Genomic DNA, 58887 nt, shown 5'->3' on the forward strand with positions numbered 1-58887 from the left:
AACGGTTTGACCGAGGTCAATGAAATTGAGCCAAAAGGTATTTCCTAGTTGGGGCCATCCAACACCATTTGCTGCTTGTCGTTATTTTGCGTGATCTCGAGATCTTATGGGGGGGGGGGCAAAATGCTCCCCCCCATGGGACCGATGCTCGGGAGACCCTAACGAGGCGCGGGTTAAATGACAGAACTGTTCCCAAGAAATAACATTACAGCCGTCTCCCGGCCTCGGCTAAAACTTAAGACGACTACCTATGAATCGGCACGCCGCGCTGCCGGCTCACCCCGCCCGCTGGCTACGGGTGGCCTTGACCGTTCAATGCCGATTGGCCAACGGCCGAGGTCGTGCGCTGTTCAGCACGCAGAGAGGACGGAACACGGTACTGCACATGTGAGTGACCTCTGACCTTTCCCCGTCCCCTGACCGCATGCCGTGTCGCCGGCCCAGACGATAAAAACCGGTTTTAGCCTCTACGCAGGCTGCCACTCTAACCCCTCCCTCCCCACTTTACTATGTGCCGTAGTACGCGCTCGCGAGTAACTGGGCGGAGCAAATGGTCACCGATACAGAGGCGGAACTGGTTGCCCTCCCGCTCGCCGAGCGACCTACCGCTAAAACCCGCGAGACCTGTACGTACGGTTCTCCAGGGTATTAGTCGTTGGTCGCTCGGCGAGCGGGAGGGCAACCAGTTCCGCCCCTGTATCGCGTGATCCCTTGCTCCGCCCAGTTACGCACGAGCGTACTCCACGCCGCGTAGTAGCGTGGGGAGGGGAGCGTTAGAATGGTGGCATGTGTAGAGGCTAGAACCGGTTTCCACCGCCATGCCACCGCCCAGCGACATGGAGCGGGGTCAGTGACCAGGGCGCAGGGAAAGGTCAGAGGTCAGCTATAACGTAGAACTTTGTGTCACCCTCCCCTCCGCGTGTAACGAGTAACGACCGCACGACAGCGGCCGGCCGCCGATCAGGCTTGACATGTCAAGGTCACTCGCAGTCAACGGGCTCAGAGGGTTGGTCGAGTGCGCGTCCGTGGCTGACGACAGTCTCGACCATGTGCTATATGGTGCCGATAGACTAGCGTGGGTAATAAGTTTTTGTTCAGTGCATATGGCTGCTGGGGTGTGTCATCTTGATATGATGCTTTGTAACTTGTAGCTTAAAACCTCGCTGGCAGTGGCCGAGAGGAGAGGGGGGAGGGCGGGGAAGCGGGTGCCGCCTCCACATGTCTATTTTTGTTGATAGCTGCGAGAGCTGAAATTTGGCAAGCCTGACCCTTGATTCAAGCTGATTTTTTATGACAGCAGCTGTATTTTCACCCTCGCCCATATTGGTGTTTTGCCAGCGTCTATCGTAAAGGGGGGAGGAGGGTCCGTTGGACCCCTTTGCCGTTCAGCCCCTGATCGAGCTAGAGCTTCGAGGAAAAAGAGCGTGTTGCCCGTGGCGAGAGGAGGCCGATAATACCCAATTTTAAGGTCCTAGGTCATTTGTTGATAGGTCAATATAACTCAAAAGTCGGGGAATCGGGACCTGTTAGAGCTTCGTAAAGTGAAGCTGTTATAGGGTTTTGCAGGGTGCTGATCACGAAGTTAAGTTATGATTTCAAATTAGTTTTGATCACAGATGATGTTTTCGTGCATTTAGGCCAGGTCGGGCCAGGTCAGGTCAGGTTACATGCTACGAGGGAACCAAAACTACTTCTTAAATGTTCAAACGGTTTCTAAATGCGAAATCAACTCCAAAATCTACTCTAGAAACATGTAGAACTCGAAAGAGTGAACAAAGGTCATCAAAGGTCAGTGACCTGACTGACCTTCACGTGACCTTGATACCCACTAGAATCCATGGGATCAACATCCTTTCACATGTTTGATCGCTTAAAGCCACAAAAAGACAATAAAACGCGCTCTACTCGAAATACGCCAAAACGCGATTCCGGCCAAACATGGTCTCGGAAAACAGGTCACAAGTCAAAGGTCTTTTGAGTCAGGTCATGAAAATTATAGGGTAAGCGTAATATTGATAAACTCGAGGGTACTGAAAGTTTCGTCGCAATCAGCCGCTTTTTGCGCGAGTTATTTGCGAAAAACTGAGGGTAGGAGGCCTGTTCGACACCCTCCTACAAGTGCGAAGGTTAAGGTCAGGCCGTTGACCAATGACGTCAAAAGTGAACCTCTGTAAGGTCCCAAAATGTCGCGACGTCGCAGCACCCTTCGTGCCAGGGGACTTTTCAACGGGGAATGAAGCTTCCCAGTAAACATGACGACGTCGGCCCAACGTCGGTTCAACCTCGGCCCGACATCGGCTGGACGTCGGATATGCCCGCATGTTCCGACGTCGAGCCGAAGTCCAGCCGACGTCGAGCCGACGTCGGGCCGAGATCGTTTGCCGAGGTTGACGAGATCGTTTGTCGTTGGACCGACGGGGCCGACGTCGGCATGTTTATTGGGACAACGCGCCAAAAATATCAACCGGCGGCGGGATTCGAGCCCCCCAGTCGCCGACGTCGGCATGTTTACTGGGACAACACGCCAAAAGAATCAGCCGGCGATGGGATTCGAACCCTGTGTCATGCGTACGCGAGGTTAGTGCGCTAACCACTACACCACGCAGCCAGCTAACGAAAACGGTTTGTTTTGTTGGGTTATGCCCTTTCGGTCTGACAAGACCATTTCAGAGCCGGAAGGATCAAGGATGGAGACATTGGTCTTCTTGGCGAGCACCCTGGGTCCAGTTCATATAGAGTCCCTGGTCCCATTGCTGTTACGTGACACTTATTGGAAATTTATTTATTTATTTATTTATTTCACATTACAGACATGTCCGTGGAAACCCGGCTATTCTATGTCCAAGTCGTTGTGCATATACAAATCGAATGGGATATGACAACAGTCACCGCAATCATTCACACATTCACCCTCATCACATGTGCTAACTAGGACAGCTAAGTGGCTCGCTCGCGGTCAAACAAATGCTCCCTCAGTGCCGGCTTGAATCGAGCCTGACTGAGAGCGCGCAGGTCCGCCGGCAGCTCGTTGTACCCTGACACCGCAGAGTACAGAAAACGGCGACGTCCGGACTCTGACCTGACAGTGGGGGTCACAAGCATGTCATTGTACCTGGTATCCCGCCCGTGTACACTCTGCCGGGTGACTAGACAGGTGGCGAACTGCTGCGGCTCTGACGTGGCCAGCATTTTGTTCACCAGCACGATGGATTGGTACCTGAACAAGCTCTCGGTGTTAAGCCAGCCGAGTTCGTCGATAACATCGCTCACCCGATCATACTTCCTACGGCCTGAGACGATTCGTGCAGCAAACCTAACCAGCTTTTGAAGTCGTTTGCGCTGGGTTACATTGCTGGCACCGTAAACGGACAGACAGTACCTAATAATTGACAAGACGAGCCCCTGCACCAACGTTACCATGACTGTCGCTGGGAGACTGTGTCTACTGTGACTCAGGCCACACAAGGTACCGGTGCACCGCCGCACCACGTCACTGGTATGCGTCACAAACGACATGTCACTGTCAAACCATACTCCCAGGTTCTTGACAGTGTCAGAGCTGGTGATGGTGGAGCCGCAGAAGTTGATGGTAATGGGAGGCAGACGACGAGTCATCTCCGGCGTGCCGAGGACGATCAGCTGAGTTTTGGCAGCGTTTAACTTGAGGCCGTTCTTGCCATACCAGTTCGACAGAACTGATAGACTGCCTTCCAGTGACCGTTTCAGCTGAACGATGTCTCTCGGCTGTCCGGAAACGTACAGTTGGACGTCGTCCGCGTAGGCGATGATGCCGGTGGAGTTGTCGGTGTAGAGCGGCAGGTCATTAGCATACACATTGTGCAACAATGGCCCGAGCGATGAACCCTGGTAGGTACCGATAGGGTTTAGTAGCGGCTGTGAGAGCGTGTGAGCACGAGACGGTCCGGTAGAGTGAAGCTGCACACGCTGATAATGATTGGCAAGGTAACTCCGGAACCAGCGGGTATCTACACCGTAGAGCTCGAGCTTACGCAGAAGCGAGCTGTGTGGGATGCAGTCGAAGCAGCGCGAGCAGTCCAACAGACAGAGAACGGTGACTTCACGCTGGTCCATGCTCCGGAAAACATGATCGGTCAGGGTGAGTAGAGCAGTGTCCGTGGAGTGGTTGGTTCTGAAGCCGTGCTGGTTTGGAGAAAACAGGTGATGAGAAGAGAAATAGGAATAAAGCTGTTCAGAGACGACGCGCTCGGTGATTTTACCAATAGTGGTGAGAATGGAGATAGGCCGGTAGCTGCTAAAGTCGTCGGATTTTGATGCCTTGGGAATAGGATGGACCAGCGTAAGTTTCCACGAGTCAGGTACAGTGACCCCACAATGGATTCATATAGCCACTCTTACACACCTGCACCAACGTTTCCCAAAGTGTCCCTTTGATAAGTGGCACTTTGGCAAAGTGACACCGACTGGCCTTTCTATATGAACTGGGCCCGGCCCTGGTGAGTTGCCGGGGCTGAGCCTGACCAAAGGATAGGCCGAGCAGCCCCCAAGCACTCACCGCACCCGGCTACGGGCGAGCTCGGCTTACGGGCAATCCTAAATGGGATAAAGTTTCCCGTCCGGATCAGGGGGTTGCGACGTGGAGGAAGATTTGAGTTTCCTGAGGATATTTTGAATACAGAAGCTCTTTATGAAACATGAAACATGTCTTTTATATTATTTTAACGGTCAAAACAGCGGCCGATGTCGGTCCGACGTCGCCCCGACGTCGGCTGGACCTCAGCAATTGATCTCGGTCCGACGTCGGCCCGACATCGGCTAGACCTCGGCTGGACGTCGGAACATGCGGGCATATCCGATATCCAGCCGACGTCGTGCCGAGGTTGGACCGATGTCGGGCCGACGTCGGCATGCCGATGCCGAGTTGCCGACGTCACCCCGACGTCGGCCGACGTCGGGCCGACGTCGGCATGTTTACTGGGTTATATGATCTAGTAGTTAGTACTATCTCCCAGAGGCCTCACAACTTGTATGTAGCTATCTCGTATTTTTATTAAGAGTCACCTGAAGTCAGGTCGGTCACGCACCCTCACGATTATTAATCAATTGGGAAATATGAAAACTGTTATTTTGGCGCCGGGAGCCATCTAAAGCTGTCTCAAGCGCATGAATTCGCAATTTTATACAATATTTGCAAACCCCAGAATTCACAATTCCATTCTTAAAGTTAGGCGACTTCATTTATGACGTCACTAAGGTCACAGGAGATTTCACCAAAAAGTCCCGATCAATTTGAGCTAGCGAGTCGGGAAGCCACCAGTGAACTTGTAAGGACCTACCGAATCGAGGAAGCGATATGACCTCCTTGAGCCAGCCTCGTGGCCTGAGTGGCTCTGCCCTGACATGACCTGAGGTAAACACCTTAAATTGACCTCAACAAAAACAAAACGTAGGTATATGACGCGCTTCGTGGCCAGCCTCGTGGCCTGAATGGCTCTGCCCTGACATGACCTGAGGTAAACACCTTAAATTGACCTCAACAAAAACAAAACGTAGGTATATGACGCGCTTGAGCATGCAAAACTCGATGGTGCCATTGTCTTGGCTCTGTAACCACTTATGGTGAAGTTGTTTACCAAAAACCGATCCCGCGACTTGGAGCACTTATACTGACCTCAGAGTTTATCGGTGGACCTGAGACATTCAACTCGGTTACCAGTTGCTGCATCTCATACGACGCACGCGCTCAGTTTTATCCGCGAGGCGCTAGCTCAATTAGGGGCAAAAAGACGGAGAGGGGTCGTAATCGCCCCCCCCCCTCGGCCGGGGTATATGCAGAAAACCCAAAATTTCGTTGAGGGTTAAGCACTGAAGTGATATATCATGATGCAAGAAGATATAGGTCAAAACAAGAATGCACTCGAGCGGATGTGAATAAAACTGTGTTTGAGGTAGGTATGCCTTTTTTATTATACATTTGATCTGCTTTAGTTACCTATTGGTAAGAACAGATACAACCAAGAAGAGCGCCCCTGAAGAAAAGGTGGCGCACTTGACGGGTGCGACTTGACGGGTCTTAGGTCAGTCGGGGACCTCTAAGTTCGGATCAAGCGCTGCATGTTAGGGTTAAAAAAAAATGGGGGCAAAAATGCATCCCGATTTTGGCAGCATCGTCATGCTTTGTCACGGCACTCATCCACTCCCTCGGCCGAAATATTAGCTCCTTTTTGTATGAGTTCTGGCATAATCCCGCACATTATGCTGCATGTTGTTTGCCATGAAAAAAGCATGTTCAGCTACGTTCTACGCAGTACGCACTAACCTAACCACCATCCCATCATCCACCACTAGCCACCATCCCGTTCTGTGCTCCCCTTCCACCCCACACACATCAGCCGAGATACAAGTCAGTCGGGCTAGCGCTATCCTCCCCTCCCTTCCTGACTGCACAGCGCTAAAACCCAGAGCCGAGACTTCCCGAGCGCGACCTCTGACCCCACGCGGTCCGAAGGGTCGGCCGATGCCTAAGGGCGCGCCGCGCGCCGTCCACCCGGATAGCCTCTGCCGAGTCTCCCTTCCATACACCGTTTACTACGCGCTCGATTCATTCATGATTCTGTGTTTCCGCGTCCCTCTCGCTAGGTGGCACCATGTATGTCATAGGCGATCCCAGGAAGACTGCGGCCAGAATGCCCCAAACGGCAGAAAATGAGGTTTTTGCTAAATGTCTCAGAAAGTATTTGTCTTACGACGATGCAATTTCACAGTGTCGTGGCAAATGTGCATACGCACAAATCGGGTTAATACTTATGCATTTGAACATTATATAGGACCAGATATATCCGAAAAAGCAAAACCAACAAGACTTTTACTGGAGAACCGTACATCGTGTGCTGGTTTTGGCGAGTCAAATTGTCGGACAGGAAGGTCCTACCCGCCACCTCCGGCGTCACAGTTGAACCCCGGGCCGGCCGGGGCTTCCGGAGCTCTCGACGGGCGTTGTATAGCTCCTGGCGTTTCGTGAAGTTGGCAAACCTCACGATGATGGGTCTAGCCTTGCCGGTGCCGGGTTTGCCGATCCGGTGCGTGCGGTCGATGTCTGCGGGTGCAATGGCGACCCCAGCCATCTTCGCCAGGTCGGTGACGAGCTGATCAGTCGACTCGTTGGCCGTCTCTGGAACGCCGGCGATGTTGACGCAGAGACGGCGCGAATACTGCTCGAGCTCGTTGAGCTGGTCGTTGGTGCGGCGCAGCTGGTCCTTGAGCTCGGCTATCTCTTGGTCCTTGGCTGCCACGGCCTTGGCCACGATCGCCTCCATCTTACCTAGTAGCAGAGACTGCACGTCGTCGTCCTTCAAGCAGTCCATCATTGCTTTTTTAATGTCTTTCGCCTCCATGTCTGCTCTATCACTGCAGTGTCACTCGCCGCCACCGGTCGCTCAGCACTCGAAAGCGTTCACTGTCTATCCGCTCGGTGGGTCACTCACAGCAGTACCGGCGGACCGGTCACGCACTGGTCAGCGGGCGGGGCGAGACGAGCGGGCGCGACCTGACCGGGCGGCGGTCAGTCGAAGACTGATACGGGGGGGGGGGGCAAAAAATGCCCCCCACCGCGCGGAAGGTGGCCAGGAGGCCCACCGCCTGCCGGGTTAATAAGCATTTTTGCAAGTCCCTCGGAAATCAGCCCCGAGCAGCGACTGACTGCCGGCCGGCCGACCGGCCCCGGGTGGCTAGAAACACTCAGAAGCTGTTAAAGGGACCCTCCCACCTTCAAAAAAGTTTATGAATTGGCATGAAAGTGTCGCTCGGTTCAGAAACAGCGAAAACGAATATCTACCAAATTTCACCGAAAAATATTCACCGGTTTTCAAGATATTAGACTTTTACTTTTGTTTACTTTTTGGGATCTCCGCTGTTCCTAGCGACTTTATTTGGAAGCAATAGTTTGGCAGCTGAAAGTGCGGCACTTGTTGCGCGCAAAGCAACATATACCACCGCGTGCTACAAAACGTTTTAGTCAAACATTTAAAAATCGTTAGATATCTGCGCTGACGTCACACATTCAGAGGGGTATTCCTATGCATTAGCCCCTCTGAATCAAAATGCTGCAATTTTGAAATTCAATATTTCCTATTTAAGGCATTTCTCGATGTTGTGAGTGCCGAAACCGGTAATTGTGAGCCAGGGACCCCATTTTGGCTATCTCAACTCAAATCTAATGTTAAGGTGGGAGGGTCCCTTTAAGAGGCCCTGAGTCACTGGTACATACGTGTCCCTCAGAGGCGCCGGTGTGGGGACTCTCAGAGCCGCCGATGTAGGCCCGCGAGTCACCCGCGGGTGTGGGTCCCTTGGAGGTAGCGTGAGGGGCTTCGCAGGTGTCGTTGTGGCTTTAAAGGGACAGTATCACCATTTTGATGAAATTTGACATTGCATAGGCCCCACCTTTCTGGTCCGGGAACTGAAGACCGATCCTCGAAGCTCCACACCGTTATCCCGCTATCGCCGCTCAAAGTACGAAAGGTGTACTACACTTTGAATCGTGCTTCACTATCTTCACTGTTTACATGTTTGCGCCGTTTTGAATTGACCGCCAGTAATAAAACTTTTACCCTGGTCATTTCATCAAATTTTATAAAGCCAAAACGTTTTTCGCACTTATTCATCACCGTTAAATTCATTAAATAGTCGTAGGCAATTTCCGCTGTTTCCTTCGGATTCTAGCGGCTCAACAAAGGAATTCCTCCAGCTTGAATCACAATCTCCCTCCAATGTATGACGTTTATCACGTGATTGTCACGTGATATTTTATCCCATTGTCAATTGTCACGTCCAATTGTCACTCCCTCCAATTGTCACGTGATATTCTTATAGGCAATACCTAAGGCTACCTCTCCCTAAGGACAACAGGACAACTCAATCAGAAGAACGACCGCGTAATCGTAGCGTCAATAATGTATTATCTGCGCCAGTTCTGTAGTAATTTTGCATGCTTCCAAACTGGCGGCCATGCTTGTATAGTGGTGGTTCGCTTATGAAAATGAATCATGAAAATGAAATGTGGTTGCAATATTTTTCACCAAGTTCGGTCCTCAAACTATGTTTTTCTGATTCAGAAAAATAAGAAATGCTAGTAAAAAAAAATCAGCTCCATACATTGATTTTTTTTTCGATGATACTGTCCCTTTAAGAACTACACTGGTGTGGGCCGTGGGGCTATCACAGACGGGTGTGGAGCCATTGCAGCTGATCCCTCATTGGCCGTTACTAGGACCCTCAAAGGCCGCCAAGGTCTCTCAGAAACCGACATTTGGCCTTTATGGAGATAAGTGTGGCTTGGCTACATAGGAGCCCATAACGTGCTCTCACAAGGCTTGTGGTGTCCTTCCGAGTTGAAGCGCGGCCAGCGCGAACCCTCTGCCACCAATGGGCGCCGCTGGGGCCCTCGGGTTCGGAGGAACCCTAAACCCAAGAACGATCACGTACCCCCTCGCTCCCTGAGTCCCTGGCTATGCCATTGAATCCAAGTGATCAGAGACCCTTCAGGGAATCAGGGGCCTCTCAGATGACTTGATTTTCAATTGATCAGGGGCCCACCAGGTGACCAGGGGACCATCTGATAGATAACCAGGGGCCCCTTAAGTAACCAGGGACCCCATAACCAGGGCCCCCTCAGTAAACGGGGGCCACTCAGGTAACTGTAGGAGTCGTTTCCTTTGAGACCTTTTGAGGGCCTCTTGACGTTAGCTGAAGACCGTTGAACGCCAGCTGAGGACCGTTTGGTCTGATGGTCATCAGACGCCAACTGAGGGCCCTCTGACACCAGCTAAGGGCCCTTAAAGTTTGACGCCAGCTCAGGGCCCTCTTACCTCAGTTGGGGCCCTCTGATCCTAGCCCAGGACCTTTTGACGCCCTTTAAGGCCTTCTGAGGTCTGTTTGACGCCAGCTGAGGGCCCTTTTAGGCTATATGAGGGCCCTTTGAGGCTTTTTGAAGGCCACTTTACGCCAGCTGAGGACCGTTGGACCCCAGCTGAGGACCGTTCGAGGCCTTCTAATGGTCATTTGGCGCCAGCTGAGGGCCCTCTGAAACCAGCTGGGGGCCCTCTGACACCAGCTGGAGCCCTCTGAGGCTCTGACACCAACTAAGGACTCTTTAAGGCCTTCGGAGGGCCGTTTGATGCGAGGTCAGGGCCCTCTGACATCAGCTGGGGGCCCTCTGACGCCAGCTCAGGCCCTTTGACGCCCTTTAAGGCCCTGTGAGATCCGTTTGACGTTAGCTGAGGGCCCTTTGAGGACATCTGAGGGCCCTGTGAGGCCATCTGAGGGCCCTGTGGGGCCAACTGAGGGCCCTTTGACAATAACTGAGGGCCCTCCGAGACCATCTGAGGATCCTGTGGGCTGTGACGCCACCCGTGGGTCCTTTGATCCATTTAAATTTCACCACAGCGACCAAGGCCATTTCACCACAGCGACCCCCTGGCTGCGCTACTGGGCATATGATGGACTCATATGGTCTCAACTTTTCCTGTAAAAGTAACCCTGCTCGTACCTACCGATCGGTCCAGTCCAGTCGGTCCAGTGGCTTCTGAGTTATAGAATGGCTGCAAGGGTGGCGGTGTGTTGTCTGGCCTGGCCATTATAGGCCCTATATACCTATACGGTTCAGTGGGCCTTGAACTTGAACTTGACGGTTTTGAGGATGAGGAATTGCCTTTGCAACGGCTCCTCCTTTTCTTTTTAAACTTTATCGCGCTATGAGTTGGTTCGGGGTGCTTAACAAATATTGAGCTCTTTTTGCCTAGTTTTTAGGGTCCACATGCTGTACAAAATCTGTTTCTTTTCTTCCATATTCCTTCTTTCCTTATCAAATAGAAATCTCATTATAACTTCATCTTTGTCTTCCAAGTATGGCCTGGCCTGGCAGTAGTTTAGGCGCGCATGGTGTGTCAAAAGTGGAAATAGCCGCCCGGCTTTAGTTCGCCAGCCTTGTCAATAGATGGCAGTACCACAATATGGGCAGCGGATCGTGCAATTGACGTCAAATCTTCGTTATCTGCTAAGAATTGAATGCCGGATCTTTTCATGCAAGAATCAAGTAAATCGGTCCACAACTTTTCTAGCAACAGAGATATGAAGTCAAACACCCTGCCAGAGCGGCGGCGCGGCGGCCGGCGGCGCCCGTTACGCGCCGCCTGGGAGACTGGCGTCGCAGAACGGTTCCGACTTGGCACTGCACTAAAACCTGTTAACTGCTTGAAACAGTTATTATAGCAAAATTTTCATTCAAGTGAGGAATAACCAAGGGCAGGAAGTATGTATGCTTGTGTGCGTACTGTGTAAGCCAAGAAACTGCATTAGCAGATACTCGCTAATATTAGATCCAGCTAAGTCCAAACGCATTCCAGGGGATATGTTTCTGATGGGTCAACAATATTTATCGTTCGAGGGCGGATACAGTTTTAACAATACAAAAAATATTTTTGCACAGCTCTATTCCTTTAATAATTCTCTTCAACGCTTCATTCCTAGTTAAGCGAATTAGCCCACCCTGGTTGAATAAATAAGGCGATTTCGCCACAAGGTCGCGGAAAACCGACCGAAAACGGCCGCGCTCAACGTTAATTTGGGCATGCAGACTCTTAAAAACTCGCATTGGGCGGGTAGGGTTTCCCAGGTATTGGTTCCAAAACACCGTATTCGGCTCCCGAATACGTCCAAGTGACCCGCCTCGTTCCTAGTTAAGCTCTAATTAGATCAAGTGACTCATAAGGACGTCCATCAATTGAGCAGCAGATTGATATTCGCGAATATCAAACTAAAAATTCGATATTCGGACGGGGAACGCAATAACTCAAGAACCAGTGAACCGATTTTGATGAAAATGCCCTCATTCGATTCCTCGTTCCTTGTTGCAGGTTGACAGCGATTTCCAGGTCACTAGGTCATGACCTTCAAGGTCAGGGTCAAGGTCAAAGGACGGGGAACGCTCTACAGCCTTAAGTTACCGTCCGATTGACTTGTAAATGGTCTCAATCGATTCCTCGACCCTGATTCCAGCTTGACAGCCATTTCCAGGTCACTAGGTCATGACCTTCAAGGTCAAGGTCAAGGTCAAAGGACGGGGAATGCTCTACAGCCTAAAGTTACCGTCCGATTGGCTTGTAAATGGTCTCAATCGATTCCTCGACCTCGATTCCAGGGTGACAGCGATTTCCAGGTCACTAGGTCATGACCTTCAAGGTCAAGGTCAAGGTTCGCGAATATCAAACTAACAATTCGATATTCGGACGGGGAACGCAATAACTCAAGAACCAGTGAACCGATTTTGATGAAAAGACCCTCATTCGATTCCTCGTTCCTCATTGCAGGTTGACAGCGATTTCCAGGTCACTAGGTCATGACCTTCAAGGTCAAGGTCAAGGTCAAAGGACGGGGAACGCTCTACAGCCTAAAGTTACCGTCCGATTGGCTTGTAAATGGTCTCAATCGATTCCTCGACCCCGATTCCAGGTTGACAGCGATTTTCAGGTCACTAGGTCATGACCTTCAAGGTCAAGGTCAAGGTCAAAGGACGGGGAACGCTCTACAGCCTAAAGTTACCGTCCGATTGGCTTGTAAATGGTCTCAATCGATTCCCCGACCCGGATTCCAGCTTGACAGCGATTTCCAGGTCACTAGGTCATGACCTTCAAGGTCAAGGTCAAGGTCAAAGGACGGGGAACGCTCTGCAGCGTAAAGTTACCGTCCGATTGGCTTGTAAATGGTCTCAATCGATTCCTCGACCCCGATTCCAGGTTGACAGCGATTTCCAGGTCACTAGGTCATGACCTTCAAGGTCAAGGTCAAGGTCAAAGGACGGGGAACGCTCTACAGCCTAAAGTTACCGTCCGATTGGCTTGTAAATGGTCTCAATCGATTCCTCGACCCCGATTCCAGGGTGACAGCGATTTCCAGGTCACTAGGTCATGACCTTCAAGGTCAAGGTCAAGGTTCGCGAATATCAAACTAACAATTCGATATTCGGACGGGGAACGCAATAACTCAAGAACCAGTGAACCGATTTTGATGAAAAGACCCTCATTCGATTCCTCGTTCCTCATTGCAGGTTGACAGCGATTTCCAGGTCACTAGGTCATGACCTTCAAGGTCAAGGTCAAGGTCAAAGGACGGGGAACGCTCTACAGCCTAAAGTTACCGTCCGATTGGCTTGTAAATGGTCTCAATCGATTCCTAGACCCCGATTCCAGGTTGACAGCGATTTTCAGGTCACTAGGTCATGACCTTTAAGGTCAAGGTCAAGGTCAAAGGACGGGGAACGCTCTACAGCCTAAAGTTACCGTCCGATTGGCTTGTAAATGATCTCAATCGATTCCTCGACCCCGATTCCAATTTGACAGCGATTTTCAGGTCACTAGGTCATGACCTTCAAGGTCAAGGTCAAGGTCAAAGGACGGGGAACGCTCTACAGCCTAAAGTTACCGTCCGATTGGCTTGTAAATGGTCTCAATCGATTCCCCGACCCCGATTCCAGCTTGACAGCGATTTCCAGGTCACTAGGTCATGACCTTCAAGGTCAAGGTCAAGGTCAAAGGACGGGGAACGCTCTGCAGCGTAAAGTTACCGTCCGATTGGCTTGTAAATGGTCTCAATCGATTCCTCGACCCCGATTCCAGCTTGACAGCGATTTCCAGGTCACTAGGTCATGACCTTCAAGGTCAAGGTCAAGGTCAAAGGACGGGGAACGCTCTACAGCCTAAAATTACCGTCCGATTGGCTTGTAAATGGTCTCAATCGATTCCTCGACCCCGATTCCAGATTGACAGCGATTTTCAGGTCACTAGGTCATGACCTTCAAGGTCAAGGTCAAGGTCAAAGGACGGGGAACGCTCTACAGCCTAAAGTTACCGTCCGATTGGCTTGTAAATGGTCTCAATCGATTCCCCGACCCCGATTCCAGCTTGACAGCGATTTCCAGGTCCCTAGGTCATGACCTTCAAGGTCAAGGTCAAGGTCAAAGGACGGGGAACGCTCTGCAGCGTAAAGTTACCGCCCGATTGGCTTGTAAATGGTCTCAATCGATTCCTCGACCCCGATTCCAGGTTGACAGCGATTTCCAGGTCACTAGGTCATGACCTTCAAGGTCAGGGTCAAGGTCAAAGGACGGGGAACGCTCTACAGCCTTAAGTTACCGTCCGATTGGCTTGTAAATGGTCTCAATCGATTCCTCGATCCCGATTCCAACTTGACAGCGATTTCCAGGTCACTAGGTCATGACCTTCAAGGTCAAGGTCAAGGTCAAAGGACGGGGAACGCTCTACAGCCTAAAGTTACAGTCCGATTGGCTTGTAAATGGTCTCAATCGATTCCCCGACCCCGATTCCAGCTTGACAGCGATTTCCAGGTCACTAGGTCATGACCTTCAAGGTCAAGGTCAAGGTCAAAGGACGGGGAACGCTCTACAGCCTAAAGTTACCGTCCGATTGGCTTTTAAATGGTCTCAATCGATTCCTCGACCCCGATTCCAGGTTGACAGCGATTTTCAGGTCACTAGGTCATGACCTTCAAGGTCAAGGTCAAGGTCAAAGGACGGGGAACGCTCTACAGCCTAAAGTTACCGTCCGATTGGCTTGTAAATGGTCTCAATCGATTCCCCGACCCGGATTCCAGCTTGACAGCGATTTCCAGGTCACTAGGTCATGACCTTCAAGGTCAAGGTCAAGGTCAAAGGACGGGGAACGCTCTGCAGCGTAAAGTTACCGTCCGATTGGCTTGTAAATGGTCTCAATCGATTCCTCGACCCCGATTCCAGGTTGACAGCGATTTCCAGGTCACTAGGTCATGACCTTCAAGGTCAGGGTCAAGGTCAAAGGACGGGGAACGCTCTACAGCCTTAAGTTACCGTCCGATTGACTTGTAAATGGTCTCAATCGATTCCTCGACCCCGATTCCAGCTTGACAGCGATTTCCAGGTCACTAGGTCATGACCTTCAAGGTCAAGGTCAAGGTCAAAGGACGGGGAACGCTCTACAGCCTAAAGTTACCGTCCGATTGGCTTGTAAATGGTCTCAATCGATTCCTCGACCTCGATTCCAGGGTGACAGCGATTTCCAGGTCACTAGGTCATGACCTTCAAGGTCAAGGTCAAGGTTCGCGAATATCAAACTAACAATTCGATATTCGGACGGGGAACGCAATAACTCAAGAACCAGTGAACCGATTTTGATGAAAAGACCCTCATTCGATTCCTCGTTCCTCATTGCAGGTTGACAGCGATTTCCAGGTCACTAGGTCATGACCTTCAAGGTCAAGGTCAAGGTCAAAGGACGGGGAACGCTCTACAGCCTAAAGTTACCGTCCGATTGGCTTGTAAATGGTCTCAATCGATTCCTCGACCCCGATTCCAGGTTGACAGCGATTTTCAGGTCACTAGGTCATGACCTTCAAGGTCAAGGTCAAGGTCAAAGGACGGGGAACGCTCTACAGCCTAAAGTTACCGTCCGATTGGCTTGTAAATGGTCTCAATCGATTCCCCGACCCGGATTCCAGCTTGACAGCGATTTCCAGGTCACTAGGTCATGACCTTCAAGGTCAAGGTCAAGGTCAAAGGACGGGGAACGCTCTGCAGCGTAAAGTTACCGTCCGATTGGCTTGTAAATGGTCTCAATCGATTCCTCGACCCCGATTCCAGGTTGACAGCGATTTCCAGGTCACTAGGTCATGACCTTCAAGGTCAGGGTCAAGGTCAAAGGACGGGGAACGCTCTACAGCCTTAAGTTACCGTCCGATTGACTTGTAAATAGTCTCAATCGATTCCTCGACCCCGATTCCAGCTTGACAGCGATTTCCAGGTCACTAGGTCATGACCTTCAAGGTCAAGGTCAAGGTCAAAGGACGGGGAACGCTCTACAGCCTAAAGTTACCGTCCGATTGGCTTGTAAATGGTCTCAATCGATTCCTCGACCCCGATTCCAGGGTGACAGCGATTTCCAGGTCACTAGGTCATGACCTTCAAGGTCAAGGTCAAGGTTCGCGAATATCAAACTAACAATTCGATATTCGGACGGGGAACGCAATAACTCAAGAACCAGTGAACCGATTTTGATGAAAAGACCCTCATTCGATTCCTCGTTCCTCATTGCAGGTTGACAGCGATTTCCAGGTCACTAGGTCATGACCTTCAAGGTCAAGGTCAAGGTCAAAGGACGGGGAACGCTCTACAGCCTAAAGTTACCGTCCGATTGGCTTGTAAATGGTCTCAATCGATTCCTAGACCCCGATTCCAGGTTGACAGCGATTTTCAGGTCACTAGGTCATGACCTTTAAGGTCAAGGTCAAGGTCAAAGGACGGGGAACGCTCTACAGCCTAAAGTTACCGTCCGATTGGCTTGTAAATGATCTCAATCGATTCCTCGACCCCGATTCCAATTTGACAGCGATTTTCAGGTCACTAGGTCATGACCTTCAAGGTCAAGGTCAAGGTCAAAGGACGGGGAACGCTCTACAGCCTAAAGTTACCGTCCGATTGGCTTGTAAATGGTCTCAATCGATTCCCCGACCCCGATTCCAGCTTGACAGCGATTTCCAGGTCACTAGGTCATGACCTTCAAGGTCAAGGTCAAGGTCAAAGGACGAGGAACGCTCTGCAGCGTAAAGTTACCGTCCGATTGGCTTGTAAATGGTCTCAATCGATTCCTCGACCCCGATTCCAGCTTGACAGCGATTTCCAGGTCACTAGGTCATGACCTTCAAGGTCAAGGTCAAAGGACGGGGAACGCTCTACAGCCTAAAGTTACCGTCCGATTGGCTTGTAAATGGTCTCAATCGATTCCTCGACCCCGATTCCAGGTTGACAGCGATTTTCAGGTCACTAGGTCATGACCTTCAAGGTCAAGGTCAAGGTCAAAGGACGGGGAACGCTCTACAGCCTAAAGTTACCGTCCGATTGGCTTGTAAATGGTCTCAATCGATTCCCCGACCCCGATTCCAGCTTGACAGCGATTTCCAGGTCCCTAGGTCATGACCTTCAAGGTCAAGGTCAAGGTCAAAGGACGGGGAACGCTCTGCAGCGTAAAGTTACCGCCCGATTGGCTTGTAAATGGTCTCAATCGATTCCTCGACCCCGATTCCAGGTTGACAGCGATTTCCAGGTCACTAGGTCATGACCTTCAAGGTCAGGGTCAAGGTCAAAGGACGGGGAACGCTCTACAGCCTTAAGTTACCGTCCGATTGGCTTGTAAATGGTCTCAATCGATTCCTCGACCCCGATTCCAACTTGACAGCGATTTCCAGGTCACTAGGTCATGACCTTCAAGGTCAAGGTCAAGGTCAAAGGACGGGGAACGCTCTACAGCCTAAAGTTACAGTCCGATTGGCTTGTAAATGGTCTCAATCGATTCCCCGACCCCGATTCCAGCTTGACAGCGATTTCCAGGTCACTAGGTCATGACCTTCAAGGTCAAGGTCAAGGTCAAAGGACGGGGAACGCTCTGCAGCGTAAAGTTACCGTCCGATTGGCTTGTAAATGGTCTCAATCGATTCCTCGACCCCGATTCCAGGTTGACAGCGATTTCCAGGTCACTAGGTCATGACCTTCAAGGTCAGGGTCAAGGTCAAAGGACGGGGAACGCTCTACAGCCTTAAGTTACCGTCCGATTGACTTGTAAATGGTCTCAATCGATTCCTCGACCCCGATTCCAGGGTGACAGCGATTTCCAGGTCACTAGGTCATGACCTTTAAATCGTGATCTGGAAATCTAGTGACCTGGAAATCGCTGTGAACCTGGAATCGGGGTCGGGGAATCGATTGAGACCATTTACAAGCCAATCGGACTGTAACTTTAGGCTGTAGAGCGTTCCCCGTCCTTTGACCTTGACCTTGACCTTGAAGGTCATGACCTAGTGACCTGGAAATCGCTGTCAACCTAAAATTGGGGTCGGGGAATCGATTGAGATCATTTACAAGCCAATCGGACGGTAACTTTAGGCTGTAGAGCGTTCCCCGTCCTTTGACCTTGACCTTGACCTTGAAGGTCATGACCTAGTGACCTGGAAATCGCTGAGGACCTGGAATCGGGGTCGAGGAATCGATTGAGACCATTTACAAGCCAATCGGACGGTAACTTTAGGCTGTAGAGCGTTCCCCGTCCTTTGACCTTGACCTTGACCTTGAAGGTCATGACCTAGTGACCTGGAAATTGCTGTCACCCTGGAATCGGGGTCGAGGAATCGATTGAGACCATTTACAAGCCAATCGGACGGTAACTTTAGGCTGTAGAGCGTTCCCCGTCCTTTGACCTTGACCTTGACCTTGAAGGTCATGACCTTGTGACCTGAAAATCGCTGTCAACCTGGAATCGGGGTCGAGGAATCGATTGAGATCATTTACAAGCCAATCGGACGGTAACTTTAGGCTGTAGAGCGTTCCCCGTCCTTTGACCTTGACCTTGACCTTGAAGGTCATGACCTAGTGACCTGAAAATCGCTGTCAACCTGGAATCGGGGTCGAGGAATCGATTGAGACCATTTACAAGCCAATCGGACGGTAACTTTACGCTGCAGAGCGTTCCCCGTCCTTTGACCTTGACCTTGACCTTGAAGGTCATGACCTAGTGACCTGGAAATCGCTGTCAAGCTGGAATCGGGGTCGAGGAATCGATTGAGATCATTTACAAGCCAATCGGACGGTAACTTTAGGCTGTAGAGCGTTCCCCGTCCTTTGACCTTGACCTTGACCTTGAAGGTCATGACCTAGTGACCTGAAAATCGCTGTCAACCTGGAATCGGGGTCGAGGAATCGATTGAGACCATTTACAAGCCAATCGGACGGTAACTTTAGGCTGTAGAGCGTTCCCCGTCCTTTGACCTTGACCTTGACCTTGAAGGTCATGACCTAGTGACCTGGAAATCGCTGTCAACCTGCAATGAGGAACGAGGAATCGAATGAGGGTCTTTTCATCAAAATCGGTTCACTGGTTCTTGAGTTATTGCGTTCCCCGTCCGAATATCGCATTGTTAGTTTGATATTCGCTAACCTTGACCTTGACCTTGAAGGTCATGACCTAGTGACCTGGAAATCGCTGTCACCCTGGAATCGGGGTCGAGGAATCGATTGAGATCATTTACAAGCCAATCGGACGGTAACTTTAGGCTGTAGAGCGTTCCCCGTCCTTTGACCTTGACCTTGACCTTGAAGGTCATGACCTAGTGACCTGAAAATCGCTGTCAATCTGGAATCGGGGTCGAGGAATCGATTGAGACCATTTACAAGCCAATCGGACGGTAACTTTAGGCTGTAGAGCGTTCCCCGTCCTTTGACCTTGACCTTGACCTTGAAGGTCATGACCTAGTGACCTGGAAATCGTTGTCAAGCTGGAATCGGGGTCGGGGAATCGATTGAGACCATTTACAAGCCAATCGGACGGTAACTTTAGGCTGTAGAGCGTTCCCCGTCCTTTGACCTTGACCTTGACCTTGAAGGTCATGACCTAGTGACCTGGAAATCGCTGTCACCCTGGAATCGGGGTCGAGGAATCGATTGAGACCATTTACAAGCCAATCGGACGGTAACTTTAGGCTGTAGAGCGTTCCCCGTCCTTTGACCTTGACCTTGACCTTGAAGGTCATGACCTAGTGACCTGGAAATCGCTGTCACCCTGGAATCGGGGTCGAGGAATCGATTGAGACCATTTACAAGCCAATCGGACGGTAACTTTAGGCTGTAGAGCGTTCCCCGTCCTTTGACCTTGACCTTGACCTTGAAGGTCATGACCTAGTGACCTGGAAATCGCTGTCAACCTGGAATCGGGGTCGAGGAATCTATTGAGACCATTTACAAGCCAATCGGACGGTAACTTTACGCTGCAGAGCGTTCCCCGTCCTTTGACCTTGACCTTGACCTTGAAGGTCATGACCTAGTGACCTGGAAATCGCTGTCACCCTGGAATCGGGGTCGAGGAATCGATTGAGATCATTTACAAGCCAATCGGACGGTAACTTTAGGCTGTAGAGCGTTCCCCGTCCTTTGACCTTGACCTTGACCTTGAAGGTCATGACCTAGTGACCTGAAAATCGCTGTCAACTTGGAATCGGGGTCGAGGAATCGATTGAGACCATTTACAAGCCAATCGGACGGTAACTTTAGGCTGTAGAGCGTTCCCCGTCCTTTGACCTTGACCTTGACCTTGAAGGTCATGACCTAGTGACCTGGAAATCGCTGTTAACCTGCAATGAGGAACGAGGAATCGAATGAGGGTCTTTTCATCAAAATCGGTTCACTGGTTCTTGAGTTATTGCGTTCCCCGTCCGAATATCGCATTGTTAGTTTGATATTCGCTAACCTTGACCTTGACCTTGAAGGTCATGACCTAGTGACCTGGAAATCGCTGTCAACCTGGAATCGGGGTCGAGGAATCGATTGAGATCATTTACAAGGCAATCGGACGGTAACTTTAGGCTGTAGAGCGTTCCCCGTCCTTTGACCTTGACCTTGACCTTGAAGGTCATGACCTAGTGACCTGAAAATCGCTGTCAACCTGGAATCGGGGTCGAGGAATCGATTGAGACCATTTACAAGCCAATCGGACGGTAACTTTAGGCTGTAGAGCGTTCCCCGTCCTTTGACCTTGACCTTGACCTTGAAGGTCATGACCTAGTGACCTGGAAATCGCTGTCAACCTGCAATGAGGAACGAGGAATCGAATGAGGGTCTTTTCATCAAAATCGGTTCACTGGTTCTTGAGTTATTGCGTTCCCCGTCCGAATATCGCATTGTTAGTTTGATATTCGCTAACCTTGACCTTGACCTTGAAGGTTATGACCTAGTGACCTGGAAATCGCTGTCACCCTGGAATCGGGGTCGAGGAATCGATTGAGATCATTTACAAGCCAATCGGACGGTAACTTTAGGCTGTAGAGCGTTCCCCGTCCTTTGACCTTGACCTTGACCTTGAAGGTCATGACCTAGTGACCTGAAAATCGCTGTTAATCTGGAATCGGGGTCGAGGAATCGATTGAGACCATTTACAAGCCAATCGGACGGTAACTTTAGGCTGTAGAGCGTTCCCCGTCCTTTGACCTTGACCTTGACCTTGAAGGTCATGACCTAGTGACCTGGAAATCGTTGTCAAGCTGGAATCGGGGTCGGGGAATCGATTGAGACCATTTACAAGCCAATCGGACGGTAACTTTAGGCTGTAGAGCGTTCCCCGTCCTTTGACCTTGACCTTGACCTTGAAGGTCATGACCTAGTGACCTGGAAATCGCTGTCACCCTGGAATCGGGGTCGAGGAATCGATTGAGACCATTTACAAGCCAATCGGACGGTAACTTTAGGCTGTAGAGCGTTCCCCGTCCTTTGACCTTGACCTTGAAGGTCATGACCTAGTGACCTGGAAATCGCTGTCACCCTGGAATCGGGGTCGAGGAATCGATTGAGACCATTTACAAGCCAATCGGACGGTAACTTTAGGCTGTAGAGCGTTCCCCGTCCTTTGACCTTGACCTTGACCTTGAAGGTCATGACCTAGTGACCTGGAAATCGCTGTCAACCTGGAATCAGGGTCGAGGAATCGATTGAGACCATTTACAAGCCAATCGGACGGTAACTTTACGCTGCAGAGCGTTCCCCGTCCTTTGACCTTGACCTTGACCTTGAAGGTCATGACCTAGTGACCTGGAAATCGCTGTCACCCTGGAATCGGGGTCGAGGAATCGATTGAGATCATTTACAAGCCAATCGGACGGTAACTTTAGGCTGTAGAGCGTTCCCCGTCCTTTGACCTTGACCTTGACCTTGAAGGTCATGACCTAGTGACCTGAAAATCGCTGTCAACTTGGAATCGGGGTCGAGGAATCGATTGAGACCATTTACAAGCCAATCGGACGGTAACTTTAGGCTGTAGAGCGTTCCCCGTCCTTTGACCTTGACCTTGACCTTGAAGGTCATGACCTAGTGACCTGGAAATCGCTGTCACCCTGGAATCGGGGTCGAGGAATCGATTGAGACCATTTACAAGCCAATCGGACGGTAACTTTAGGCTGTAGAGCGTTCCCCGTCCTTTGACCTTGACCTTGACCTTGAAGGTCATGACCTAGTGACCTGGAAATTGCTGTCACCCTGGAATCGGGGTCGAGGAATCGATTGAGACCATTTACAAGCCAATCGGACGGTAACTTTAGGCTGTAGAGCGTTCCCCGTCCTTTGACCTTGACCTTGACCTTGAAGGTCATGACCTAGTGACCTGGAAATCGCTGTCAACCTGGAATCGGGGTCGAGGAATCGATTGAGACCATTTACAAGCCAATCGGACGGTAACTTTACGCTGCAGAGCGTTCCCCGTCCTTTGACCTTGACCTTGACCTTGAAGGTCATGACCTAGTGACCTGGAAATCGCTGTCAAGCTGGAATCGGGGTCGGGGAATCGATTGAGACCATTTACAAGCCAATCGGACTGTAACTTTAGGCTGTAGAGCGTTCCCCGTCCTTTGACCTTGACCTTGACCTTGAAGGTCATGACCTAGTGACCTGGAAATCGCTGTCAAGCTGGAATCGGGGTCGAGGAATCGATTGAGACCATTTACAAGCCAATCGGACGGTAACTTTACGCTGCAGAGCGTTCCCCGTCCTTTGACCTTGACCTTGACCTTGAAGGTCATGACCTAGTGACCTGGAAATCGCTGTCAAGCTGGAATCGGGGTCGGGGAATCGATTGAGACCATTTACAAGCCAATCGGACGGTAACTTTAGGCTGTAGAGCGTTCCCCGTCCTTTGACCTTGACCTTGACCTTGAAGGTCATGACCTAGTGACCTGGAACTCGCTGTCAACCTGGAATCGGGGTCGAGGAATCGATTGAGACCCTTTACAAGCCAATCGGACGGTAACTTTAGGCTGTAGAGCGTTCCCCGTCCTTTGACCTTGACCTTGACCTTGAAGGTCATGACCTAGTGACCTGAAAATCGCTGTCAACCTGGAATCGGGGTCGAGGAATCGATTGAGACCATTTACAAGCCAATCGGACGGTAACTTTAGGCTGTAGAGCGTTCCCCGTCCTTTGACCTTGACCTTGACCTTGAAGGTCATGACCTAGTGACCTGGAAATCGCTGTCAAGCTGGAATCGGGGTCGAGGAATCGATTGAGACCATTTACAAGTCAATCGGACGGTAACTTTAGGCTGTAGAGCGTTCCCCGTCCTTTGACCTTGACCCTGACCTTGAAGGTCATGACCTAGTGACCTGGAAATCGCTGTCAACCTGCAATAAGGAACGAGGAATCGAATGAGGGCATTTTCATCAAAATCGGTTCACTGGTTCTTGAGTTATTGCGTTCCCCGTCCGAATATCGAATTTTTAGTTTGATATTCGCGAATATCAATCTGCTGCTCAATTGATGGACGTCTCATAAGGAGCGAAAAAGCGACAAAAAGCATGAATTTCCCTATGGCGGCGGGCTGCCGGGTTGCCAGACGGCGCACCGGCTATTTCCACTTTTGACACACCATGGCATCGCGCACATCTACGGTTTTGGCGCACATGTGACAATGCGCAGTTCACTTTTTCAAGTTTGATAAAAAAAAGCTTCTGTGCTTCTACGTGTGGCTTGTGTAGTTATTTTTTGGAGCTGGGTTGAGTTTAGGACCCGTTTGAACATAAGAAGTAGTTATGATGGTTATGTAACATATTTTAAAGCTATCAGTGGTGGTTGTCACTCTAGATGGCCGGCACTGGAAGCTTGCTGGTCGACCTGACCTGACCCGACCCGTTCTACCCCAAATGTATGCCCATCATCTTTGTTCAAAGTTAACATTGAAATTGTTTTCCGGACCCCGATAATAGCAGGCTATGGCTCACAAAGTTCAAGCAGGTCCCAATTTTCCCTACTTTTGGGCATTGACCCAAGATTGAGATGACCTGGCCAAGACCTTGAAATTGGGCAATGGGCATCATCTGCTTTCTCTCATCACGGGCAGCATCCCTGCTTTTCCGTGAAGCTCTACCTTGATCAGGGGCTGAAGGCATACCTGAGCATTACAATGGTAAATAAATGTTTTACCTAAGCAACCCGTAAAACAGGAATAAGAGCTACGGCGAGGCATTTTAATGCATTAGCCCCTCTGAATCCAAGTGCTGCAACTTTGAAACCAGATATTTTTTACTTTAGGCATTTCTCGATCTTGTGAGTGCTCAAACCGGTAAGAACAAGCCAGGGACCCCATTTTGGCTCTCTCAACTCAGTCACAGCCTATGATTCAGTGAATGTGTATGATATATATCATCACCATTGTGTTTGTTTCGTCGAAACACGTCGCAAGGCCTACAATTTGAACTTAAAAACTTAACTAGAAAACTTGACATCAGGTAAAGGTCATGTCTCACTGGAAAAGAACCTGCTGCATATGGATCAATCTGTGTTGCTGAGCTGAACACACTCCAGGTGCTGTCATCGCTCTACAGCATCTCTATCAAAAGTTGTCGAAAATGTGTTAGAAACCTATATACGGCCTTGTTAGAAACCTTTGATGACCTAATGACTTACCATTTGAGTCACCACTGGTCATTAGCTGCACCTTGTCCCTAAAATGAGCAGAGGTGCCTTGGCTACAAAAATATGTACCTAGTGTTTTTAGCATATTTGTTAAAAGCAGAGGGCATTCATGCTTTTTCCCCATATCTTACTTATCATGATGGTTGGTGAGGTGAGAGGTCACATATTTGGCCTGACTTCACTTCTCAGATATAAAATCCCAGATTCATGAACTGTTGGTACTTGGTACCATTCATTACCTACACCAAATTTCAGACTATTTGAGATTATCTATAGGAATGACAAGATTGCAGTTTTTAGAGGCATTAAAACAAACTTGACATGACACTGTGACCTGACCTCAGGTGACCTGTGCCTGAATTTTATGCACGATGCAAAAGTGATGTACAGATATACCGCTGCTTTCGTGGCACTGCACGCCAATGTTTTTCTCAACACATGAAAAAACGGGAGTTGGCTAAAAACACCCCTACCCATCAAGATGAAGACTGGAAAATGGAAAACCCAATAAAAAAATCCGTGGCGACGCCCCTGTGATGTCAGTAGGTATACAACGCCAGAGCAGCAAGCATTGGGGAGTGGGACTGTCTTTGCTGTGGAATAATGTGCGGACAGTTAATGTGTTATGGAGGACAATTCTCGGGTGGTTAAGATACAGGTAAGATCTAGACAGTTAATCAAACATTTCCTTTTGTATTCCAAGTAACTGTTCACCAAAGGGGTAATAGTAAAAGCAGCCGAGGTGTCACCTGTTTTTTTCCAACCAAGGAGAGGCGGGAACTCGATGGTTCGATTTTCGCCTGAATGCCTGATTGGGCCTGATCTAGCTTGAGGCAGCTTCACCCTATTCTGGGCGGGGGGAGGGGCCTTTAACCCGGCAGGCGGTGGGCCTCCCGGCCACCTTCCGCGCGGTGGGGGGGGGGGGACATTTTTTCCTCCCCCCCCGTATCTCCGAATCTACTGGACAGATCCGGAAAATTCAAACGGCGTTCGATAGCTCTGTCAAATTTGTCGAAAGAAACCAAATTTCAGTGACCTCGGGTCTCCGATGACATCACAGGTCAGGTCAAAGATAAAATGTTTCACCGTTCACGGGGCTTCTACGGAAAGCGCTATAACACCGAGTAAAACGCATTTTGTCGAAAATCAGCGATAGGGCGTCAGTTGTCTAGTACATATGTTGCTATTAGAGGTCACTGGTCATACCAGGTCAGGTCACAGGTCAGGTCACCATGGGTCACCACATGAACCCAACTTTACTAAGGTTGTGCGATGCATGTTTTATGGCCAATTTTTTTCATTTACAACTCAATGGTGTTGGTTTTAAGACCATCAAGTACGGTTGAGGACACTTTTTGGTGGAGGTCAGGTCAAGGTCAGGTAAAAAAAGGTCAAATTTCAAAGTTGATATTTTTGCATAAAATGGGTATCGATTCGATGCAGCTCGTCACGGGGAGTCTAATGGTGGTCTTTGTTTTGCTCTACAAGGTCTAGAATTGCTAAAATTGAGTTTGAAAATTTGACGTCATCAATTTTGAAGTTTTTTTCGCTATACTATAACTTGGCCAAAAAAAGAGGTATCGATCTCAAATTTGGTATGTAGATAGAAGGTGGTAGGGACTATCACATATCTTCCGGTTTATTCGAAATTCAAAAAACTTTTTGGATTTTTTGGCTTTTATATTTTAAAAAATCTATTTTTATTTTTGGGGGATCAAAATCCAAAAATTTCAAAAATCCGAGATTGCAGTTTTGTAGCTCTCTAAATTTTACACCTTTTATGTATTAAACATTTTTCTGTATCTCTAAAGCTGTAGACCTGACAGCTCTTCTCGCGAAACCTTTTTTTGGGTCGAAAATGGCAGAAATGACGTCACTCTGACGTCATTAGCGTCCAACCTATCATAGCCTTTGGAAAAATGTTTGGTCATGTGCAATAGCTATTCACGGGAGGGTACTGAAAGTATGGTGGCGATCGACGCAGCGGTTCTCGAGATATATAAAAAAAAACTAAAGGGGGGGGGGCAAAAAATGCCCCCCCCCCATCGCTTGGTCCCACTTCAGGTTTTTCTTGTGCCATTGCCAAACGCCGCAAGACTGAAAGCTCATACTCGGTGACTTTTCCTAAACATTCATTGCGCACATTTTGACAGAAAAAAGTTGCCGGGTCAGGTCAGGACTCAGACTTGTGATCAGCTCAGTTGAGCCGGCTCAAAAATCAGCTCAGCTCATGAGCCGGCTCAACAATTTGCCAAATTGTTGAGCTGTGAGCTGAGCCGGCTCAGTAATGCATTGAGCTGAGCTGCTGTCTGAGCTGAGCTGAATGAGCTTGAGCTGAGCTGATCTGAGCTGAGCTGAATGAGCTTGAGCTGAGCTGATCTGAGCTGAGCTGAGCTGAGCTGAGCTGAGCGAGCTGAGCTGAGCTGAGCTGAGCGAGCTGAGCTGAGCTGATTGAGCTGAGCTGAGTTGATCCAGTTCTAATTCTTTTCAGTTCATGCTTGGAAATTAACTCAGGCTTTGATGCTTCAGCTATGAGCTAGCTATGGAGTGAGCAATTACACTGCCTTCGTGATCGCACTTAAAAATATCAAAACTCTAAAGAAATCAATAGTAATCACTAATCAAGCTTAATTTATTTCATCCATATTGCATGGAAATTGGAAGACCAGGGTCTTGGCCAATTTACAGGCTAACACAGCCAGTCTCAAGTTTCAAGTCTGACTGCAAGATGAATACCTACTGTCAGGCTTTGATGCTTCGCCTTGACACTCTGCTCCGCAATGTGCAATTCAGCATTCTTCACTTTGTTATTTAAAGGGACCCTCCCACCTTCAAAAAAGTTAATGAATTGGCACGAAAGTGATGTCGCTCGGTTCAGAAAGAGCGAAAACGAATATCTACCAAATTTCATCGAAAAATATTCACCGGTTTTCAAGATATTAGACTTTTACTTTTGTTTACTTTTTGGGATCTCCGCTGTTCCTAGCGACTTTATTTGAAAGTGCGGCATTTGTTGCGCGCAAAGCAGCATATACCACCGCGTGCTACCAAACGTTTTAGTAAAAGATTTAAAAATCGTTAGATCTCCGCTGACGTCACAAATTCTAAGGGGGCATACCAATGCACTAGCCCCTTAGAATCCGAAAACTGCAAGTTTGAAATTCCATATCTCCGAATTAAAGCATTTGTCGATGTTGTGAGTGCCCAAACCGGTATTTGCAGGCCATGGCCACCAATTTGGCTATCTCAACTCAAAACTAATGTTAAGGTGGGAGTGTCCCTTTAAGCAGTTATTTAACCCTCGCATGTGTAGGGGGGGTCGGATGGACCCCCCCATGGTTTTTCGCGAATAACTCGCGTAAAAAGCGGCCGATCGCGACGAAACTTTCAGTACCCTCGCATTGATCAATTGTACACCTACCCTGAAAATTTCATGACCCTGACCCAAATGACCTTTGACCTGTGACCTCTTTTCCGAGACCATGTTTGGCCTGACCTGACCGTCAGGTCAGGTCACCAGAGGCGGTTTGGTGACCCCACCTCACAAAAGTTTGCAATCACGCCAGAGCTAGAGTTTTTGACGGATCAATTTCTTCTCTTCAGGTTTTAGTTAGGGTACCAGTATGTGCAATTTGTATATCTCAGAATTTTTATATCTGTGACCTGAGGTCAGGCCAGACTCGTGACCTTTACATTGCAAGCCTATGGGAAAATATTGAAACGCCTCCTGCTTCGTGTAAACGAGTCAAAACTACTCAATTCTTTCAGTATTATGGAAGATTATCTCATCGGTGATGATCCTGGTGCCGCTAATTGATAGGGGCACCGGGAAAGGTCATCTGAGGTCATGTGACGTCATAAATCGTTTTTCTGTCAATAAATCACGACACGATGGTGCTAAAGACTTGTAAGTGGTACCAAACTGCTCGCCTGGTCAAGGTGCGTCGTTTGGTATGCAGCATGACCATACCCCACAACCTCATTGATGAATGACCTGACCTTGACCTCGGGTCAAATTTCAAATTGACCTGTGAAGGTCATCGCATACTTGTTTCGCATCGCCTCGACGAGAGCAACAAAAAATGTGTCAATTTTATGTCTATGTTTCTTAGTTTAAAAGTTATATAGGTAACTAATTCCAAAACATTTTATCGTTGATGACCTCTGGTGACCTCAATATTGACCTGACCTGAAAATGTTTTATGTAAAAGTTGTAGATCTTTAAACGACCTATCATACACCGTTTGTCATTTGTCGCTGCGATGTGTAGTTTTTGAGATCTGAAGGGGGGGGGGACCGAAAAGGCCCCCGCCCAGAATCGAAGCTTTCAGAGCCCGCCCGGAATAGGGTTAACCCGCGCCCTGCTGGGGGTCCTGGATTTCCACGCCCTGCTGGGGGGGGGGGGGGTGTTTGAACACCCCCCCTTGTAACTCGGCTCCTGGGCCACGTAGCGATACGCAGAAGGCGGCGTTCGAAAGAGCGTAAAAAATAATGACGAAATCACTTCGGTCAATTTTTTGGTCCGGTCAAAGGTCAGGTCACCAGAGGTCATTGAAGGCAAAATTTCGCCGATTTCCAGGTCGAATGTCGAAAATTTCCAAGAAGCCAACGCATAACTCGAGAACCAATAGAGCTACAGCGCCGCGGAAAAGCGCATTCGATAGCCCTATTAACGCCCTTTCTGAGTAATTCTCTCAGATTTGACCTAACGTCAACGGTTTTGCCTGCAGGGGGCAAAAACTGCAAAAATAGCCGATTTTTTCGAAAACAGTTTTTCTGCAATAACTTTTGACCCAAGCCTTGTACGAGCTTACTTTTACCGGCATCGTGTTCCTCTCGTCAAGACGCATCGAATGAACTATAACTTGATCTTGAAAGGTCAACTTGAAAATTTGACCTCAGGTCAAGGTCATGACCTGACCGGAAAGGGTCATGTTGCATATCAGTCGATCCGTATCGTCGAGCTGAACACATCTAAGGCGTTTTCATCGCTCTAGCATGCCTCTATCAAAAGTTATTTGCGAAAAACTGTTAGATACCATTCGTGACCTAAGATGACCTCAGGGCATAAACAAGGGTCACGGACACCATTTTCAAGTTCAGTGTGTCTAAAACACTTGTAATTCGGTGTTTGGGAGTGTTTATAATGTCTTTCATCCAAAAGAGGCGCATTTCAATTTTCTCCCATTGACTTATAATGGGGAGGTCACAAAATTGACCTGACCTTAGGTCATCGATATCAAAATTCTGAGATATACATTTTGTACATGCTATTGCTCTTAGCAATCGCTGTAAGTTTCAAAGCGATCGGTCACTCGGTGTAGCTATGACAGACATTGAAAGTTTTTATGAGGTGAGGTCACTTCAAGTGACCTGGTGACCTGACCTTGAATGACCTTGGTCTGAAATTTTCACAACATGTGTAGAATTGATGTATGGTAAGGTGTACCAAAAACGGCGGCGCTCCGCGCCGCCGTTTTTGAGATATTCGCGAAAAACCACAAGGGGGGGTGTTCAAACACCCCCCCCCCAGCAGGGCGCGGGTTAATAGCCTGACTCTGGCTCAGCTGGTCACTTGTGTTCACATTTCTTTTTCAGATTCCTTCCTCCAGTGAAGCAATTATTGAGGCCAGTCTCTGACCATGCCCATAGACAGCAAGAGAAACCCACGTCCTGATAACTCAGTGTCATATGATCAGTTTGTTGATCCAGAAGATAATACAGCACGAGTGTACGGGGCTGGGCGTTCACATGGAAGGGGAAAAGATGAGCTTCGACCACTTTGTAAGTTATTTGATTTTGGAACAGTAAGTGTTAGCAATGCTTGTTTTGTATGTAGCAGATTAGGCATAAAATATCAGCACGGTTTGGTGTAGAATAAATGTGAGTACTTTGTAGATAAGGGCAAGATAGCAGTTTGTTAGCGCAGTCTATTGTGAGTCTACAGGGTGGCCCAGAATTACCCGAACATTTACTTTCTGGCTAAAAGTACGATTGCGCTCGATTTTGATGACATACAAGTACAGGGTGTCCAGAAAAAAAAAGATACTACGAAAATTAAGTCGCATTCATTAACGCACGTGCCGATTTTGTTCCAACTTCGTGTGCTCATAGTGCAAGATTTGGCAAAACTCATGAGCACTGTAATGCGTCGTTGGAAAGTTGTCTGTCTGCCCTCCGAGATGGTCAACATGACCATCAGTCACCTGCAGACTGCTAGTGCTGGAGCTGATCCGCCGGAAGGCCGCTCACATTGAGTACCTATCTACTTTGAGGAGCTGCCGCGACTAACCAAAGAGTTAATATGCCATGTGGCGCCTGCTGTCTGTTTTGCCATATTTTTGCGAATACAAGCATGTGCCATTTTAAAATGTAAGGTGTTTATTTTCGGAATTACAGCAAAAAATAATAGTATCCGTTTTTTCTGGACACCCTGTATCATAATTTTTCAAGACATCCCTTAGCTATCGAGCTTGGAGACTGTGTGCTTTTGGTGGCCGGTCATGACTCGAGTCAACAATTTTCCACAGTCAGGTAAGAGTAGCCCTGTAGCAAGAACGGTCGCGTTACTTTACATTGAATCGTATTTCGACGTAATTCGCGGAATAAATCAACTTAAAGTTCACTCAGCCATGTATGTAGTGAATCATCGTATTATCACAGCAATCTCCCCCAATCGCCAGTTCATTTCTCATTCACAGCCATCCATTGACCTAAATACATTTCCCATACAAATCCCGCGCAGTATCCCAGCGGGCTCCTTCACCGGACAGTAACGGACGTAAACTGTAACAGCCCCTTTCCGTTTTTAGCTTTAGTCACCAATAAGCAATCATGGTGGATCGTGTAGACAGACTTTCGGCATGGTTCTTGCTGGAGAGCTTCAGAAGCTCATCTGCAAGCAGGTAGGAGTGAGCAAAGCGCAGCTATACCTGCAAGCAGGTATCAGCGAGCGAAGCCAGAGAGAGCAAGAGGTAACCTGATCAACAAGCCCGGACGCGGCCAAAAAGGACCATGCACCAGTTGTCAATCGGTTGTTTGCCATATCATGGACTACAAACGCCACCCGGCCCACCCATCTATCCAAAAACAAGCTGAACGACAGATAAGGGTTAGCTGCAAACACCAGTCTACTTTGAACCACTATCTTTGACAAAATTTTGAAATTCGGGGTCCCTCGCTTGAAAAAAATATGCCAAAACTACCGGAAAAGCAGCGCAAATCGCTACAATTCAGCCAAAAACATAACATATGCAACAACAAAGTAAATTGAAATACACCTTATGGTCTAACGAAGGTATTTTGTCTTTCGAATCGCCCCAAAAAGGCGTGTATGGACGTCAGATGGCGACAACGTCCCTACAGCGGAGACGGCCAGGCACCCGTCGAAAAGCAAAGTGTGAGACAATTTGAGCCAGGGTGCACTCATTCAGCTTCATATGATGCCCCAAACAAGACCGTTAACACAAAGTACTACTGCGGTAATATTGTACATAGTTTTACAAACATTGAATGCCGTGAACCAACTGGCCATGAATGGGTTTATTTTGAAAACTAAATCTGTTGGAAGCCAAAGGTCGCGCCATGTTCAGGCATGGAACTTATCCACTTCGGATGTCAAAAACAACGCAACAGTGGTGTAGGCATAAATTCTTGTTTTGGGGGAGAATGCCTCATGGCCTGGGAACACTTTGATGTAAATTTAATCTAAAATGATCGTATTATCCCCCGGCAAGAGGTCAAAGAAAACAAGCCTACAACCAGTTTCGGGATACCAGTAACAACTGAAACCGAAATCGGCTGGCATTTTTCCACCATTGTTGGCTAATCCTGTAACTAGCGTGTCTACTGCATTTTCCATTTCATAGCTAGCCTAGTTGACTATATCGGACGACAGAAAGAAAAAAGTGTTATTATGTTTGCCTTATGTTATACGCCAATTAACAATATTCGGGTAATTTTCGGACACCCTGTACCTACTCATGCAAAGAAATTGGATCTAGCTTAAAAACTGAGCTCTTGGGAGCGATTGCCGTGGTTAAATGTTTTGCGTCAGCCGAACGTCACTCTGTCATTTCCGACCGACCTATGGTAGCTACGAAGTTCATATTTTGACACAAGTTGTCAAATTGATGCAGCCGAAGGTACTGAAAGTTTGGCGTTGATACGTCAAGCGGTTTGGAAGTTATTGCAGAAAAAAGGGGAGGTTTTTTTGCGAGGCTCTAGCTCAATAATAGTCGAAAGGGCATTTGGTTCCACCAAACGTTTGGTTCCCAGAAAACAGATAGGTTCGCTGAGGGTTTCTTATGGGAGGGGGATCGGGTACTCCCCCAATGACCTTTGACCTGAGACCTGTTTGGCAAGACTATGCCAGTTTGAGATGGCGCTCAGGCGCATGTCAGCGCTTTTATCCGCACGTTTCCAGACTTCGTGATTATAAACGCTCAATCATGTCAAAGATGTTTATTATGTTATGTTTGTTTTGTTATGTTATGTTATGTTTGATATGTAATAAAGATGCCTTTGGGTGGTGTCAAGGGTCCCGTGAAGGTCAGTTCAAGGTCGGCATGGTGGCTCAAGTGAAGTTGTCGCCGAGCGAGGGTGACACCGGCGTAATGGGAGTTAGAATGTATATTTTATCATTTATGAAACCTTTGTAAGAGTGCTTGTGATGATTTTACAGGATGATATGTTTTGCGATTTCTGAGCATTTTACACTGATGTTAAAATTGCTATAAGATCATGTGGCGATTTTAGCCTTTTTAACCTTGGATAGGCCTTCAGAGCTCTTCATATGTCTCTTCCAGAGGTCCATTTGACCGTCCGGGGGGGGGGGGGGGGGGACTGCCACGCTTTCCCCACAAAGTGAAGACACTGGCGCAATAGGAGTTTGTACTGAGCTCGCTCTGAGACGATGTCCTCTTCTGTGTGGACCAGATGTGCGGCTGGGCACGACGCTGCACGCGCAGGGCTCGTGCTACCTGGAGCTGGGCGCCACCAAGGTGTCGGCGGCCGTGTACGGGCCTCGCGAGGTGGCGCGCCGCTCCGAGTTCAGCACCAGCGGACAGCTCAGCTGCGAGCTGCGCTTCGCGCCGTTCGCGGGTCGGCGCCGGCGCGGTCACCTGCCCGACGACCAGCAGCGCGAGCTGAGTCAGACGCTGCGCACCGCTGTCGAGCCGGCCGTCTGTCTGGTGAGCGCTCCGTCTGTCTGGTGGTGTCTGGTGTCCGGCTCGGGCGCTGTCTGGTGGCGCTCCGGCCGGCCGTCTGTCTGGTGAGCGCTCCGTCTGTCTGGTGGTGTCTGGTGTCCGGCTCGGCCGTCTGTCTGGTGAGCGCTCCGTCTGTCTGGTGGTGTCTGGTGTCCGGCTCGGCCGTCTGTCTGGTGAGCGCTCCGTCTGTCTGGTGGTGTCTGGTGTCCGGCTCGGCCGTCTGTCTGGTGAGCGCTCCGTCTGTCTGGTGGTGTCTGGTGTCCGGCTCGGCCGTCTGTCTGGTGAGCGCTCCGTCTGTCTGGTGGTGTCTGGTGTCCGGCTCGGCCGTCTGTCTGGTGAGCGCTCCGTCTGTCTGGTGGTGTCTGGTGTCCGAGCCGGCCGTCTGTCTGGTGAGCGCTCCGTCTGTCTGGTGGTGTCTGGTGTCCGGCTCGGGCGCTGTCTGGTGGCGCTCCGGTCGACCGGTGCTGACCGCCAGAGCCGCGCCGCGGCGCGCTGCACTGCCGCAGCCCAACTCACAGGACGGCTGCGGGGTCGATGCATTTTCGGTGACTCCGATTCCGAGTCCGGCTTTAAAAAATCAACTACTCCGACTCCGGTCAGAACTATCAACTCCGACAGACTCCGATCAGAACTGTTAGTTCTGACCGACTCAGACTCCACAGCCCTGGTTTACAATGGTGTTAGATCCGATAGATCCTTTTTGTTAGATCCGTTTCGCTCAGATCGGCCGTTGAACCCACCTACTTATAACAAATTCTCTGAATGAGTCGATTCGATTAGATAATTGCGAGTGCAGTGATTTTTCAATGCGTGGATAGGAAGTGTTTGTCCCGTATTACCATATCATGTCTATATCATGTTTTCCCATGGTCTTTCCATTTCGACTTTGTGACATCTTTGTTACCGTGATGATCGAGCACTGTTTTACGACAGTTGAGTTGTCGCCAGACACGTGTCTATGAATGGGCTGGCCGCGCCCTGACGCCGCCTCCCCTCCCGCCTCACGCCCCGCAGCACGAGTTTCCCAAGTCGAGCGTGGACGTGTTCGTGCACGTGCTGCAGGACGACGGCGGCGCGCTGGCGGCGGCCATCACCGCCGCCGGCGCCGCGCTGGCCGACGCCAACGTGCCCATGTACGACCTGGTGACGGCCGCCGCCCTGGTGAGTGCGTGGTCCGCCCTGGTGGGTTGGTGGTCCGCCCTGGTGGGTTGGTGGTCCGGTCTGGTGGGTGGGTGAGTGGTCCCACTGGTGAGTGAGCGGTCCGCCCTGGTGGGTTGGTGGTCCCCCTGGTGGGTGGGCGGTCCGCTTCTCTTAGGGTAGCGTTGACGGTAGCTTAAGAACGGGACCGAGCTTACGTTGCCCTTCTTCCTTGCCATTGTTAACCCGCGCACCGACGGGGGTCTGCGCCAACTTAGTACCGACGGGGGGGGGGGGGGGGGCGGATGACCGCCCCCCCCTGAGATCTCGAGAACGAAGCAAGATAGCGACAAGCGGTAAACGGCATCGGATACGCACGGTCAAGATCTACAATTTTTACTAAGGTCATTTTCAGGTCAGGTCAAAGATGACTTCACAGGGGTCGAAAAAGTCAAAATGGCGGCGCTAAATATGGAGAGAGTTTTTCTCGAATAACTTTCGAATTAGTCAAGATAGGAACAGACTAAGGGCATCATCGTGATCCTCTCGTCAATCCGCATCGAATGATATATATGTTGACCTCGAAAGGTCAAGGTCAAAGGTTGACCTCAGGTCACGTGACCTCGAGGTCATCATGTATATCATTCGATGCGTCTTGACGAGCTGAACACAATGAGACCATCCACGCGTCTGTATCTTGTTCCTGTACGGAGTTATTGGCCAAAAACCTTTGGTGACCTTTGATGACGTCACATGACCTCACAGCTGCCCAACAGCAAAACAGACCTCAAGGTAATGAAGGTTGATCGTATATGAAGTCATGTATGGTATATGGGGCCATTCCGACCCGTTTTAGTGGTAAAAACAGGGAGTTGATTTTTCCCCCATTGACTTATAATGGGGAGGTCGCGAAATTGACCTGACCTTAGGTCACCGATATCAAAATTCCGAGATATACAAATTGTAGCTACTAATGACCTAATAACATCCTGCGACTTTCAAAGGCCTCCGACATCTACTGTAGCTCTGGCACGGTGACAAAGTTGCAAAAAAGTGACTTGAGGTTGGGTCATTCAAAGTGACCTGGTGACCTGACCTTGAAAGGTAGGAGGTTTAAACTTGCACACCATGTGTAAAATTGATAGGGGAATAGTCATACCAAATTTCGCGGCGCTACGCGCCGCGGTTTTCCCGCTATTCGCGAAAAACCTCAGGGGGGGCGGATATCCGCCCCCCCCCGTCGGTGCGCGGGTTAAAGAGACTACAGGGTGGGGCAGCATAATCGGGAATAAATATCAAACGGGATTATTTGGTCATGAATCTAAAAATATAGCTCCAAGCACTATTTTAGCAACATCCTATCAATCGGTCACCTTTTACCTATCCCTCATCCTATTTGACCGCCCTCGGCGTCGATGACCTTCTCAAGGCGGGTCCAAAAGCACGCGCATGCACGTGCAACCTCCTGCTTGTCCATGATCGCCCATCAGCTTTGTACCTTGCACTGAATACTGTTTTTACTGATGATAAGTTGTTCATTAAACTTCTACCAAAAAACGCTCCATGTAAATAATTTGGTCGGATTTAAATCGGCGGAGTTGAAGGACCAGAAGTTTTTGGTTCATCTCAGGTGGAGGTGCCCTACACAATAACATGTCGTCCTCACTGCAGTACCAGCACGGACAGAGTCCTCGTAAGACGTGATTTGGACCGTCAGTGATCCTCTCTTCCGACGGCTCCACGTGGGTCTGCCAGAGTGCGGTTGTATTTACCAGAGGTGCTCATTTTATCCGGGCTCGATGAAGTAGGGTGCACCACGTGCACCTCCCTTGAAGACCACCCATAGGTCCATCACCCCAACAGGATGTTTACTTTGCATGACCGCTGGAATATTCTCGATACAATCCCCTATATGGCATGCCATTCTTTTTTATCGTATTCCAGTCGGTGATAAGATTTTTTGTCGCTGAAGTTTTGAACATTGTTTCTTTTTAATATGCTCAAGTGCTTCTTCCTTATATTCAAGTGAGTCATCTTGTATGTCCTCTGCTAAGAGTTATTTTACGACGATTACGTTAACCTGTTGTCCTAAGTATCCCCACACAATCCTTATCGTCCGTGATAACACGTTGACCTGCCCAGCAACCTTTACGTGGAATTGCAGGGTTTTAAACAAAATGTTCTTGTTTTACTTGTTTAACATTAGTGTCTATGGGCGCGCGCAAAGCACTTGGAGCACCGTCGAACTATTTTGCTGCTCTTTTCCAGGAAGTTGCATGCTCATGGATGTAGTCATGTCAGATGATGCACAACTTTTGGGCGTTTCATTGCCATAATATAATTTATAAAAATAATGCCATGCCTACTCATGATCAGAGCCCAAAAAGCATTCCCGATTATGCTGCCCCACCCTGTAGACTAAATTAATGCAAACACCGGAAGTTATTCCATTTCATCAGTTTAAGCCTAAAATGTTACCGGGAAGGGGAGGAAAACACAAAGTTTATTACGGTAACAATAACACTATAATACTTATGGTATTAACGCTCTCGGTTTGTATTATTTGTAACGCTTTTTTATGTGTAAATTTGTGATACGTACAAAAGGCACCAGTGCTGTGCTGTTTGTCAATACTGGCTGCGCTCGGTCGGCGGATGGGCGGTCCGAGCTCGCCGACCGGACGGCCCGAGCTCAGCCCGAGCTCAGTGACACCGGACGGTGTTCACTGACCGACAGCCCGAGCTCAGCTCGAGCTCGCTGACCGACGGCCCGAGCTCAGCCCGAGCTCAGCCCCAGCTCAGCCCGAGCTCACTGACCGACGGCCCGAGCTCACGGACCGGACAGCCTGAGCTCAGCCCGAGCTCGCTGACCAGACGGTCCGAGCTCAGCCCGAGCTCACTGACCGACGGCCCGAGCTCAGCCCGAGCTCAGTGACACCGGACGGTGTTCACTGACCGACGGCCCGAGCTCAGCCCGAGCTCAGCCCGAGCTCAGCCCGAGCTCAGCCCGAGCTCAGCCCGAGCTCACGGACCGGACGATGTTCACTGACCGACGGCCCGAGCTCAGCCCGAGCTCACTGACCGGACAGCCCGAGCCCAGCCCGAGCTCGCTGACCAGACGGCCCGAGCTCAGCCCGAGCTCACGGACCGGTTGTGTCCCCAGCGGCACAGCGGCGGCGCCGACCTGATGGACCCGGATGGCGGTGACCCGGCGCCGCCGGCCGACCCGGAGCCGGATGGCGGCCAGTTCAGCCACGTCACCGTCGGCTACCTGACCCAGCTGCAGCAGGTGGGCGTCGGTCAGCGGGTGTCAGGTGTCTGGTCAGAGGGTGTCAGGTGTCTGGTCATCGGGTGTCAGGTGTCTGGTCAGCGGGTGTCAGGTGTCTGTCCAGCAGATGTTTGGGTGTCTGTCCAGCAGATGTCAGGTGTCTGGTCAGCGGGTGTCAGGTGTCTGGTCAGCGGGTGTCAGGTGTCTGGTCAGCGGGTGTCAGGTGTCTGGTCAGCGGGTGTCAGGTGTCTGTTCAGCGGGTGTCAGGTGTCTGGTCAGCGGGTGTCAGGTGTCTGTCCAGCAGGTGTCAGGTGTCTGGTCAGCGGGTGTCAGGTGTCTGGTCAGCGGGTGTCAGGTGTCTGTCCAGCAGATGTTTGGGTGTCTGTCCAGCAGATGTTGGTTGCAGACTGGTTAGTGGTTATTGATTCGCCTTTTTTGGATCGATTCAGTCATTAACCCTCGCCCGTAAACGGCGATCTGCCACCTTCGCCCATGCAGGGGGGGGGGTTGGTGCGACCCCCCCTTGGCGTTTGAAAACGGAGCGTCGTAGAGCTTAGCGGAAAAGACCAACGGATTGCTCTCGCCGAGATCTCGCGATTGGTGGTATATTTTTTGGTCCTAGGTCAACATTTGACCTACTTTTGACCGGTCAAAGGTCAAATTTTCGGAAAAATAGACTTTTTTCAAATTTCCGCGGCGATTGCGGCAAAACGGTGGGTGATATCGACTTGAAACCTTCACTATCGTGTTCCTTGATCAATTCTCTATCGTTTGGTATGTATTTCGTTTCCCTAGCTCTAAAAATGGCGCGTTGGGAGCGCCGGAAGTCGGCAAGGTCACAGTCGGCGGCAGAAATTCGAAAAATCAAACTTTAAATTTTTGAAATCTGATTGTATTTTTGGATTTGGAAGGTCCATTTGCTCCCTATAGAAGCTAATATTGCTGCATATTCCCATTGAGGTGACAAGAATTAGCAAAATAGTGGTTCGGGCGCTTTTCAAAAATAGTACCGGACGCTGTTCCTCTTGTGACGTCATAGCTCCGTGACCTGACCTGACCCGGTCAAGTTTCTTATACCATATGATAGCCAATACTTGCCCCAACATGCATGGGAAGTTTCATCACGATCCATCAACCGATGTCCGTACCACCGGCAGGAAACCTCGGGCGTTGGCACTCAGTTTGTGAAAATCCGGCCGGAGGCTGTTCCCTTTGTGACGTCATAACTCCGTGACCTGACATGACCCGGTCAAATTTTTTTTATCAAAAGATGCGCAAGATTTGCCCCATAAGGTACCCAAAATTTGGCGGCGCTGCGCGCCGCCGTTTTTGCACTATTTCCGAAAAACCTCAGGGGGGGGTTGCACCAACCCCCCCCCTACATGGGCGAGGGTTAATTCATCTGATTTTTTTTGCGATTCAATCACCGTTCGATTCCAAAAAAAGGCGAATCGGTTCCTTTTGATTCAGAGAATCAAAAAAGAAAAGAAAAAAGGAACGACTTACGTTTGATTCAGCCATATACCTCTGTATGCCTAGGTAAACAGATGTCTAGATTCATCCAAAAAGTTATTGAACGATTCTTTTTGTAGATGTATGGTAAGCAGGTGTTTGGGTGTCTCTTCAGCAGGTGTTATAGGTATGTTTAGGTGTTTGGGTGTCGATCAGCTAGTGTCAGGTGTCTGTACATTTGTTGGGTGCCTGTGCCGAGTCCAGTTACGGCAAATGTCGACCTCTCGTCCGCCCCGGCTGGCTCGTTATCGCCGCCGCAGTTTCGTTGGTTATTAAGGCTAGGAGGCTCTTTTATTCTAGGCCATCATATTTTACCCTTTAAAATATAGCTGACAGCTTACGGTTGGTCGTAATTTGGGAAATGAGTATTATACAATCAACTACTTGCAATTGCCATTGGCAAGGGCAATTTGCTGGCGTTGTTAGCGACTTTGTGTAGCTGAACATAATTGCCACTTGTTAATTTTTAACCTAGCTTTAATCAAGCGGTTGTGCTGCCAGCTACCACTAAATGGGCAATCGACCGCGACTCGGTGGGCTGACCCCATCCCCCCGCACACTGTACCCGCCAGGTGAGCTGTCTGACCCTCCCACTGTCCTCGCCAGGTGAGCTGCCTGACCCTCCTACTGTCCCCGGTAGGTGAGCTGTCTGACCCTCCCACTGTCCCCGCCAGGTGAGCTGTCTGACCCTCCCACTGTCCCCGCCAGGTGAGCTGTCTGACCCTCCTACTGTCCCCGGTAGGTGAGCTGTCTGACCCTCCTACTGTCCCCGCCAGGTGAGCTGTCTGACCCTCCCACTGTCCCCGGTAGGTGAGCTGCCTGACCCTCCCACTGTCCCCGGCAGGTGAGCCGTCTGACCCTCCCACTGGCCCCGGTAGGTGAGCTGCCTGACCCTCCAACTGTCCCCGCCAGGTGAGCTGTCTGACCCTCCTACTGTCCCCGCCAGGTGAGCTGCCTGACCCTCCTACTGTCCCCGGTACGTGAGCTGTCTGACCCCCCACTGTCCCCGGTAGGTGAGCTGTCTGACCCTCCTACTGTCCCCGGTAGGTGAGCTGCCTGACCCCCCACTGTCCCCGCCAGGTGAGCTGTCTGACCCTCCTACTGTCCCAGCCAGGTGAGCTGCCTGACCCTCCCACTGTCCCCGGTAGATGAGCTGTCTGACCCTCCCACTGTCCCCGGTAGGTGAGCTGCCTGACCCTCCTACTGTCCCAGCCAGGTGAGCTGCCTGACCCTCCCACTGTCCCCGGTAGATGAGCTGTCTGACCCTCCCACTGTCCCCGGTAGATGAGCTGTCTGACCCTCCCACTGTCCCCGGTAGGTGAGCTGCCTGACCCTCCTACTGTCCCCGCCAGGTGAGCTGTCTGACCCTCCCACTGTCCCCGGTAGATGAGCTGTCTGACCCTCCAACTGTCCCCGCCAGGTGAGCTGTCTGACCCCCCACTGTCCCCGGTAGGTGAGCTGTCTGACCCCCCACTGTCCCCGGTAGGTGAGCTGTCTGACCCCCCACTGTCCCCGGTAGGTGAGCTGTCTGACCCCCCACTGTCCCCGGTAGGTGAGCTGTCTGACCCTCCCACTGTCCCCGCCAGGTGAGCTGTCTGACCCTCCTACTGTCCCCGCCAGGTGAGCTGCCTGACCCTCCACTGTCCCCGCCAGGTGAGCTGCCTGACCCTCCTATTGTCCCCGGTAGGTGAGCTGCCTGACCCTCCCACTGTCCCCGCCAGGTGAGCTGTCTGACCCTCCTACTGTCCCCGCCAGGTGAGCTGCCTGACCCTCCACTGTCCCCGCCAGGTGAGCTGCCTGACCCTCCACTGTCCCCGGTAGGTGAGCTGTCCGACCCCCCACTGTCCCCGCCAGGTGAGCTGTCTGACCCTCCTACTGTCCCCGCCAGGTGAGCTGCCTGACCCTCCAACTGTCCCCGCCAGGTGAGCTGTCTGACCCTCCTACTGTCCCCGGTAGGTGAGCTGTCTGACCCTCCCACTGTCCCCGCCAGGTGAGCTGTCTGACCCTCCTACTGTCCCCGCCAGGTGAGCTGCCTGACCCTCCAACTGTCCCCGCCAGGTGAGCTGTCTGACCCTCCTACTGTCCCCGGTAGGTGAGCTGTCTGACCCTCCCACTGTCCCCGGTAGGTGAGCTGCCTGACCCTCCAACTGTCCCCGCCAGGTGAGCTGTCTGACCCTCCTACTGTCCCCGGTAGGTGAGCTGTCTAACCCTCCTACTGTCCCCGCCAGGTGAGCTGCCTAACCCTCCTACTGTCCCCGGTAGGTGAGCTGTCTGACCCTCCTACTGTCCCCGCCAGGTGAGCTGTCTGACCCCCCCACTGTCCCCGGTAGGTGAGCTGCCTGACCCACTGTCCCCGCCAGGTGAGCTGTCTGACCCTCCTACTGTCCCCGCCAGGTGAGCTGTCTGACCCTCCTACTGTCCCCGCCAGGTGAGCTGCCTGACCCTCCAACTGTCCCCGCCAGGTGAGCTGTCTGACCCTCCTACTGTCCCCGGTAGGTGAGCTGTCTGACCCTCCCACTGTCCCCGGTAGGTGAGCTGCCTGACCCTCCAACTGTCCCCGCCAGGTGAGCTGTCTGACCCTCCTACTGTCCCCGGTAGGTGAGCTGTCTAACCCTCCCACTGTCCCCGGTAGGTGAGCTGCCTGACCCTCCAACTGTCCCCGCCAGGTGAGCTGTCTGACCCTCCTACTGTCCCCGGTAGGTGAGCTGTCTGACCCTCCCACTGTCCCCGGTAGATGAGCTGCCTGACCCTCCTACTGTCCCCGGTAGGTGAGCTGTCTGACCCCCCACTGACCACTGTCCCCGGTAGGTGAGCTGCCTGACCCTCCCACTGTCCCCGCCAGGTGAGCTGCCTGACCCTCCCACTGTCCCCGCCAGGTGAGCTGTCTGACCCTCCTACTGTCCCCGCCAGGTGAGCTGCCTGACCCTCCTACTGTCCCCGGTAGGTGAGCTGTCTGACCCTCCCACTGTCCCCGCCAGGTGAGCTGTCTGACCCTCCCACTGTCCCCGGTAGGTGAGCTGTCTGACCCTCCCACTGTCCCCGGTAGGTGAGCTGTCTGACCCCCCTACTGTCCCCGGTAGGTGAGCTGCCTGACCCTCCTACTGTCCCCGGTAGGTGAGCTGCCTGACCCTCCACTGTCCCCGCCAGGTGAGCTGCCTGACCCTCCCGCTGTCCCCGGTAGGTGAGCTGTCTGACCCTCCTACTGTCCCCGGTAGGTGAGCTGTCTGACCCCCCCCCCCCACTGTCCCCGGTAGGTGAGCTGTCTGACCCTCCCACTGTCCCCGGTAGGGGAGCTGTCTGACCCCCCACTGTCCCCGGTAGGTGAGCTGTCTGACCCTCCCACTGTCCCCGGTAGGTGAGCTGTCTGACCCTCCCGCTGTCCCCGCCAGGTGAGCTGTCTGACCCTCCCGCTGTCCCCGGTAGGTGAGCTGCCTGACCCTCCTACTGTCCCCGCCAGGTGGGCTGCCTAACCCTCCTACTGTCCCCGGTAGGTGAGCTGTCTGACCCTCCTACTGTCCCCGCCAGGTGAGCTGTCTGACCCTCCTACTGTCCCCGGTAGGTGAGCTGTCTGACCCTCCCACTGTCCCCGCCAGGTGAGCTGCCTGACCCTCCCACTGTCCCCGCCAGGTGAGCTGTCTGACCCTCCTACTGTCCCCGCCAGGTGAGCTGCCTGACCCTCCTACTGTCCCCGGTAGGTGAGCTGTCTGACCCTCCCACTGTCCCCGCCAGGTGAGCTGTCTGACCCTCCCACTGTCCCCGGTAGGTGAGCTGTCTGACCCTCCCACTGTCCCCGGTAGGTGAGCTGTCTGACCCCCCACTCCCCGGTAGGTGAGCTGTCTGACCCCCCCCCCCCACTGTCCCCGGTAGGTGAGCTGTCTGACCCCCCCCCCCCACTGTCCCCGGTAGGTGAGCTGTCTGACCCCCCACTGTCCCCGGTAGGGGAGCTGTCTGACCCCCCACTGTCCCCGGTAGGTGAGCTGTCTGACCCCCCACTGTCCCCGGTAGGTGAGCTGTCTGACCCTCCCGCTGTCCCCGCCAGATGAGCTGTCTGACCCTCCCGCTGTCCCCGGTAGGTGAGCTGCCTGACCCTCCCACTGTCCCCGCCAGGTGAGCTGTCTGACCCTCCCACTGTCCCCGCCAGGTGAGCTGTCTGACCCTCCCACTGTCCCCGGTAGGTGAGCTGCCTGACCCTCCCACTGTCCCCGGTAGGTGAGCTGTCTGACCCCCCACTGTCCCCGGTAGGTGAGCTGTCTGACCCTCCCACTGTCCCCGGTAGGTGAGCTGCCTGACCTACTGTCCCTGGTAGGTGAGCTGCCTGACCCTCCACTGTCCCCGGTAGGTGAGCTGTCTGACCCTCCTACTGTCCCCGCCAGGTGAGCTGTCTGACCCTCCTACTGTCCCCGGCAGGTGAGCTGTCTGACCCTCCCACTGTCCCCGCCAGGTGAGCTGCCTGACCCTCCCACTGTCCCCGCCAGGTGAGCTGTCTGACCCTCCTACTGTCCCCGCCAGGTGAGCTGCCTGACCCTCCTACTGTCCCCGGTAGGTGAGCTGTCGCCTGTCTGACCCTCCCACTGTCCCCGCCAGGTGAGCTGTCTGACCCTCCCACTGTCCCCGGTAGGTGAGCTGTCTGACCCTCCCACTGTCCCCGGTAGGTGAGCTGTCTGACCCCCCACTCCCCGGTAGGTGAGCTGTCTGACCCCCCCCCCCCACTGTCCCCGGTAGGTGAGCTGTCTGACCCCCCCCCACTGTCCCCGGTAGGTGAGCTGTCTGACCCCCCACTGTCCCCGGTAGGGGAGCTGTCTGACCCCCCACTGTCCCCGGTAGGTGAGCTGTCTGACCCCCCACTGTCCCCGGTAGGTGAGCTGTCTGACCCTCCCGCTGTCCCCGCCAGATGAGCTGTCTGACCCTCCCGCTGTCCCCGGTAGGTGAGCTGCCTGACCCTCCCACTGTCCCCGCCAGGTGAGCTGTCTGACCCTCCCACTGTCCCCGCCAGGTGAGCTGTCTGACCCTCCCACTGTCCCCGGTAGGTGAGCTGTCTGACCCTCCCGCTGTCCCCGGTAGGTGAGCTGCCTGACCCTCCCACTGTCCCCGCCAGGTGAGCTGTCTGACCCTCCCACTGTCCCCGGTAGGTGAGCTGCCTGACCCTCCCACTGTCCCCGCCAGGTGAGCTGTCGTCTGAGTCTGACCCTCCTACTGTCCCCGCCAGGTGAGCTGTCTGACCCTCCCACTGTCCCCAGTAGGTGAGCTGCCTGACCCTCCCACTGTCCCCGGTAGGTGAGCTGCCTGACCCTCCCGCTGTCCCCGGTAGGTGAGCTGTCTGACCCTCCCGCTGTCCCCGGTAGGTGAGCTGCCTGACCCTCCCACTGTCCCCGCCAGGTGAGCTGCCTGACCCACTATCCCCGGTAGGTGAGCTGCCTGACCCACTGTCCCCGCCAGGTGAGCTGTCGTCTGAGTCTGACCCTCCTACTGTCCCCGGTAGGTGAGCTGTCTGACCCTCCTACTGTCCCCGCCAGGTGAGCTGTCTGACCCTCCCACTGTCCCCGGTAGGTGAGCTGTCTGACCCTCCCACTGTCCCCGGTAGGTGAGCTGTCTGACCCTCCCACTGTCCCCGGTAGGTGAGCTGCCTATACTCGGAGGGTCTGGTGTCTGCTGCAGCGCTGAACTCGTCGGTGCGCTCCCTGGTCACCGCCTGCCAGCAGCTCTACGTTGTCGTCCGAGAGAAGCTCCTCAAGAAGGCGGGCAGACCCACCGCCAACGGGACTTCGTGACCCGCGCCGACGCGCCGGCATAGGCCGACCCCGGTCACGAAACGCTGCACGGTCATTTTGTATTGCAACATTCATCAGAAATATAGACATTTACCGCAGGTATGAAAACCTGCCATATACGAGAAAGCAAACCAAATAGGAGGCGCGATTGAACTGGAGAGGCCAGACGCACTGAGAAGATGCGTTTGCGTGTCCTACCTCAGACTCGGGCGGCAGCAATGGATTACGGTCGTGTAAGGGGAGATTGAAAGGTGTGACCACTCGACCCCGCAGTATCGAATGGCACACACCTAAATACACACAACATGGGAGGCGTCCCGACTGCGGGGACTCAGACGCTGTACGACAGCTGTGAGTGGGCCGTCACCCCTGAAATGGCCGCGGACCGCGTAGTCACTCAGCATTCGTTGACGACAAAGCTCAATCGCTCTTGCCTGGCACGGATGACAGGCTTACCGTTTTAATGACAACCATCTTTTTCAACCGCTTAATGCTTAAGCGGTAAGTGATCCGCCATCAGCTGGAGGACGGATTAAATAGTAATTATCAAAGGCTATTGGCACACATAATATATCAAAGCACCGAAGCATGCACATTGCATATTGTATACTGGAATGGCAGAAAGGCTCAATAACATCCAACACAATCACACCGAAGATTAACAGTCTGCGGATGGCAGCTGATGCTGACACCCGCGTTAATAAGGCCATATGGACCGCCCAGTCACATTTAGAACAGGCGCACATCGACACGACAAGTCTCAGTAAGAAACCCCGGGACGCGTTTACCAAACGCCAGCCTCTCCGCGTACCTCCGTCCTCGTCACCCCGCACACGGCGCTGCAGGTTCAGTAGTCCCCACCACGGGCCGCGCAGATACCGCGCCACGCCGCCACGTGCCCCACAGCCGCGCCGTGACCGCCCTCCGGCCTGGCAGTGGGTCGCAGCCGCGCCGTGACCGCCCTCTGTCCTGGCAGTGGGTCGTAGCCGCGCCGTGACCGCCCTCTGGCCTGGCAGTGGGTCAGGCGAGTGCCGGACGTTCCGGCGGAGGGCCGCGCGCGGCGGTCGGACCGCGTAGCTGGCCCGGCAGAGAGCGGGCTCACAGTTTGAGGCTGAGCACCATGGTGAGGAACTGCTCGTACTGGATGGTGATGACGCCGTCCATGTCGGTGTCGTGCTGACGGAAGGCCGACGTCAGCGTCTGCCGGGCAGCGCCGAACGGTCAGACGGACATACGGGACAGAGTGACAGACGGGGCAGACGGACAGATGGTCAGACGGGGCAGCACCGAACGGTCAGACGGACAGACGGGGCAGACGGACATACGGGGCAGAGTGACAGACGGACAGACGGGTCAGACGGATCAGACGGACAGACGGAAAGACTGGGCAGAATGACAGATGGACAGATTAAGGGGCAGAATGACAGACGGACAGATGGACAGACGGGGTCAGATCCTGAGGGTCAGACTGAAAAAGGACAGACGGGGTCAGAATGACAGACGGAGAGACGCCAGGGGTAGCCGGTCAGACTGACAGACTGGGCAGACGGACAGAAGGGGTCAGCGGGTCAGACGGGTCAGGCGGCTTCGGCGGGTCGCGTCCGTCAAAGTGAGAGTAACCGTCAAGGTCTGAGTAACCGAAGAGGTCGAGTCAGAGGGACCCAACGATAAAAGTTACCTAAAATCAAATTACTTGCAAAGAGAACATGCAAAGATGGCGTTGGGTGGTATCACATTCAGCTTAGATTGTCATATGTATGTACCGCTTGCTCTAAATCTACGTACTAGCAATAATAGGTATTAATTTACGGTTAAGCACCCACTCAAGTCACATCAACATGGCATTGAGCGGTGATCCGCTGGGCCCCAGGTTCCGTCGCGCACTGCGGCCGGCGGTTGGCCAGCGGTCCGTCCGGCGTCCGGCGACTCACGTGCAGCACCACGCAGCACTGGATGAAGTCGTCAAACAGGATGACGCCCTTGCCGCTGCGGTCGAAGCGGCGCATCAGTATGCCGATGAAGGGCTCGCTCAGCCGGTAACCGAACGTGGTGAGCGCGTTGCGCAGCTCGTTGCGGTCGATGTTTCCCGAGCCGTCGCGATCGAAGCTCCTGAAGCAGCCCTGCCAGTCGGTGACGTACTTCCAGAGCGCGGCGAACTCGTCAAAGTCGATCTGTCCCGACGAGTTGCGGTCGAACATGCCTGTCGACGTGAGCGGGGGCTGCGGTGAGGCTGGCGGGCACGCGGCAGCGTCTGGCGACAATACGCTTAGGGCGCGTCTAGTGAGCTGTGGGCTGCCTTGTTTGTCGTACTCGTGGCATCACGGATTTTGAGCCCCAGAAGGAGGTCAGCCATCATGAACCAACAAGACCGCGTCACAGGTGCCAATAAAGCATTCACAAGATGGGTGATGGGGTCAGTGCGCCTCTGGTTTCCGCGGCGCGACACAATAGCATCGGGACTGGGAACAACTATAGTTCCCACCTTCTTGCATACAAGCAACCAACACCAGACTAAATGGCAAAAAGGCACCAACATCCTGATTCCTAAATCCTGACCATCACGGACTAAAGCCAAACCATGTCAGATCAATGATGCCAACTACACGGTAGCAAAAAGCAGAACATATGCGCGGAACATCACACAAAGGCATGAAAACGCTGCTCATGGCGTACGTTCCGGCAGGCACGGCAGGCCGGCGGCACAGCTGCGGACTTTTACATTCGTGTGTTCCAGGCCCAGCCCATCTCTGGAACCACGCACACGGGGAGCGGCCAGCGGTCGGCGCGGCGAGATATTGGGGAGGCAGGCCTCATTTACCGATCATGATGCGCACGGTTTCCGGGTTGAAGGGGTTCCACGTGCCATTGGAGAGGGCGCGCTGCAGTTCGTGGGCAGATATGGTGCCGCTGCGGTCAGTATCGACACTGCAAGGGCGCGGCACGGCGTCAGAGGTGCTGGTGCCGGCCACGGGGAGACATGCGCGGGCGGGCGGGCGGAGGGGACGCGAGCGGTGGCCGTCTGCCCACCGACCGGGGCCGCACTGTCCTACCTATCATGAGTCGAACAGTCTCCGGGTTGAACGGCTGCCAGGTTCCATTGGACAGCGCTGAGGCTAGCTCGACGGATGAAATGTGCCCGCTTCTGTCTTTGTCAACACTGCAAAATCACAGCATGTATAATCACAGGCTTATGGCTTCCAAGCATGATTTTTACTGGAACACCTAGCATCAAAAGTCAGATGTCAAAACAAATTGAAGGTGTTCCAAGAAAATAGAAGCATGTGCTGATATAAAAACACTGCTTGTATTGCCTTTTTCTGGGAAATAATGGTTATCAAATATAATGAGCAGAATAATGGAAGAAAAACTCACAAACTGCTTGATATTGAAAAAAACAGTCAACAGTTAGAAACATTTCAAGTTAGTAAATGATTCCTTTAGCTGACAGCAAACATTTAGTTGACTTCACCATAAATAAAACAATCTGACTACAACATTCATGCTTTGTAATTGTACCAGTCAGAACTACAAACCCAATGACAAGCTACCAGGGTTGGCTTCAGCAAAGCATAGCAATCTTCGCAGTTCACAATCTGTAATGCTTTAACTTAAAAATGAACAATGGGATGGGCCTGATCACTTCAGTCACTTAGTGTGGGTGCAAAATCAATGATGGATAATGGATTGGAAATAGCTAGGTCACCAGAAAATGACCTGCATAAGATGTAGGCCAGCACAATAAATATTTGGTGAAAAAAAGCTTCAAGTATTGTGGTCCTTTGGTGTTCTTGGTCAGGTGTACTTTGTATTAAGAGTACAAATAGAAAGAGCAAAAAGAAAAGAAAAAGAAGGAATACACATTTCACTTCTAGAACTACACTTGATAACTTTCTCAAATATGTATATGTACAATCACTGTCCTTGAAACAACGCCATAACAGCAGCTACTAGATAAAGCAATACCTTTGAAATACCCTTAGCAGGTATTGGCGGTCAGGTACACCTTGTGGTTGAGCCATTATCTGAAAGAAGAAAAATAGCAATATGTAATATTACACATCTTATCATCCAAAACATCACACTTGGTTAACCACAGCAGATAGATAGGTTTCAGTTTTCACCAAGGAAAATATATGGGTACCTGTCCCTCTGTGCTGCAAATGTTAGCCTCAGACACACAGCAGCATGATAACTGAGCCCTAATTAAATTCATATAGGTAGTGGTGACTGGTGAATGGTGATAACCAATACCAACAATTAGGCTGCTGCATATGACATTCGCTTATAAAACGATGAACTTTTTCATAATGCCATTTCCATTAAGTAGCATATTCAGTGTACCAACAATTGCTAATCTGAATTCTCACACTACCTTGCCTATACCCACGCGACCAGGCAGCAGCGAGATGCCACGGCCACGTGCAATGTGCATGAGACGGGAAGGAATCAAACCAAGGGCTGATGGCAGGCTGAGTCTGCAAGGAACTGACCCCTAGACCAGAGATGTAGCTGTTGCTGTTGTAATCAGATCATGCAATGGACCAGAATGCTTCTTAGTGTATTTTTCCAATAGTTTTGGTTAACCGAGCAGACCTCATGATTCAGCTCTGATATTACTGATGCAGAGAGGCTGTAATGCAGAGAGGCAGATTAGACAAATCTCTGGTTTTGCTCATGGTTAACTAAACTTGTTTTCCACTTTGAAAAATGTAAAATATCTAAATGCAAAACCAAACAAACCAAGGGCCTGTTCCAGCGCCTCCAGAAACCTCCAGAAAGCTCTAGACTCCTCCAGAGAGCGTTCCAGCGCCTCCAGAAAGCTCCAGAAAGCTCTCACCAAAGCTCCAGAAACCTCCAGTACCGTAAAACGGGGTGTTAAGGGATGTCCGTGAAGTTAGCGTCAGCAACAGCAACGAATACAGCGTCGGATTCAGAATCGCTTAAAAAACTCATATAAGGTCAATTGGGGGACGGGGAGCAAGAATATGACCTTTATTTGGCCCTAGCTCTTACCCCTTACCCCTTAATCGGCCCTTAAAGGAAGGGGCGCGTCAAAAGTGCCTCAAGGGTTCGTCTGATCGCAAAAATAAGGGTCGCAATCGATTCCCCGGGTCAATATCTAGCCGCAGCCTCGGGTTCCAGATGTGTGCAACTTACCCCTTACCCCTTAATCGGCCCTTAAAGGAAGGGGCGCGTCAAAAGTGCCTCAAGGGTTCGTCTGATCGCCAAAATAAGGGTCGCAATCGATTCCTCGGGTCAATATCTAGCCGCAGCCTCGGGTTCCAGATGTGTGCAACTTACCCCTTACCCCTTAATCGGCCCTTAAAGGAAGGGGCGCGTCAAAAGTGCCTCAAGGGTTCGTCTGATCGCCAAAATAAGGGTCGCAATCGATTCCCCGGGTCAATATCTAGCCGCAGCCTCGGGTTCCAGATGTGTGCAACTTACCCCTTACCCCTTAATCGGCCCTTAAAGGAAGGGGCGCGTCAAAAGTGCCTCAAGGGTTCGTCTGATCGCCAAAATAAGGGTCGCAATCGATTCCTCGGGTCAATATCTAGCCGCAGCCTCGGGTTCCAGATGTGTGCAACTTACCCCTTACCCCTTAATCGGCCCTTAAAGGAAGGGGCGCGTCAAAAGTGCCTCAAGGGTTCGTCTGATCGCCAAAATAAGGGTCGCAATCGATTCCCCGGGTCAATATCTAGCCGCAGCCTTGGGTTCCAGATGTGTGCAACTTACCCCTTACCCCTTAATCGGCCCTTAAAGGAAGGGGCGCGTCAAAAGTGCCTCAAGGGTTCGTCTGATCGCGAAAATAAGGGTCGCAATCGATTCCCCGGGTCAATATTTAGCCGCAGCCTCGGGTTCCGGATGTGTGCAACTTACCCCTTACCCCTTAATCGGCCCTTAAAGGAAGGGGCGCGTCAAAAGTGCCTCAAGGGTTCGTCTGATCGCCAAAATAAGAGTCGCAATCGATTCCTCGGGTCAATATCTAGCCGCAGCCTCGGGTTCAAGATGTGTGCAACTTACCCCTTACCCCTTAATCGGCCCTTAAAGGAAGGGGCGCGTCAAAAGTGCCTCAAGGGTTCGTCTGATCGCCAAAATAAGGGTCGCAATCGATTCCCCGGGTCAATATCTAGCCGCAGCCTCGGGTTCAAGATGTGTGCAACTTACCCCTTACCCCTTAATCGGCCCTTAAAGGAAGGGGCGCGTCAAAAGTGCCTCAAGGGTTCATCTGATCGCCAAAATAAGGGTCGCAATCGATTCCCCGGGTCAATATCTAGCCGCAGCCTCGGGTTCCAGATGTGTGCAACTTACCCCTTACCCCTTAATCGTCCCTTAAAGGGACCCTCCCACCTTCAAAAAAGTTAATGAATTGGCATGAAAGTGATGTCCCTTGGTTCAGAAAGAGCGAAAACGAATATCTACCAAATTTCACCGAAAAATATTCACTGGTTTTCAAGATATTAGGCTTTTACTTTTGTTTACTTTTTGGGATCTCCCTGTTACTAGCGACTTTATTTGGAAGCAATAATTTGGCAGCCTTAAAGTGCGGCAGACGTTGCGCGCAAAGCAGCGTATACCACCACGTGTTAACGATGGTTTTAGTCTAAGATTTAAAAATCGTTAGATCTCCGCTGACGTCACAAATTCTAAGGGGGCATACCAATGCATTAGCCCCTTAGAATCCGAAAACTGCAAGTTTGAAATTCCATATCTTCGAATTAAAGCATTTCTCGATGTTGTGAGTGCCCAAACCGGTATTTGCAGGCCATGGCCACCAATTTGGCTATCTCAACTCAAAACTAATGTTAAGGTGGGAGGGTCCCTTTAAAGGAAGGGGCGCGTCAAAAGTGCCTCAAGGGTTCGTCTGATCGCCAAAATAAGGGTCGCAATCGATTCCTCGGGTCAATATCTAGCCGCAGCCTCGGGTTCAAGATGTGTGCAACTTACCCCTTACCCCTTAATCGGCCCTTAAAGGAAGGGGCGCGTCAAAAGTGCCTCAAGGGTTCGTCTGATCGCCAAAATAAGGGTCGCAATCGATTCCTCGGGTCAATATCTAGCCGCAGCCTCGGGTTCAAGATGTTTGCAACTTACCCCTTACCCCTTAATCGGCCCTTAAAGGAAGGGGCGCGTCAAAAGTGCCTCAAGGGTTCGTCTGATCGCCAAAATAAGGGTCGCAATCGATTCCTCGGGTCAATATCTAGCCGCAGCCTCGGGTTCAAGATGTGTGCAACTTACCCCTTACCCCTTAATCGGCCCTTAAAGGAAGGGGCGCGTCAAAAGTGCCTCAAGGGTTCGTCTGATCGCCAAAATAAGGGTCGCAATCGATTCCTCGGGTCAATATCTAGCCGCAGCCTCGGGTTCAAGATGTGTGCAACTTACCCGTTACCCCTTAATCGGCCCTTAAAGGACGGGGCGCGTCAAAAGTGCCTCAAGGGTTCGTCTGATCGCCAAAATAAGGGTCGCAATCGATTCCCCGGGTCAAAATCTAGCCGCAGCCTCGGGTTCCAGATGTGTGCAACTTACCCCTTACCCCTTAATCGGCCCTTAAAGGAAGGGGCGCGTCAAAAGTGCCTCAAGGGTTCGTCTTACCGCCAAAATAAGGGTCGCAATCGATTCCTCGGGTCAATATCTAGCCGCAGCCTCGGGTTCCAGATGTGTGCAACTTACCCCTTACCCCTTAATCGGCCCTTAAAGGACGGGGGGCGTCAAAAGTGCCTCAAGGGTTCGTCTGATCGCCAAAATAAGGGTCGCAATCGATTCCCTGGGTCAATATCTAGCCGCAGCCTCGGGTTCCAGATGTGTGCAACTTACCCCTTACCCCTTAATCGGCCCTTAAAGGAAGGGGCGCGTCAAAAGTGCCTCAAGGGTTCGTCTGATCGCCAAAATAAGGGTCGCAATCGATTCCTTGGGTCAATATCTAGCCGCAGCCTCGGGTTCCAGATGTGTGCAACTTACCCCTTACCCCTTAATCGGCCCTTAAAGGACGGGGCGCGTCAAAAATGCCTCAAGGGTTCGTCTGATCGCCAAAATAAGGGTCGCAATCGATTCCTCGGGTCAATATCTAGCCGCAGCCTCGGGTTCCAGATGTGTGCAACTTACCCCTTACCCCTTAATCGGCCCTTAAAGGACGGGGCGCGTCAAAAGTGCCTCAAGGGTTCGTCTGATCGCCAAAATAAGGGTCGCAATCGATTCCCCGGGTCAATATCTAGTCGCAGCCTCGGGTTCCAGATGTGTGCAACTTACCCCTTACCCCTTAATCGGCCCTTAAAGGAAGGGGCGCGTCAAAAGTGCCTCAAGGGTTCGTCTGATCGCCAAAATAAGGGTCGCAATCGATTCCCCGGGTCAATATCTAGCCGCAGCCTTGGGTTCCAGATGTGTGCAACTTACCCCTTACCCCTTAATCGGCCCTTAAAGGAAGGGGCGCGTCAAAAGTGCCTCAAGGGTTTGTCTGATCGCCAAAATAAGGGTCGCAATCGATTCCCCGGGTCAATATCTAGCCGCAGCCTCGGGTTCCAGATGTGTGCAACTTACCCCTTACCCCTTAATCGGCCCTTAAAGGAAGGGGCGCGTCAAAAGTGCCTCAAGGGTTCGTCTGATCGCCAAAATAAGGGTCGCAATCGATTCCTCGGGTCAATATCTAGCCGCAGCCTCGGGTTCCAGATGTGTGCAACTTACCCCTTACCCCTTAATCGGCTCTCAAAGGAAGGGGCGCGTCAAAAGTGCCTCAAGGGTTCGTCTGATCGCCAAAATAAGGGTCGCAATCGATTCCCCGGGTCAATATCTAGCCGCAGCCTCGGGTTCCAGATGTGTGCAACTTACCCCTTACCCCTTAATCGGCCCTTAAAGGAAGGGGCGCGTCAAAAGAGCCTCAAGGGTTCGTCTGATCGCCAAAATAAGGGTCGCAATCGATTCCCCGGGTCAATATCTAACCGCAGCCTCGGGTTCCAGATGTGTGCAACTTACCCCTTACCCCTTAATCGGCCCTTAAAGGACGGGGCGCGTCAAAAGTGCCTCAAGGGTTCGTCTGATCGCCAAAATAAGGGTCGCAATCGATTCCCCGGGTCAATATCTAGCCGCAGCCTCGGGACCCAGATGTGTGCAACTTACCCCTTACCCCTTAATCGGCCCTTTAAGGAAGGGGCGCGTCAAAACGCCCTCAAGGGTTCGTCTGATCGCCAAAATAAGGGTCGCAATCGATTCCCCGGGTCAATATCTAGCCGCAGCCTCGGGTTCGAGATGTGTGCAACTTACCCCTTACCCCTTAATCGGCCCTTAAAGGAAGGGGCGCGTCAAAACGCCCTGAAGGGTTCGTCTGATCGCCAAAATAAGGGTCGCAATCGATTCCCGGGTCAATATCTAGCCGCAGCCTCGGGTTCCAGATGTGTGCAACTTACCCCTTACCCCTTAATCGGCCCTTAAAGAAAGGGGCGCGTCAAAACGCCCTCAAGGGTTCGTCTGATCGCCAAAATAAGGGTCGCAATCGATTCCCCGGGTCAATATCTAGCCGCAGCCTCGGGTTCCAGATGTGTGCAACTTACCCCTTACCCCTTAATCGGCCCTTAAAGGAAGGGGCGCGTCAAAACGCCCTCAAGGGTTCGTCTGATCGCCAAAATAAGGGTCGCAATCGATTCCCCGGGTCAAAATCTAGCCGCAGCCTGGGGTTCCAGATGTGTGCAACTTACCCCTTACCCCTTTATCGGCCCTTAAAGGAAGGGGCGCGTCAAAAGTGCCTCAAGGGTTCGTCTGATCGCCAAAATAAGGGTCGCAATCGATTCCCCGGGTCAATATCTAGCCGCAGCCTCGGGTTCCAGATGTGTGCAACTTACCCCTTACCCCTTAATCGGCCCTTAAAGGACGGGGCGCGTCAAAAGTGCCTCAAGGGTTCGTCTGATTGCCAAAATAAGGGTCGCAATCGATTCCCCGGGTCAATATCTAGCCGCAGCCTCGGGTTCCAGATGTGTGCAACTTACCCCTTACCCCTTAATCGGCCCTTAAAGGAAGGGGCGCGTCAAAAGTGCTTCAAGGGTTCGTTTGATCGCCAAAATAAGGGTCGCAATCGATTCCCCGGGTCAATATCTAGCCGCAGCCTCGGGTTCCAGATGTGTGCAACTTACCCCTTACCCCTTAATCGGCCCTTAAAGGACGGGGCGCGTCAAAAGTACCTCAAGGATTCGTCTGATCGCCAGAATAAGGGTCGCAATCGATTCCTCGGGTCAATATCTAGCCGCAGCCTCGGGTTCCAGATGTGTGCAACTTACCCCTTACCCCTTAATCGGCCCTTAAAGGAAGGGGCGCGTCAAAAGAGCCTCAAGGGTTCGTCTGATCGCCAAAATAAGGGTCGCAATCGATTCCCCGGGTCAATATCTAACCGCAGCCTCGGGTTCCAGATGTGTGCAACTTACCCCTTACCCCTTAATCGGCCCTTAAAGGACGGGGCGCGTCAAAAGTGCCTCAAGGGTTCGTCTGATCGCCAAAATAAGGGTCGCAATCGATTCCCCGGGTCAATATCTAGCCGCAGCCTCGGGATCCAGATGTGTGCAACTTACCCCTTACCCCTTAATCGGCCCTTAAAGGAAGGGGCGCGTCAAAACGCCCTCAAGGGTTCGTCTGATCGCTAAAATAAGGGTCGCAATCGATTCCCCGGGTCAATATCTAGCCGCAGCCTTGGGTTCGAGATGTGTGCAACTTACCCCTTACCCCTTAATCGGCCCTTAAAGGAAGGGGCGCGTCAAAACGCCCTCAAGGGTTCGTCTGATCGCCAAAATAAGGGTCGCAATCGATTCCCCGGGTCAATATCTAGCCGCAGCCTCGGGTTCCAGATGTGTGCAACTTACCCCTTACCCCTTAATCGGCCCTTAAAGAAAGGGGCGCGTCAAAACGCCCTCAAGGGTTCGTCTGATCGCCAAAATAAGGGTCGCAATCGATTCCCCGGGTCAATATCTAGCCGCAGCCTCGGGTTCCAGATGTGTGCAACTTACCCCTTACCCCTTAATCGGCCCTTAAAGGAAGGGGCGCGTCAAAACGCCCTCAAGGGTTCGTCTGATCGCCAAAATAAGGGTCGCAATCGATTCCCCGGGTCAAAATCTAGCCGCAGCCTCGGGTTCCAGATGTGTGCAACTTACCCCTTACCCCTTTATCGGCCCTTAAAGGAAGGGGCGCGTCAAAAGTGCCTCAAGGGTTCGTCTGATCGCCAAAATAAGGGTCGCAATCGATTCCCCGGGTCAATATCTAGCCGCAGCCTCGGGTTCCAGATGTGTGCAACTTACCCCTTACCCCTTAATCGGCCCTTAAAGGACGGGGCGCGTCAAAAGTGCCTCAAGGGTTCGTCTGATCGCCAAAATAAGGGTCGCAATCGATTCCCCGGGTCAATATCTAGCCGCAGCCTCGGGTTCCAGATGTGTGCAACTTACCCCTTACCCCTTAATCGGCCCTTAAAGGAAGGGGCGCGTCAAAAGTGCCTCAAGGGTTCGTTTGATCGCCAAAATAAGGGTCGCAATCGATTCCCCGGGTCAATATCTAGCCGCAGCCTCGGGTTCCAGATGTGTGCAACTTACCCCTTACCCCTTAATCGGCCCTTAAAGGACGGGGCGCGTCAAAAGTACCTCAAGGGTTCGTCTGATCGCCAAAAGAAGGGTCGCAATCGATTCCTCGGGTCAATATCTAGCCGCAGCCTCGGGTTCCAGATGTGTGCAACTTACCCCTTACCCCTTAATCGGCCCTTAAAGGAAGGGGCGCGTCAAAACGCCCTCAAGGGTTCGTCTGATCGCCAAAATAAGGGTCGCAATCGATTCCCCGGGTCAATATCTAGCCGCAGCCTCGGGTTCCAGATGTGTGCAACTTACCCCTTACCCCTTAATCGGCCCTTAAAGGAAGGGGCGCGTCAAAAGTGCCTCAAGGGTTCGTCTGATCGCCAAAATAAGGGTCGCAATCGATTCCTCGGGTCAATATCTAGCCGCAGCCTCGGGTTCAAGATGTTTGCAACTTACCCCTTACCCCTTAATCGGCCCTTAAAGGAAGGGGCGCGTCAAAAGTGCCTCAAGGGTTCGTCTGATCGCCAAAATAAGGGTCGCAATCGATTCCTCGGGTCAATATCTAGCCGCAGCCTCGGGTTCAAGATGTGTGCAACTTACCCCTTACCCCTTAATCGGCCCTTAAAGGAAGGGGCGCGTCAAAAGTGCCTCAAGGGTTCGTCTGATCGCCAAAATAAGGGTCGCAATCGATTCCTCGGGTCAATATCTAGCCGCAGCCTCGGGTTCAAGATGTGTGCAACTTACCCGTTACCCCTTAATCGGCCCTTAAAGGACGGGGCGCGTCAAAAGTGCCTCAAGGGTTCGTCTGATCGCCAAAATAAGGGTCGCAATCGATTCCCCGGGTCAATATCTAGCCGCAGCCTCGGGTTCCAGATGTGTGCAACTTACCCCTTACCCCTTAATCGGCCCTTAAAGGAAGGGGCGCGTCAAAAGTGCCTCAAGGGTTCGTCGTATCGCCAAAATAAGGGTCGCAATCGATTCCTCGGGTCAATATCTAGCCGCAGCCTCGGGTTCCAGATGTGTGCAACTTACCCCTTACCCCTTAATCGGCCCTTAAAGGACGGGGGGCGTCAAAAGTGCCTCAAGGGTTCGTCTGATCGCCAAAATAAGGGTCGCAATCGATTCCCTGGGTCAATATCTAGCCGCAGCCTCGGGTTCCAGATGTGTGCAACTTACCCCTTACCCCTTAATCGGCCCTTAAAGGAAGGGGCGCGTCAAAAGTGCCTCAAGGGTTCGTCTGATCGCCAAAATAAGGGTCGCAATCGATTCCTTGGGTCAATATCTAGCCGCAGCCTCGGGTTCCAGATGTGTGCAACTTACCCCTTACCCCTTAATCGGCCCTTAAAGGACGGGGCGCGTCAAAAATGCCTCAAGGGTTCGTCTGATCGCCAAAATAAGGGTCGCAATCGATTCCTCGGGTCAATATCTAGCCGCAGCCTCGGGTTCCAGATGTGTGCAACTTACCCCTTACCCCTTAATCGGCCCTTAAAGGACGGGGCGCGTCAAAAGTGCCTCAAGGGTTCGTCTGATCGCCAAAATAAGGGTCGCAATCGATTCCCCGGGTCAATATCTAGTCGCAGCCTCGGGTTCCAGATGTGTGCAACTTACCCCTTACCCCTTAATCGGCCCTTAAAGGAAGGGGCGCGTCAAAAGTGCCTCAAGGGTTCGTCTGATCGCCAAAATAAGGGTCGCAATCGATTCCCCGGGTCAATATCTAGCCGCAGCCTTGGGTTCCAGATGTGTGCAACTTACCCCTTACCCCTTAATCGGCCCTTAAAGGAAGGGGCGCGTCAAAAGTGCCTCAAGGGTTTGTCTGATCGCCAAAATAAGGGTCGCAATCGATTCCCCGGGTCAATATCTAGCCGCAGCCTCGGGTTCCAGATGTGTGCAACTTACCCCTTACCCCTTAATCGGCCCTTAAAGGAAGGGGCGCGTCAAAAGTGCCTCAAGGGTTC

The 58887-nt window shown here is 51.7% G+C and overlaps 2 protein-coding genes across 25 annotated transcripts; one reads left to right on the forward strand and one right to left on the reverse strand.

Moving 5' to 3' along the window:
- Window positions 1–23437: 23437 nt before the first annotated feature.
- LOC122372519 (exosome complex component MTR3-like) lies at window positions 23438–45506 on the forward strand. Of its 10 annotated transcripts, none has more exons than XM_043350080.1 (6): window positions 23438–23504; window positions 30113–30298; window positions 33452–33705; window positions 34735–34881; window positions 38020–38145; window positions 45252–45506. In XM_043350080.1, the coding sequence occupies exons 2-6, from the start codon at window positions 30157–30159 to the stop codon at window positions 45402–45404; spliced, it is 822 nt and encodes a 273-aa protein (XP_043206015.1). In that variant the 5' UTR covers window positions 23438–23504; window positions 30113–30156; the 3' UTR covers window positions 45405–45506. The 10 variants fall into 10 exon arrangements, with proteins under 10 accessions (XP_043206015.1, XP_043206325.1, XP_043206102.1 ...); XM_043350390.1 differs by having other exon boundaries at window positions 23443–23490; XM_043350167.1 differs by having other exon boundaries at window positions 23478–23531.
- Window positions 45450–50267, reverse strand: LOC122372943 (programmed cell death protein 6-like). Of its 15 annotated transcripts, none has more exons than XM_043351116.1 (5): window positions 50242–50267; window positions 49368–49426; window positions 48223–48329; window positions 47336–47604; window positions 45450–46604 (listed from the first exon to the last, which is right to left on the reverse strand). In XM_043351116.1, exons 2-5 carry the CDS (start codon window positions 49421–49423, stop codon window positions 46503–46505), a joined length of 534 nt encoding a protein of 177 aa, XP_043207051.1. In that variant the 5' UTR covers window positions 49424–49426; window positions 50242–50267; the 3' UTR covers window positions 45450–46502. The 15 variants fall into 15 exon arrangements, with proteins under 15 accessions (XP_043207051.1, XP_043207553.1, XP_043207471.1 ...); XM_043351618.1 differs by lacking the exon at window positions 48223–48329 and adding an exon at window positions 48455–48561 and having other exon boundaries at window positions 50242–50262; XM_043351536.1 differs by lacking the exon at window positions 48223–48329 and adding an exon at window positions 48455–48561 and having other exon boundaries at window positions 50145–50250.
- Between the last annotated feature and the right edge of the window lie 8620 nt (window positions 50268–58887).

The sequence above is a fragment of the Amphibalanus amphitrite genome, unplaced genomic scaffold, assembly GCF_019059575.1.
Source record: "Amphibalanus amphitrite isolate SeventyFive unplaced genomic scaffold, NRLGWU_Aamphi_draft 000004F_arrow, whole genome shotgun sequence".
NCBI lineage: Eukaryota > Metazoa > Arthropoda > Thecostraca > Balanomorpha > Balanidae > Amphibalanus > Amphibalanus amphitrite.

Coding starts and splice junctions, on each gene's coding strand:
- LOC122372519 (XM_043350080.1), top strand. CDS start 30,157: ATGCCCATAGACAGCAAGAGAAACCCACGTCCTGATAACTCAGTGTCA. Junction 30,299..33,451: donor AGATGAGCTTCGACCACTTT/GTAAGTTATTTG, acceptor TGTGTGGACCAG/ATGTGCGGCTGGGCACGACG. Junction 38,146..45,251: donor ACCTGACCCAGCTGCAGCAG/GTGGGCGTCGGT, acceptor TGTCCCCGGTAG/GTGAGCTGCCTATACTCGGA.
- LOC122372943 (XM_043351116.1), bottom strand. CDS start 49,423: ATGGCTCAACCACAAGGTGTACCTGACCGCCAATACCTGCTAAGGGTA. Junction 47,605..48,222: donor AACCGTGCGCATCATGATCG/GTAAATGAGGCC, acceptor TCACGTCGACAG/GCATGTTCGACCGCAACTCG. Junction 46,605..47,335: donor AGTGCTGCGTGGTGCTGCAC/GTGAGTCGCCGG, acceptor GCTGCCCGGCAG/ACGCTGACGTCGGCCTTCCG.